Raw genomic sequence first — 60,948 nt, 5'->3', positions numbered from 1 at the left:
ACCCTTTACAATAAAGATCTGTAAAGTTATTTGTATTTTTACTAAATTATCTTTAAAATACAGTGTCCTGAAAAAGGGGCATTTCTTTTTTTTTCTGAGTTTATATATATAATGTGTGTTTTTTTGTACATTATATTTTTAATTATTAATAATTATTTTTTGCTTTTTGCAAACTTGTTCGGCCTTGCACTAATACTTGTATTAAAAAGTAGTAAAAAAACAACAACTGTAAATGTCATACAAGTGGTGTACCAGATGAAGGGGACAAGGATTTTTTCAAGCAACTGACAAATTCAAATATATTTTCTAAAAATGTGCAAAACAGAGTCAAGCATTTCATATTATTGAAGGTTAGGTTATAGAATGATACCTTTTAAAAGTTTTTATTTTATTTTTTTGGTGGCTATTTGAAAGGTTTTTCATGACTAAAAAATGTCAAGGGACATGTTTGTCCACATATTTTGATATTGACCCAAATGTTGTCAGAAACAACCTGTTTTGTGAGACAAAGCTCTTTAATGGAGGGTTTTTTGACAAGGAGGATTCAATTTTGTGAGCTGTCTAGCGCCCCCTAGATGTAAATAGTGCTTCCTGCCTCCTCCTCCAGGCCTGACCTTACCAACAAGCTTACGTCATCCCTCTCATGAGCGCGCGTCACAGAGATGTACAGAAGCGAACGTTTGTAGTTAAAAAGTATATAAGTATTGTTTTGTTTCTAAAAATAATCAATCGTTTGGGTTCAGAAGAACTTTATTTGTCGACTGGAGTCGTGTGGATTATTTTGATGCACCCTAAATATGCTTTTTGGACCGTCAAAAAAATGGAGTACATTCACTTGCATTGTTTAAAGGAGGAGGCCTGAAATGAAATCCTAAAAATCTTAAATTCTGTTTTGATGAAGAAAGAAACTCAGATACATCTTGGATGGCCTGAGGGTGAGTAAATTATCAACAAATTTTCATTTTTGGGTGAACTATTCCTTTAAGTACTTGCTCAAACCACTCAAAGCATCGTATGCATTTAACACATGCTTAAATCACTGAAAGCATTTTATGCATTTTTAACCAGGCTTTAAGGACATGTACAACAGTATGAAACAATTGAATTCTCATATTTCTCACATATAACACATATTACACTTATTCACTAAACTGGAAAACACTCTGGGCAATAAATAATTAAATAAGATATGATTCATTCTAAATTTACATACCCAGTTCTTTGCATGTGCACAAAAACATGGTCAAACTCCAGTCCACACATGCAATCCTTCATTACAAACACTCAATTTTAACCTGTGACTCTTGTGAACACATATTTAATGCAATTTAATAACATTTGGTGTAGAAATTTGATATTTACCCAAAGAACTATCAACCAATGAACAAAGTTCCAACCAGCACACATACATATGTGTAACACACAACGGGTGTCACAATACAATTAAAGGGGCCATGTCCAATTTATGACCAGAGTTAAATTACATTAAACTTCTCCACTTGGCTAAATAAAAAAATAATAAATAAATAAACAAACAAACATATATAGCAACCTTTATATATTTTAGGAGGGGGTCACTAACAAGGTGATTGTTCTATTTATAATTTATATTGACTTAATTTTTATCATAAGAACAGAGCTTACTTGCATGCACTCTGTGCACTTATCTGGGGCTTTATTTCTCTACAATGTTTTTATCACTTTATAATTTGGTTGTGACTATTGTTGCCATTCTCCACCCTTAATAACATGGGAAATTAGACATATTAATAAAGGACAACTGTTACGCACACCATCAGAGCAGAAAGTAGGCCCTTTAACACCAAACCATGAATTTTAGTTTAACTGGGAGACATCAGCAATTACTAAAAGTTACACATAAACATGCCCACAAGAAAAGAATATAATATGTAACACACTAATGTTGCCAACTAGCTTTTTGCGTGTATTTTGAGAGCAAAGTCTTGATAACAGTCAAATTTAGAATACAACAGTTTACGAAGTGTTGAATGCTTTGTGAATCACTGATGTTGTGAAAAATTTTATGTTGATCTAACAAATAAGAAGACATGATAGCCAGCTGGTGCATTTTAGAGCTTATACATGAAACAAAAAAACAAAACAAAAAAAAAGCTTAATATTTTATGTTTGAGTCAAATAAACTGCTCTACATGCCATTTACGTTTTCGGTATCGTACATGTCTGGCACTGGCATGACTGGGACTGCGCCCATTTGATTATGTCACATTTCTCTGTTTTCTCCCAGGAACAGCAGGTCATGACCTTTTAACTATGGAATATGGATAAGCAATTAATTTATATTGGTAAGAATAATGTTCACCATTGATGAATAGGCTTATCCCATGCCACATTTAATGAAGCTTCCATTATGATGACAGTCTACACTCAATGGCCACTTTATAAGATACAGTACTTGTTACTACAATTTGTCAAACAGCAAACCATGTGACTGTGATTCAACATGTACCAACACAAAGCACGCAAGCATGGTCAACATGTCTGTGTATTTGGTGGTAATTTGTATAAACATTATAATGGGGAGGTGTGTAGTTAATAAAAAATAGACCTTGGTATGATTGCTGGTGCTAGGTGTTCTGTTTTGTCAGGAACATTTGATAATTCTCAGAAGCAAAAACTTGTGTTTTCAATAAACTACAGTGTTTAAAATTTACTATACAACAGATGGGGTTTGAAGAATTTTACATAAATGCTAAAAGGATCATGCATTATATAATAATACAGGTATTTTGATATGTAACATCTATCTATCTGTCTTGCACTGTAAGTACAGAAGGTTTAAATAATCTATGTATGGCCCAAAATTCTGCATGACACAGTAGTTTAAAGAACTACTGCAATATTTTGCTATCACCTGTGACCATTTTAAAGGAAGAGATCTATCCCCATCTTGTGGAGGTGTTATAGCAATACTGCAATTTGTTGATTTTTAAATTTTTATAATCTGCCCAAAATATGGACCACAAATGACTGAACTTCATATGGTCCAAAACATGAAACAAAAACACATAAAACACTGTCCTCTAAAATAAATAGCACAAATAAAAAAAAAACGAAAGCATTCATCAGATCCACAATGCACAGCAGTATTTCTCTAAATGTATACCTCTTATTAAAGGAGTCATGACATATTGTGACATTTTTTCTATTTTAAAATATTCATTGAGTTTCATTTAACCAGATGCACAGGTAGCTGTAATAACCTGCCGGGCATTATTGCCTGCCGCACCTCCACCAGTGCCTTCGGCCCAGCTGCGGGGTCATCAGCCGGGAGCCACCTATCTTCAATGTCTTGCCCTATTAATCCCGAAACATCTCCTGGTGGTGGGGCAGTGGTCAGGGACGTCTCCCTGCCACCCCCTGCAGCTGGACACCAGATCCCCTCCAACATCTCTCATCCTTGCCTTCCCATCCAGACATCCTTCCTTCAGGAATTACTTGTAACCAGGGTTCTATATGTTATAATACTTCGACATGACAACTGGCACCGAGATGCGTACTTAGTGTCCTACTGGCACTGACACCATATCTCTCGGTAACTCAGTGCCACCGGTTCAGTATGGCATACAACCTCAGCACAAGCCCTCACCACATATCACCCAGGTTACCTATTCCTCAGTTTCCTACTTCTGAACCCCCCACTTTTTGTCCTTCCTTCTTAACGATAGCCAGAAACCCTCTTTCTTAGCTTCCTCTCCCAATTCCTTCAAAGACTTTTTTGAAGCTGCTCCTATGATGTCAATGTCTCTAAAAAGGTGCTGCATTGATGTTCCCATAAATGCTCGGCACCCAACCTCCACAAAGTAGGTGGAAGTCCTCCATCCATTTTCCCTGCACTATGCGGCCAGATCAGCATATTTTAGCTTCTTCCTCTCATAGGCTGTCTCCAGACCCTTTTCCCTTGGAACAGTAAGCTCAATCATTGCTGTTTTCCTTGTTGAAGTCGACCGTAACACTACATCCAGCCTCAAGGAGGTAATGGCAACCTCGGTAGGAAATTTTAGCTGCTGGCCAAGGTCGACAATCATTGACCAATCACTTCTAGGCGCAAAGATTGATCTGGATTCCCTTCGTGCTGTGCCTTGTGCGGCACCTCCCTTCTTCACAAAATCAACACCCTGCCTCTGGGGAGTATGGTTGCTCCTTTTGCAAAAAACAGTAATATATTTATAAAACATAATCATTTAACCCTCACTGAGACCCTCTGTCAGAAAGGCTTGGTTATGGTGCTGCTCCTCCTTTAAGACTTGACAGTAAACGCCACTGTTATGATTGGTTCTCTGCTCTTGACTGATCTGCTCTCTTCTTGCCATCTCACTACTGGGCTACGGAAGTAATGAGGTAAAGTAGGCCTTGATGTATTGTTGTGGAGGCGGTCAGATGCAAATGTCTACCACAGTGTGACATCACAATGTGGAGGAAGAGAATGATTTGTTTTGTCTGCTTGGTTTCAACAAATGCTCTTTTTGGAAGTTTGGAGTTCTGAAACGTATGTACAGTATGTTTTTATGGTATAATGAATTCTTACATGTGAAAAGATCAAGAAAAATGTAATTCCTCATGTCATGACCCCTTGAAGAGCACAACAAAACTGTGCTCATCCTTACTGAGAGACACATTTGCATGTGTATGTGTGCCCTGAATAGACATGTTTTAACATCTATATTATCTTCGTACATAAACATAAAAAATCCCATTAGTTTCTATGGTAGTTCAAATTCAGTAAAGTGCTCTTAAATGTTTCTTGCTCGACTGAAGGATCCATCTCTAATGCATTCAAGTCAGCAGGGAGAGGGACTGACCTCTGGGCAGAAAACTGCATTCTGTTCTTTTTTCTATTTTCAAAACAATGCACTTTTTTCTCCTAATAGCCATCTCACATTCCTCCACGGAACATTAGCTATTAGATATTTTCTATTAGATAATAGATATTTCATATCTGCATATAGATATTTTATAGATATTTTTATAGGATTTGTTGCTTGTGTACATACATAATCACTCCACCACACCAAAATAATCATGCTATTTTAAAGGGTATTTTAGATTAAATGTCTAAGGAAAATAAGTCATTTTATTTCCCATTTATGTCCTTCAGCATGACCACACGATGAACAATGTTCACTTCAAGTATTCAGTATATTATAAAACTACCATTTATGTCCTGACAGACAGATCTGAAATGGCTCAAATCGTTGTTCTAAAGGAAATCATGGCATTAAAAATAAATAAATAAGTAAACTGCTTACAGCAGACAGAACTTCTCAGCAAGACTTCTCAGTGCCTGCACCGAGAGGCTTTCCACTCCCCTGTGTGTTCCGGTGAAGAGTTCTCCACATCGCCATCGAAGACGCTCTCGGTGAATGGGTTCTTTGCTTCAGACACTTGTCGTTGATCAACGCGGTGCTTCAGTGAAATTCTACCTACTTCCCACAGCACTCCAGCTGGAGTTACTGTATTGTTTTTATATATACAATATTAACTAAAGAGCCGCTTGCGTGATTCACATCTTTTTAAAGATGTCGTTCTGCAAGTGTTTCCTATGCGAATGGCACATCCTGCCATCTGATGAACACGAGAGCTGTGTTTACTGTCTAGGCCACGCCCACGCACAAGCAGCTCTTATGGAGACAGACTGCCCTGCGAGGGCATGAATCTCTGGACGTTGCGCTCTAGGATCAACCTCATTCTGAGGGAAGATCTAGCCTCTCTTGCCCTCCCACCTGCCTCTTCTGTGTTAAGTCCAGAGAGACCACATGAGGAGGCATGGTGGGGCAGTAAGGTTGAGCTGGAAGAATTAGAGGAGGATTTTGTGCCGGTGCAAGCCCTGCGAGCCTCCCCAACTTCCGATCTAACATCTTCACCTGTGCAACATGTGCGCGATGAGCTATGGACATCTATTGGAGCGCACAGCCTCATTACATTTGGCGGCTCTGACAATGGGGATGATGCTGTGTCACTCGCAGCTTCAGGCGAATGGTTCGCGGAGGATGTTGCTGCCTCTTCCCCAGCGAGGGTGAAGAACGTGCACACTCCATAGACAAGGAGCTTCTTTGCGTTCTCAAGACACCCCAGTGTCACCCGACGGTCTCTTTGGCAACACCGTGGAAGGCTTTTTAGAGCGCTTCATCGTGGCGCAAAAGCAGTCTCAAGTGATGAAACATTTTCTGCCAAAGAGAAGTAGCACTTTCCCTTTCCCGCCACACTCCCGATCTACAGTACTCTACAAAAGTCTCAGGCACATAAGATGTTTTACAAAAGCATTTGTCTTAAGATGGTTATTTATTTCTTCAATTTTAGTGTGTCAATAGGAAATATACATATTAGACTCCCAACCATTCCTTTTGCACACTGAATAGAATAGAAGAACAGGGAGCCCTGCAACAGATGGCACTGCCCCCACTGAGCCCCCCACTGAACATCGAGTCAGTCTGGGATTACATGAAGAGACAGAAGCAATTGAGACAGCCTAAATAGATAGAAGAACTGTGGCGAATTCTCCAAGAAGCTTGGAACACACTATCTACCAACAACAAAGAAAAACTGTGTCCAGGTGTACCTAGGAGAATTGGTGCTGTTTTGAAGGCAAAGGTGGTCACACAAATATTGATTTCTAGCTCTGAGAGCTTTTCATTCCGACATTATGAATCACCACGTTCTGATTTGTTCTGACAACACAACAGTAGTGGTGTACATAAATCGCCAGGGTGGACTCCGTTCGCCACAATTAATGAGCATGACACAACGCCTGTGTGTGGTGTTGGGGGTGTGGTCATGTGCCTGTCTATGGGAGAGAGAGAGCGGTAAGGCTCATCACCTGGGTTGTAATTATCTCTAACACCTGTCTCTTGTTATAGTGATGGCGGAGGGAGACTTAAAAGCTGCACCAGCACATCAGTTCGGGAGAGAGAGAGACCCAAGAGCACGAACTCAATGTCTACTGAGTGTATTAAAAAGTTTGTTATCTTATTGGGTCTTGTGAATCTACATGAATTGAGTGTATTAAAAATCCAAGACCCTGAAGGCAGAAAATAAAAGACTTGCCTGCACTGCTTCGTTGTCTCCTGACTCCTCAATTGCCCAAAAGAACCGATCCTACTATAGTGGTGCCGAAACCTGGGATTTTGGAGGACAATGCCATTATGGAGTCTCCACCGCTTGGCGAAGTTATCAAGTCCCTCACTAGCATCCAGCAGACCCAGCATTAAGCCCTCATGGTGTTACGCCTGGAGCAGGAACAGCACTTCCAACTCCTGCTCCAGGCCCAAGCGGAGGACCGACAGGTGTTCCAGAGCCTGATCGACAGAGAGGGGGCTGGCACTGTGACCCCCCCGGAGGCCACTTACCCCGTGACCCTCATGAAGCTGGGGCCAAATGACGATCCAGAGGCCTACCTCGACCTGTTCAAGAAAACCGCAAAGGTGTGGAAGTGGCCGCCCGACAAGAGGGTGGCCCGCTTGTTGCCATTACTCTCAGGGGAGGAACAGCTAGCAGCCCAACAACTTCCCGCTGCCAGCCTCCTCAATTACCCCGACCTCAAGAAAGCCATCCTGCAGTGTGTTGGTGTAGTCTGGAGCAAAGCCACAAGCGGTTCCGATCCCTGAGGTTTGGGAGGCATGGCCACACGTTTGCCTTTGCTCAACAGCTCCGGGCTGCCTGTCAGAAATGGTTGCTGGCTGATGGGACCCGTGGTGCCGTGGACATTGTCGACCTGGTGGTACTGGAGCAGTTCATTGTCCAGCTTCCTCGTGGTATGGCCGAGTGAGTCCAGTGCCACTGCCCGGTGTCACTGGAAGAGGCTTTCCAGCTGGCAGAGGACTACATGGCGTCGTTTTTGGGAGGCAGCAAAGCAGACACTTTTTCTCTCTCTTCTGTCTCTCTCTCTCTCCCCTCTGCATCTCAAACCTCCCCCTCGCTCCACCCATTTCCATCCTGTTCCCCGGAGGCTCCCCGGAGTTGGGGAGGAACCCCACCCAAACCCCTTCCCGGAACTAGGGGGTCCTTCCCTGTATCTGTGTCCCAAACTTCTCCTGTCTCTCTCCGCTCTCCTCCCCAGGTTGATGGGACCGCCCCTACGAGTGAGGTAGGGAGGCCTGGGCCAGTCTGTTGGGGCTGTGGGGAAGCCGGGCACTTCCAGGATCAGTGCTCAGTGATGGAGGTGGCAACACTGGTCCAGATCCCTGAAGCTCCTCAGGCCACCCCCGATCGGGCAGGGGCATATCATAAACCGGTGAGTCTAAAAGGGGATACATACCACACGTTGGCAGATTCAGGCTGTTCTCAAACCTCCATTTACCAATGCTTGGTGCAAGATGGGGCATTGGGCACGGATAAACGGGTGGTTACCGTTGAGATACTATTCGGGGGAGAAAAGTATAGAGTAAAGGCCGTGATTAATTCCCACCTCACCCATCCACTGATTTTGGGAATGAATTGGCCTGGTTTTAAGAATCAATTAATGGAAATATGTGTGGATGCATCCTGAAATATTTTGTCTCGGTGTGTGACGTGCAATGCTATGGCTGGAGAGGCGGTGCCAGGGCCGTCTACATCTTCTCCACATCAAGATGCAGGGGAGAGAGTTCCCATCCTCAGAGGATTTCCCTCTAGAACAGTCATGTGATGATTCTCTCAAACATGCGTTTGACCAAGTGAGAGTAAACAATGGTCAAAAGCTACGGCCTGACGTTGCACTCACATACCCATATTTTTCATTTATCAAAGATAGGTTGTATCGAGTGAAGCAGGACACTCAAACAAAAGAAAATACAACCCAACTGTTTGTACAGATGAGCCGTCGGGAAACCCTCTTCCAGGCAAATCACCATAATCCAATGGCTGGCCATCTAAGTCACGAAAAAACACTCAACCGAATAAAGGCTTGTTTTTTGTGACCGGGCATTCATGGGGACGTTCACAAGTGGTGTGCAGCATGCCGTGAATGTCAGTTGGTGAATCCACCAGCCACCCCAAAAGCGCCATTGCACCATCTCCCGCTAATCGAGGTCCCCTTCAAAAGAATTGGCATGGATCTCGTCAGGCCATTAGAATGGACTGCACACGTGCATCACTTTGTATTAGTTCTGGTGGACTATGCAATGCGATATCCGGAAGCAGTGCCCCTGCGCAACATCTCAGCACGTAGTGTTGCAAGGCACTCTTCAGAATTATCTCCCAAGTGGGGATTCCAAAAGAAATCCTCACCGATCGAGGCACTAACTTTATGTCACGAACACTACGCAAACTATACGAATTGTTAGGTATTAAATCAATTCGCACCAGTGTTTACCACCCACAAATGGATGGGTTGGTGGAATGGTTTAATAAAACCTTAAAAAACATGATTCGTAAGTTTGTGCAAGAAGATGTTAGAAATTGGGATAAGTCCCCCTGTTATTTGCAGTACGAGAGGTCCCGCAAGCCTCCACAGGGTTTTCTCCATTCGAGATGCTGTATGGCCATCGGCCGAGTGGCGTGCTCACTGTAATACGGGAAGCTTGGGAGGAGGGATTTTCAAACAGTAAAAATGAAATTCAGTATGTTCTTGATCTTACAGCAAACCTCCACACTTTGGGTCGGTTAACACCAGAGAATTTGCTCCAAGCTCAGGAAAGTCAAAGCCGGCTGTATGACAGGGGTGCTCAACTATGGGAATTCGCACCGGGAGATAAAGTGCTTGTATTACTGCCCACCTCAAGCTCTAAATTACTTTTGAAGTGGCAAGGGCCCTTTGAGGTCACACGGCGAGTCGGAAATGTCGATTATGAGGTAAGCGAATGGATGGGGCAAAGCACATCATGTTTACCATCTCAACCTCCTAAAATCATGGAGGGAGGCGGTCCCTGTGGCCTTAGCAATGGTAGTCCCTGAGAGGGCGGAGCTCTCAAACCAAATTCATTCACCCCAGTTCCTTGTGGAGACCACCTCTCACCGTCGCAGCTCACAGACGTGGCCAAGTTGCAAATGGAATTTGTGGACGTGTTCTCGCCTCTCCCTGGTCGTACAAACCTCATAGAGCACCACATCAAGACCACCCCAGGTGTGGTGGTTTGTAGCCGCCCATCACCTTCCTGAACACAAAAAAATAGTCGTTAAGGAAGAATTAGAGGCGATGCTTGATATGGGTGTAATAGAAGAATCGCACAGCGATTGGGACAGCCCGGTGGTTCTGGTACCTAAGAGCAATGGGACGGTCTGGTTCTGTAGACTATTGCAAAGTGAACGTGGTGTCCAAATTTGACGCGTACCCAATGCCTCGAATTGACGAACTGCTCGATAGGTTGGGTGCGGCTCAATTATATTCAACACTGGATTTAACTAAGGGATATTGGCAGATCCCCTTAACTCCATTATCCCAGGAAAAAACGGCCTTTTCCATACCGTTCGGATTACACCAATTCGTCACTCTTCCATTTGGTTTGTTTGGGGCTCCTGCCACGTTCCAGCACCTAATGGATAAGATCCTCTGGCCACATGCCGCATATGCCACTGCCTACCTGGATGACATTATCATATATGGTAATAATTGAAAGAGGCATATGCAGCATCTAAGAGCCGTGCTGAGGTCGCTGAGGCGGGCGGGACTCATGGCAATCATGAAAAAGTGCACAATTGGATGGGTGGAAGTACGGTATCTGGGCTTCCACTTGGGTCATGGGCAGGTATGACCCCAAATTGATAAATCCGCAGCGATAGCGTCCTGCCCATGTCCCAAGTCCAAAAAGGAGGTGAAACAGTTTATGGGGTTTGCTGGCTATTACAGAAGGTTTGTGCCTAATTTTTCTGATGTCACCAGCCCCTTGACTGATCTCACTAAAAAGGGGGCACCAGATCGGTCCGGTCCCAGACGTTGCCCGGGCCTGAGTCGGGCAGTGGGGGTATGTGGGGCAGGACGTGGTCATTCCTCTGTCACTGGGAAGAGAGGAAGCGGTAAGGGCCATCGCCTGGTGATTGCTAACAATAAACACCTGTGTCTCATTTCAGTGATGATGGAGAAAGGCTTTTAAAAGCCGCCGGAGCAACAGACAGGGAGAGAGAGTTCCAGTCACACAGGCCTGACATTACGAGAAGCTAAATGCGGCAAAGCTGTTAACTTAAATATTTATGAGTTTATGTTGTCTCTTATGCTGAGTTTACACTACACGATTTTAGGTCCGATTTTCACTTGCCGGCAGTTTTGTGGAGATCACCGACAAAAGCCCAAAATCATAGGCAAATCAGAGCTCAAACGCAATGTATGAATTATCAAAGACGCGATCTGAGAGAAGCGCCGACGCGTCACCGATGTCAGCGAGATATCTAGCATGTTAAATATATGGACCTGTCTGCGATTCCAAATCGCGCAATGGGAAATGTGTTTTGACTGAATACAACTGCAGCGTTGACCTACAGCCAATGAGAGAGCAAGAAACGGGGCACAGGAAGTTTCAGTGGGAGGAGTCCTGACGTACCTGCAACAGAACATCAACTAGCATGTCTGCGGTATCAAGAAAGTCTCATTGGACTGAAGAAATGTGTGGAATTTAGTGGAACATTGGCAGGAGCACCAGTGTCTATTTGATGTTTCCTCTGAACTGTACCACAACCGGATAAGCGCACAAACAAAGTGTTTCGCAAGCTTCTTGCGGTCCGCCATTTTCAAAACCCTGCCCAGACAAGCACGAGAACACCTACTCATGTGTGATCTTGTGTAATTCTCGTATCACTTCTCACGTGTACTCTGTTGTGAAACGTAATTTGGAGTCCAGGCAGAGTCATCGGGGATTCGTCAATAATGAAATGTTTTGTAATGTGTTCACCCCTGTCACCGATTCCTCGTGTAATTTGAAAATCCTACAACTTCTATGACAAGACAGACAGTTGTGTAATATGAACGGTGCCACAATCTGACGTCTTTGAAAGTCGTGTAGTGTGTAGGAGGCATTAGACTGAAGCTAAAGTAGACATTCTGTTGTGAAGCTGAAAAGCCAAAGACTGTTTGTTAGACTGGAAAAACCATTAAAGATAGTCTTACCTGGACTGCCACCCCGCTTCCCTCTCCTTCCTCATTCCTGGAATCTTTACAATGATTTTTCACCTATATTTTACGAAGTGTGAATCAGCCCTATTAACATGGTGATGTAGAAAACGTCTCAGTTATGTACGTAACTTCGGTTCCCTGAAATGAAGGGAATGAGACATTGCGTAGTAATGCATACGGGGAGTGCCTTCTTTCACAACCTAGTTGAAACCTCTCTACAATAACACCAATATTGAAATATTGGCTATGGTGTTTGAGCCCTGCCTGTTTGGTGCAAAATTGTCCGCTATAAAAACAGGTGCACAAACACCATTTCCTCAGAATTTCTGACTGAGAACAAGGAGCGCATTGCTCGTGCCTCAAGAACTCTGAGTCTTGTAGTGCGGCTAGTGTTCGCAATGTCTCGTTCCCTTCGTTTCAGACCAATGATGCAAGTCTTACCCTGCGACTCATAAGCCTGGGCAATTGCATCGACAATCCAGTGAGAGAGCCTTTGCCTGGAGACGGACATTCCTTTTGTTTGTACTCCATAGCATATAAAGAGCTGATGAGACTGTCTGACCTGGCAAGTACGCTCAACATATGCATGTAGTGCCCGCACAGGGCATAATAAATGCAATGATTGTTCCTCATCCGAATTACATGGAGGGAAGGAGGCCTGAAGGGTGAACAACCTGCGCTTTGAAGGGCGTGGTTAAGACCTTGGGTACATAGCCTTTCCTGGGTTTGACAGTGGCTCTTGAAAGACCGGGGCCAAACTCCAGACATGAACTGTCGACTGATAGTGCATGCAGGCCAACTACCTGTTTACTGTGGCCAGAGCCAGCAGTAGTGCGGTCTTAACAGAGAGCATGCAGAGTCCAAAGGCTCAAATGGGGGCCCTGCAAGAGCTTTTAGGACTAAAGTTAAGTCCCAAGTCGGGACTGAAGCTGGCCGAGGTGGATTTAATCGCCTTGCTCCCTTAAGGAACTTTATGATTAAATCATGCTTACCTATAGAGGTGCCGGCTTCATGTGTGTGATATGCAGATATAGTTGCCACATACACTTTCAGCGTTGATGGGGTGAGTCCTGCATCTAATTGCTCTTGAAGAAATATTAGAATTTCATGTATGTGGCAGTTTACTGGGTTCTTGCTATGTAAGAGACACCAATCAGTGAACAACTTCCATTTTAACGCATAGAGGCGTCTCGTGGACGGTGCTCTGGCCTGTAAAATGGTGTTCATGACTGAACGCATCAGTTCTGGTGCGTGTAGGGTGCCCAGTTCAGGGGCCACACATGCAGGTTCCACAGCTGGGGCTGGGGATGCCAGATTGTGCCTTGCGTCTGAGAGAGGAGATCCCTCCTCAGCAGTAATGCCCGTGGCGAGCTGTACAGCATCTCTATCATTTCCAGAAACCATGGATGGTTGGGCCATTTCGGTGCAACTAATAGAACCGTTTCCTTGTCCTCTCGGACTTTGCATATGACAGAGTGAATCAGGCATACTGGGGGAAATGTATATGTTGGGCCTCATGTATTCAGATAGAAGACAAAGGCAGGCCTAACACAGTCATAAAAACCTAACTCAAGCCCCCACATTCCAAGTCGTAAATTATACTGATAAAAATCGCGCCAAAATCAAACAAAGGGAGTCCAAAACAGACTACAAATCCCATGAAGCCTTGCTCACTAAAGGATCGAACTCTCAACTCCTATTGGATGAGGCACACAACAGAACGCACCTCAAACCATGACATCATCAGGAGTTGAAATACCTCTGAAATGCTTCTGGGATTTGCTTCCAGCAACTTTGTTTGCAGTGTGTAGACGCAGCTCATTGCTGCTCTCAGGTGCAACCTCGTGGCACAAGGAAGTAACGTCTGACTTGAAACTGTGGCCATACAATCTCCATCTCGCTGGATGAGTTGAGATTACTCTGTGTTCAACCGAACACTCTAACGGATCCGAAGGAGACCGCCGAGCAATCCGCAACTTCATCCGTTTGCCTGCAGAAGTGAAGAGATTAAAGATTTCTCTTCCATCTTCAATCAAGTCAACATTTCTGAGTTCTCCGCCAGCCCGCTGAGAATCAACAGCCGTGCCCGCCAACAGAGCGAGGAAACGGCCTCCCGTCATCACACGAGCCTCAAGGAACCGGGTCGGAATTAAAGGACGGATGAACACACATTCTGTCCTCATGCGATTCAAGTAAGAGGTTTACGTCTGGGCAGAGATAGAATATTATAGTGTGTTATTCTTGTGTTTCAAGGTTTTTGCTTGTACAGTTTACGGACCACCATGTCCACTCATTATTAATACTCAGGGTATTAATTATCATGAATTTGTTTTGCTGTATTGTGGTCCACCCAAACTGGACTGTTGTGCATTTTGCCATCGCGGGTGAAACCGGCAAACTGAGTTATCCATTAAAGAGTCAAAGAACGCAGGACTTTTACGAGCCGTCCACCACGTCTCTGAGCGATAAACTAACAGCTGCTTTCTCTCCCACGATCGCGAAATCGGCTTTAGGGCCGTCACTTAATTTTCTCTCTCTCTCTCTCGTACTAACCACACACACACACACACACACACACACACACACACACACCTTATGTGTTATAGGATTATTTTTATTTCCATATCTAATCATATCACTGTTTAGTGTGTAGTTGTAAGTCGGAAGTTTATTGATTGCATTGTATTAATTATTAATTGATATTACTGCATAAATAAACTTTGTTTATATTACAAAGAGAAGTGTTTTGGTTTGTGTTGCATATGCCTGTGTCATGCTGACGGGATGTCAGTGCTCGGATTCAAGCCTTCATTCATTGTTTTTTTTCCCCGAAAATCGATATTCTTCCGATGTCGATTTTCCTAAGAAAACAATCTAATATCGAGACTGTTTTACTATCTGGTTATTAGTCCCTGATCCCAGGGTGGTGCCCCGTCAGTGTTAATCCTTATTAATATTCTATTGATTTTTGATAATTGATAATTATCTTTGATGATTGTTGAATTTGAATGATCAATAAGCTAGTGTTAATTTTAATTAATGTTTCATCGGTGTTAACAATTAACAATTATCTTTGATAATTGTTGATTTAAAGGATTAAAAAAGCTAATGTTGATTCTCATCAAAGTTCTATTGATTTTAATAATTAATAATTATCTTTGATAATTATTAATTATTGCTAATAACCAAACTTGCTCCTAAACGTAGCACACTTAATTTACTGGAGCCCCATGTGAGGTTTTAATGAGTTAGATTAAATTAATTAATTTAAATATGAATTAATAACTAACACTGATCTAAACAACCAGTAAAGCCCTACACATATTTGCGTATCGCCAGCCATTTGTGTGCCATTGCTTCCATTCCCAGCGGGGCTTGGGACTTCGAGTACCAGATGGGACAGTGGGAATTCTCCACTGGGGCAAACAGATTGATTTCCGCTTTGCTGAATGTAACACATTCAATGGAAAGGAGGAGGCAAGAACCGGCTTAACAATATAAATAATAGTTTCATAATGAACTTAACCAAAAAGACACAAACATAAACAGGTGTCGGACAGCTGTCCGTAACTCTCTCTCTGTCGCACTGCCATCTCCGGACGGCTTTAACCCTCTCAGGCTTAATCAGCCTTATTAGGGGCCAGATGTGCGGAATCACGACCCGGCCCCGCCCTCTGCCCTGCCACATTCCTCCCTCATTCTCTCAGGCCGGAGAGCCCCCGGCATGATGTACATCCCCCCCCCTTTTCCCTGGGGGGAGGAGTGCCCTTCCGGCCCCGTCTGCCGGCAGGTCATCCCCGCCTTCCTGTATCTGGGAGGGGACAGGGGGAGGGAAACAAACAACAATAACAAAAAACCACGGTAGTTATACACCGTAACGGTGATTATACCAACTAAAACAAAACTAATATTTAAAAGAGAGGGAAAGGCCAACGTGGAGTGGCAGCGGGAGAGAGAGAAAAAAATTATAATTTACTCACGGGTTCTCCGATGTGCCATAGCATGGTCCTCGGCCACTCCTCCACCCTCTAGCGGATGACAGCCGTGCCTCCCTGGGTGGATCGGAGGCAGTCCTCCGGCCCCTGGCGGACGGAACGCCCGGCCGCGTTCCGGTGGACAGAAGGGGTCTCCCCCGCCCCTGGCAGCGGTCCTCCCGCTCCAGGCAGTCGGTTAGGAGCCCCTCCTCCCCTCGCGGTCGGCGGCCGTTCCTCTGCTCTCAGGTGGCCGGGCTCAGGTGGATGGTAGTGGCGAGGACTCTACTATGGCGCATCCCTCCTCCTTCCCAGGTTTTGGCTCCAGTGTAACAAGGTAAATGGAAAGAAGGAGGCGAGAACCGGCTTGATAATATAAATAAAGTTTTAATAATAAATTTAACCAAAAGCACAAACACACACAGGTGTCGGACAGCTGTCTGTAACTCTCTCTCTGTCGCACTGCCGTCTCTGGTCGGCATTATCCCTCTTGGGCTTAATCAGCCTTTTTAGGTGCCGGGTGTGCGGAATCACAACCTGGCCCCGCACTTCGCCCTGCCACACTGAATATTTCCCAAATCCTCAAAACAGTTTGTGGATGAAGTCTCCATTCGCCCGGCATCACCCCTTGGCGTGACAGTAGGTGCGCACCATAATTCAGGCGGCCTGGGACATATGACCCTCCCAGGGAGAGGAGATGATACTCACTCCATAGAAGGAGGCGATGCATCAGTCTCAACAGTGACAGTGAATGAATTCCACCTTGGCGGTTTGTATATGCCACAACTGTCATGTTGTCTGAGCGAACCAGGACATGACAGCTCGCTATTTCTGACTGAAAAGCCTTTTAGGCTAGAAATACAGACGATACCTCTAGGCAGTTGATGTGCCACGCCCTCCTCGCACCTGTCCAGGTGCCGAAAGTCAGGCGTCCATAGCACACTGCCCCCCAACCTGTGTTGGAAGCATCCGTGGTCACCACTTTCCGCCTGACAACTTGGGACTTCGAGTACCAGAGGGGACAGTGGGTATTCTCCACTGTGGCAAACAGATCGATTTCTGCTTTGCCGAATATTTTCCAAATCCTCAATACAGTTTGAGGATGAAGTCTCCTGAATTCCACCTTGGCGGTTTATATATGCCGTAACTGTCATGTTGTCTGAGTGAACCAGGACATGACAGTTTGCTATTTCTGACTGAAAAGCTTTAAGGCTAGAAATACAACCGATAGCTCTAGGCGCCTCATAACAACTTGCCCCAGCATGACACCTTGCTGGTAAAACGCAGGAGCTGTCCATTGTGCTAAAGCAGCTATACAGTGGCGGGATATAGTGATGCGCATGCGCCCTTGGTACCAAGCACGTCGTGGCACACACCGCTTCAGCCAGCACTGAAGAGGTCTCATGTGTAAGAGACCTAATGGATACTGCCACCATAAATCCCAACGCTCTCTGAAACAGCTTCAGTGGAAGTGTTCTCCCCAGTTTGAACTGAGACAGACACTGTAGAATGGCTGAAGCAGTATGTCTCTGTGCTGGCATAACAAAGCCACTGATTGCGCCAGTAACAGCCAATCGTCGAGGTAGTTCAAGATATGCACGTCGCTTAGTCTCAGAGGAGCGAGAACCGCATCAATGCACTTTGTGAATGTATGAGGAGCCAGAGAAAGTCCGAAGGGCAGGACTTTGAATTGATACACTGTTCCCTCAAACGAGAATCTCAAAAACATCCTGTGATGTCGTACAATTTGGATATGAAAGGATGCATCCTTCAGATCTATTGATGCAAACCAATCGTGTGGGCGTACATGCGATAAGATCTGTTTCTGAGTAATCATTTTGAACGGGCGCTTTATGAGTATGCGATTTAAATGTCTCAGTTCCAGGATTGGCTGAAGTCCGCCGTCTTTCTTTGGTACAAGAAAATAACAGCTGTAAAACCCTTTTTGTGCTTGACAGTTTGGAACAATCTCTATTGCGTTTTTCGCGATGAGATTGTGTATTTCGTCTCGTAACACTGGCGCATCTTTGGGTGAAACCCTGGAAGACAGAACGCCGTTGAAATGGGGTGGCCGGCATGCAAACTGGATAGTATAACCATGTTCAATCGTTTTTTTGCACCCATTCTGAAATACCTGTTAGGGCTTGCCGCATGTACGCATAATGGGACAGAGGGCAATCTGGTTTGCTCATTGTATGATATGATGCGACGTTCACTCTAGGGAAGCGATTGCGCATAATGTGTGTGCTTTGAAGAGGAAAAGGGCTCTTTTTTGAGAATGTGTGAGCATCTCATGCATTTGCAACAAATGCTGTATTCTTTTTTGCACTTATTGCATTTATTTGAGTGCAAGACACAGAAACAATATTTTGAACAATATTGTGAACAACAATATTCATTTCCCGGCAAACAGTAGTGGGGAGATGGGGAACAGTGTTTTGTGTCTCCAATCGAGCCTTTTCTGGAGCAGACCCGGAGGGAACCGCTTCAAAGGGTTGTGCCCATCAGGAGTGCTTTTGCTGCACGTGCTGATACGCAGATGCCGCTGAGGCAGCAGGTATGGGGCTTTTAGTTGGGCACTGGCTCAAAACAGAGCGAGGGCGAACCGGCTGTGATATACTCTGTGTAGGCATAAAGTGTCTCATAGCCTGTGACTGCTGCTGAGTCCTGACATAACACCCAGCAAACTTATTCACAGAGCCACCAAAGAGGCCGGATGGAGACACTGGAGCATCCAACAGAGTGGCTTTTTCCTTATCAATCATTTCTGTGAGGGTCAGCCATATATGTCGATCAGAGCTGCCAGGTTGCCCGTGGACTTGACTATGGCCTGGGCAGTGACTTTCATGCAGCGCTAAGTCTGTAGTGGTGTGGAGCTCTTTGAATGTCTCTGGATCAAAGCTGTGCTTGTCCATTTACCTGAGGAGCTTGGCTTGAAATACCTGGAGCACTGCCATTGTGTAGAGTAAGCTTTTCCCGATAGTGCGGATATTTGTTGAAACGGTTTGGAAGGATGTATGGGGCATGATTTCCACGGCCTGTTACTCGCTGGGCAGAGGTGTGCCGTTACCGCCTCCTCCACAGGGGGTAATTGGGCATAACCGTTTTCTTCCACGTGATCCACCAAGAAGGGCACGCGCCAGGACTTAGATAGTTCATTATGAACTTCGGGGAAGAATGGGGCAGATTTGCGGGACGCTGCCATCTGATGCCGTCCGGACTGCAGAAACCATTCATCGAGGCAAGACTGTTTAGGTTCCTCTGGGGGAGACCACTCAAGGTAAAGCTCTTCGACTGCCCTTGTAAGGACGCGGAGCAACTCCCTGTCAGTGGCACATGCACATTCCTTGCCCTCACTGGGGGGAGGGGCGGTAGCATCATCCACTGACCACTCGCCTGATGCAGTGAAAGACATGACATCGTCATTATCATCCCCAGCTCCAGAACCGCTGCACAAGATGAGGCCTCCCACTCTTTCATTAGGTCGGAGCTCATCTCGCACATAGTGTATCGGAAAACATGTGCGCCGGAGAGATTGAGGGGCTCACGGCGCGTGTGCCTCCACAAAGACCACCTCAAAATCATCCTGCTTGACCTTGCGGCCCCACCATGCCTCCTCGTGTGAATCCTCGGGTATCACAGAAGAGGTGGGTGGGACATCTTTAAAAAGACGTGAACATGTAAGTGACTCTTTTAGATATCAAAATATATAAATTAATATATATTTATATCACACAATATACAATACACAATTGCTTTGTAAGGATACACAAACCCTGCTGAAGTGCTGCGGGGAATCAGGACGCTGAGGCCCGTTCACAAGCGAAGCGTCAATTGGTGAGGCGGTGTGATGTTCGCCGGAGCACTGCAGGGGAGCGGAAAGTCTTCCTGTGTTGATTCCGCCCGCTGACTCGTGTATATCCACGGCGAAGGTAGAGGGCTTCTAGACAAGAGAAGATCGCCGTCTTGAAGGAAGCAATTCTGAGGAAATGGTGTTTGTGCACCTGTTTTTATAGCGGACAGTTTCGCACCAAAACAGCGCGGGCTTCAAACTCCATAGCCAATATTAGAATATTGGCCTTATTGTAGAGAGGTTTCAACTTGGTCGTGTAAGAAGACACTCCCCATATGCGTTACTACGCAAAGTCGAGTGTACTGAGTCGTAAGGGAACTGAACAATACAACACTGTTTGTGTAACATTTTCGTTAGTTTTTACTCCAGACAGAAAGGTATGACCAGTGAGGAGAGTGTGACGTAAGTGATTGTGGTTGGAGGAGGGCTGAGCTATATAACTCACAGTCTGCTACTCCTCCCTTTTGCCAGTGGAGTTTCACTACGAGCTTCTGCACCACACAGGGCAGACGGGAACACAAACACAAGTAAGTCACTCTGCATTTCACATATCAATCTCCATATTCTATAAATAAGAGCATCTGCAATGTATCTACTCGAGCTTTCATACATCTGCATCGTTGGGAGACTGTTCTGCCGTGAGAATGTGCACTGGCTCGACTCCATGTCAGTTTCTCCCTACTGTTTCACCCTTTGCTCTAATGCCTACGTGGACTTTGTGTGGACAGTCACAAATGCCGCTTTTGTCTAAAACATTATCACTCGGCGACCGGAAAAGGTTGTTTTCAACGCACATTTATTAAACGTTGTCATACACGTAACAGTATGGTTATAATGGATATATAAGAGTAAAGTTTTCCTAATCCAGTGTGTGTTAGCGCTCGCGCTAGCTGGGTTACGTGTCACTGTCGCGCACGCGCAGTTGAAAGTTTACTGGACAAGTTTTTCATCTCAACAAACCGGAGAAACTGGCGTATTCTCCAAAGCCAAACATAATTAATTCATGAAAAATGTACCCATAAATCTTTTCCGAGATGCAAAGACGTTTAGAGGGAAACGGTTGTGAAATTATCAAGTGTTAAGGATGCAAAATCCGTCTGTTCCAGTCCGTTAGCCGTTAGCATGGCGTGCCATGAGTTGACGTAGCACTCATATTCGCTGAGAGACGAAGTGTTTTCATGGTTCTCTTCTGCACCGCTCTTTTACAGACAAAAATGTGTTTTCTATTAAATGAATACATTTTTAATAATTTTCCCAGTTAGGACTTGTGTCCTTGTGAGAACAAATGTTAATCGCCATATTTAAACCTCCACAAATCTGACATACGCAGGAGCGGCCACGTTAGCAAGACGAGAGAGCTGCTGGGCCTTTTCAACACACTTCATAAAACAAAGGTTTTATCATAGGGAACATCAGACATGGCTGGCCGTCTTGATAATTATGTATCGACAAGAATATACAAGCCATCTTCAGACATGTCTCGATTTTAATCTTTTAAATCCCGTGTATATGAGAAGACGATTAACAAGTAGTTGACTAAACTTGCTTGTTTGCTTCCCATTTCCAACTTCACTCCATAAGTAACATTTGCAAGTATTTTAAATCCGCGTAGAGGAGATGATGATGACATTTGCAACGTCAAAGGAAACGCAAAAAAAAAAAAAAAAAAAAAAAATCATGCCACGTGTACCCTGGTCTTGGAAAACTAACATTTGGATCATTCCAGTGACTGAAAGTGACAGTGTCTCCTCCTCCCCTTATTTTATTTTTTTTTTTAGGCAAAAGCTGGCAGGCTGACACGAACGGGCAGCTTTACAGGACGGATTCTCTGGTAACTGACCATTTAGCTGGTAAGATTATTAATCACATTGTTTCTGCTAGAAGATTAAATTGCTCACAGGCCCAGGGATCGCCTTGCATGCTGCATGTTTGACCCTGGGATTCGCTACTTGTGTAGATCTTGTGTCTCATAGCCACAGGGCACAAGTTGTTTGCCTTGTGTGCATAATTAAAATGAAATCAAATCTTCTGAGTGGTTATATGATGCATTTTGTTTGTTTTTTAACATCATATTATGATCATCTGATGAATTATTTTAATGTTCTGTTTGTGGATTGACATGCTCCATGTTAAATTATTGTGAAACTGTGTGAAGTGCATGGACTTTTGATCTGCCTCAAGGAGCTGTATGTATGTCTCTGAAGGTGTTGCCTTTGGGTCTGAATCTTTATGAGGCCTGTAGAGGAAGAGGCCCCTGGAGGGGTGTGCAGAGCAGCACATTTAAACAGGCTTGTTTTGTGTAGAAGGGTTCAGAGTTTGCATGTGGGGGGTTCGGGTGGTGGGCAGATTGTCGGAGCGAACTGGAAGGAATGTTGTATGGCTGAACATGAGTGATTAGCTAATTACGCCAAGGGTTACTCAATCTGTAGATTACAGTCATCTCAAACTGTTGTGATGGTCTCCCATAACAGTCATTTCAAACTGGATTGATTGAAGGTCTCCCATTTTACTACATTTAGTTTGCACACAATTTTACTTCTCGTTACTCAGTATGTATTACTTTTGAAGAGCTTAAAGGACTGTACTTGTCTGCTCGGCTAGAATTTCAGCAGCAAGCATAAGTGGTCTTTCAGAATTCAAGGCTGCATGGCGGTAACAGTAGCCTCTGTCTTATGTTATTTAATATTTTTTTTTATTTTTTATAATAGGCCATAGTCCTGCTTGGGGTATGCAACTGTACTTTAGCCGCCATTGTGCCAAGTAGATATGATTTCACTGAGGTGTGGTGTACATGTTTTCAATTAAATGCAAGCATGCTTTATGGGACTCTAATTTATAAAGTAAAGGAGATTAAAGAAAATATTATTTTCGCTGCTCTACATGCACTGAGTGTAGCATATAAGGGTTAGTGTGGAAATCCTCTTGGCTTCAGAGCTCATTCATCTAACTCCATGGTAACAGACAAGCAGTTTTGACCATCAACATTGACCACGTTTACATGCATTTAAGAAAACGGTTTATTCCAGGGTTTTAGCAGAAAGCTGCGTTCTGAAACGTCATGTAAACAAGAACATTGATTTCCTAACGCCGTTTAAGAGATCAAGACAAAGCGGTTTAAAGAGCACCTATTATGTTTTTTTAAATGTGTCTAATTTTGTTTTAAAGGTCTCATACAATAGATTTACATGCATCCAAGGTCAAAAAACACTTTAATTTGCTCATCATTTAAATTGCAGCATTACCTTTTTTCCCAGTGTCAAAAACGACTCATTCAATGATCCGTTCTAAAGGATTCATTCTAAACTCCTCCTTTCAGAGAGCCTAATCTGCTCTGATTGCTCAGATGTCCCAGTCTGTTGTGATTGGTCTACCACTTAGTGTAGTGTTTGAGGGCAGGTCAAAGCTGTTCGCGAGCAGTCAATGAAGACCAGAGGTGGGTTTTTTGTCTGGAATTACTAACGACTCGTTTCAGGTGTTCAGAATCGGTTCTTTCTTTTTGGGAGTCAATAAGTCTTTGTCGTGCACTTTGATTTTTGAAACTTTGCAGATTTTTTACATTCACAAACAGCTATATAACACACTACATGAAAGGTAATATTTGAAAAACCATAATAGATGCTCTTTAACACATCTAGGTTTCTCTTGGAGAGTGCAGCTTATTGTTGGATTCTAAATGCTTAAGTATGTTCTGATAGGTGTTGGAAGAGTTTGTGTGCGTGGAACAGATCGGGATAGTAAATGTCATAGGATAGAGACCAATCAGTCAGCAGTGGAAAGAATTCAACATTTCTGGGAGTACAGTGGGAAAATCGCACACAAACTATATCCATTTATACACAAATGTAAAATATCGACTGTCCCTAACAACTGCATTTATGCGCTTGTACATTGGTGGAATCCCAGAGTTTTATTGAAGAGGGAAACTATAGTAAGTAAAAGGAAACAAACACAGCAGCAACTCTGGAATATCTGGAAATAAAGTGAATCAACTGAGTAAAAAAGTGACATCTTCCTCGGATGCCATGCTTGTTATTTACACAAGCGTCGTGGGAAAATTACGTTGCTGTGGAGAAAGCTGCTTACTCACTGAGCCACATGTATACGGGAGTAAGGGAATGCCGCTAATCTGTGCATGTAAACAGGAACTCTGTTTTCTCGCAATAACCAGCTTTCTGGTGTCCACGTAAACATAGTCATTGTTTCGTCTTTAGACAGAGCATACAAATTGCTCCTACTGACTATGTTCCCTTATAATATTTCCTAAATTATTTTCAGCTAATCACATTGTTACACAAAATCATGGTTAAGTTGTTGTCCAAGATGTTGCGGTCTTTTATTATGAAAAGACTTATCTCCACCCATACTGATAAACTGTTTATACCATAATAGACCTTTTTCACACTCAGGGTTTTGGAATGCGGAAGTAAACGTTTGCAGGGTAAACTTCGACAACGGTGAATGGGAGATCACAGCAAAAGGCCAAAAGAAAAAAATCCACTATTACGTTTGAATGACTTTCCAGAAGAGTAAAAAAAATAGAGCAGTGAATTAAGCGAGTCAGATGGGAGATGCCAAATTTACTGTTACTCAGCAGCTGTAATCGAGACCCCCTCGCAGCTGTGGCAATTAGTTTTTAAAACTAATTCCATGGTAATATAAAAATAAGCATATGTTACACATTTACACTCAATATTTAAAATGTGTAATATTTAAAAAATTGTACTTTACGCTGCTAAATAAGGTGGAAACGAGTCATCACAGTCTGTGACAAAAGGACTATTGCTGTGTTTTTTGTTTTTTTTTTAAAAAATTTTTTATTTTTTTATCTTTGTGATAATTTTGCTGATAGGCCTGAATCAACAGTTACCTTGATCTGTAATACTCACCGGAGCTCTTCCTTTTCTTAGTGGCACACTCGGACTCCGTGTAAACGTGGGATTTCGACCATGAGCTCAGTCGCTGTACTTACGCAAGAAAGCTTTAATGAGCATCGCAGTGGCCTTCTGCCAGAGCAAGTCAAAGGTGAGTGTAGGTAAACTTGCAAAGTGAAGCAGCCGTGCCATTCCTGGTTAGTTGTAAATGTGTCTTAAAATCTCTCTTCCTGAAAGCTGCTGTGGCAGGCCCTAGCAGTGCAGAAGATGAGGACAGCCTCCCCACCTACAAGGATGCCTTTCCCCCTCTGCCTGAAAAGCCTTCATCTCCAGAGGGGGTTCAAGATGTTGGAAATGCCTGGACAACAAAGCTCAAACCTCTTAAGTCATCAATAATCACCCAGGTATAGCAATGAAGCTAGATACAGTTGCCATCCTACCTGGATAATGTAAAGCTCTGTTCACACTGCCAGGAAGTTTGTTGCTGCATGGTACAAGTTTCTGTATTGTTGGTTGCTAGTAGACGTTTGTACTTCTGGTTGCTCTAACGTCATTGGTGGACCACATAAGTGGCCATAGCTTTTTAAAGTCTGATGACAAATGAGCTGTATTGTTGATAAAAATAAGGAATATGTTTTCTCACTGCTAAAAATAGACATTCTGCTGAGGAACGTGTTTTTAAATAAACTGCAGCATTGCTTTAAATCTATCATATCAACGTGTCCAACTCACTCAGAATTCAGACAATGTTGGACATGTTTTTCCACAATTTAAAAAAATAATATCCATATGTGGCTTTCAAATTTGTGTAGAACAGTGAAATTGCTCACAAAAAACTGTCTTCACTCCCACTGGTAGTCGCTACTGAAAGTCTCTCCTCATTTGTACAAAGCTAAACTGTTCTCAGCTTTGTTGTCAGCAGTCTCTGTCACTTGTCGCCAGAAGTCGCCAACTCTTACTGAAATCGATCAACTCTTTTGATAAGTGGGTCTGACTGAGTTTTCCGCTTTGACTTTTTTCCCCTCAGGTTTTCCATGTTCCTCTGGAAGAGCGCAAGTACAAGGATATGAACCAGTTTGGAGAAGGAGACCAGGCTAAAGTATGTCTTGACATCATGCACAAGACTGGAGCTCACCTGGAACTCTCCATGGCTAAAGACCAAGGCCTCTCCATAATGGTGTCTGGGAAACATGACGCTGTCATGAAAGCCCGCAAAGAGATTGTGTCAAGACTGCAGACTCAGGTATTATGTCTTGTTGAAGCTAGTTTAATAAGAGTTAAATGTAATATTAGATTGAATTTAAGATTCCTATTTTCTGTTGAACAATTTTCTTTTTTTGCACTTGGATATTTTGACATCCAAGAGGTCATTGCACTATAAAATCATGCTGTAAGTTTTAGTACTCAAAGCTTCCTCTCCAGTACAAAAAAAGCATTTATTGTTTCCACCCTGATAAACAACTCGTTTTGAAATCTGCTATATTGTTACATTACAGTGACGTGTAATTTGCATAGTCTCCACCTCCACAACGTACATAATTTTTGCGGCCGGTGAGTTGACCGTGAGAGAAAGAGGCTGGGATACTGCAACACTGAAAGTGGTACTATTGTAACTGTAGTTTGCTTTTAACCAACGAAAAGAGTAAAGTTAGGTCCCGCCATTGTTGTGTTCCTGGTTGTGGAAAAACTGTTTCTGCATAACCTTCTTGAGGACCCATATAATTAGTAATAAGTGGCTAATTCAAAGGAAGTTCAGATTTGAATATTTGGATTATTTGGATACATGGATGAAATCAATTCTTCTGAGAACCAAGTATTCAGGCATTGCAAAAAAACATGTTTTGAAAGATGTAGCAGTGGCAACAAAATTAAACACGACAGTAATGCTGGTGAGTAACAAGTGTAATTCTAATGTCTCATCTGCCTGTGTTCGTTTTATATGCAAGGAATTGTATTGTCAGCTGATTTTATCACAAAATAAATCATTGTCATGACTCCAAAGGGGAGCGGTTCGTGCTTATTACATGGTTACTTACCAAGGAAATACACAATTCCTCACAAAATATTGACTTGAGATTAAATTATTTAAATACAGCAAAAGAACACGGAGCGTAAAGCGCAATGAAAAACAATGGTGAAGTAAATGGTAGTAAGGCTGCCTACTTTCTCACCTGTCTTGTTATAGCCATGGTGTCCCTCATGTCCGTATTTAAGTGGCAAATTTATCACTGGAGACCCCTTCCCCTGGTTGACCGGCAAATCATTCGAGAGTGATTTCCCCATCCTGTGTTTCCTGACACGGGATTCGTATTGAAATTGGGAGATCAAATGGGAATCCCTGTGCCGACCAACGCTTATAAAACACTCCCTACTGCTTGATGCACATTTATTAAACCTTCATAATCGCAGCTTGTGTTCCACTAGTTTCGTTGTTTAAATGGCGTAATTTTATCACCAAATCCTATATGCCTGATAAGTATTGGGGAGAAACAGTTTGAGAGACTGTTGTAGTTTGTGTGCTTTACATAAATTGGGACATATGTCCATATCAATGATTGCCTGGGATTTTGTAATTTGCTTGCAAGTTTTTGTTCTTGGAAAATACAGTTCCACACTTGTAATGGCGGGATGGCGTTTACTTATCAATGATTTTAGTCATAACAGTGGCCGTGTCTTAAAGGTGAAGTACACAGAAAACTGAGCATTTCGGACAGAGGGCCAAAGACAGGGTAGAAAAAGTTCATTTAATAGTACAGTATAAGTGAACCTCAAGGAAGGGAAAAAAAAAAAATAGGCATGTCATGACCCCTTAAAATGTAACTGGTTTAGATTAAATTATTTGGCAAGGCTAATGTGTATACTTGACTACAGGCTTCAGCTACTGTGGCCATCCCCAAAGAACATCATCGCTTTGTCATCGGCAAGAGTGGGGAGAAGCTGCAGGAGCTCGAGTTGAAGACTGCCACCAAGATCCAGATCCCTAGACCCGAAGACCCTAGTAACCTCATCAAGATCTCTGGAACCAAGGAAGGCTTGGAGAAGGCCAAGCATGAGATCCTGCTCATCTCTGCTGAGCAGGTCAGGGACCACATACCACTTTAAGCTTGTTTTACTTCGTCTGTTCAGTTGTTAGCAGCTGTGGAGAATTGTTAATCAAATGGAGTTGCATATTCATCAGTTATTGGACAAAATTATATAGATATTGGTTTGTGAGATGTATCTGTTTTAAGTAATGAACTACCTAGACAACAATTATTTCAATAATTAAATGCAGGACAAGCGGGCAGTGGAGAGACTGAACATTGAAAAGGTGTACCACCCCTTCATCACTGGAGCTTACAACAAGCTGGTGGGGGAGTTGATGCAGGAGACGGGTGCCCGAATTAATGTCCCTCCACCCAGTGTGAACAAAACTGAGATTGTCATCACCGGGGAGAAAGAGCAGGTGGCCTTGGCAATGGTCAAGATCAAGAAGATTTATGACGAGAAGGTAAGCAGAATGGCTCTCAAGAATAATTAATGGGTGTTTTATTGACTCTCCCAGGACCATAGTATGCTCAATGGACTGAATCTCCAAAATGTCAAAGAATTCCAATAATCCTGTATTAATAGCTTTCAAAGAGACTGATAGAAGAGTGCAATTTTTCTGTAGAAGATTTTAATTGTGGCCTTTTGCTGTTTTGCAGAAGAAGAATGCAACAACTATTGCAGTGGAGGTGAAGAAATCTCAGCATAAGTATGTGATTGGGCCTAAGGGTAACACCCTGCAAGAGATCCTGGACAGGACTGGCGTCTCGGTCGAGATCCCACCCCTCGACAGCAACTCAGAGACAGTAATCCTGCGTGGGGAGCCAGACCGGCTGGGCCAGGCACTCACTGAAGTGTATGCCAAGGTAAACAAACTTGATTTCCTACCCTCCTCCATGTTCAAGTACAAGAATGAGGCCTCAGGCTATCCTTCAAGCATTTACCTAGGGAATGTTTTGAAATATTACTGCAGAAATACTTTAAATTTGGCTTTGTAACCTTTTGACCTTTTTATGACATTCCAACCCTTTATTTTCACTGCATAGGCCAACAGCTACACTGTGTCTTCAGTCTTGGCTCCCTCTTGGCTTCATCGCTTCATTATTGGCAAGAAAGGACAGAATCTGGCAAAGATCACCCAGCAAATGCCCAAGGCGAGTCTACTTTCACTAAACGTTTCACAGTGCTTGCCAAATTTCTCCGTTGTCTTTCTCAATGAGTACCATATGTGGAATGTAGCTGGTTTACATGTTTATGCTGCCTATCAGTCACCCGTCAAAGTGACAGTGATCGCATCAATCAGGAATGGTAGTTCCAGAGTATGGCGAATGCCTCAAGAACCACGAAGAAACCCTCAACAGTTGCAAATGGGTTGATGCATTTTATGTAATTGTTACTAAACTAATATAGCCAGGATGCAACTGTACGTGTATAGAATTGGTCACTATAGATGAGTCTCTAAAGATAAGCAGCGACAACAAATGCAGGCTGTTTGTAGAGCTGTAAAGATAAATATGCTTTTATGGTAAAGACGAGGCCAGTTAAATTACATTGTTATTAACAGGTGCACATTGAGTTCACGGAGGGAGAGGACAAGATCACGCTGGAAGGACCCACAAAAGATGTACAAATAGTACAGGGCCAGATTGAAGCCATCGTCACAGATCTGGTAAGAACAAAGCATGTCTGAGTGCCCTAGGATTTGACGAATCAAAAGCGGGCTTCCGCTTACTTTATCTAGCATACATTGGCTTAAATGTATCAAACATGACAGTTACACTTAATTTTTAACCTCTCCATTTGGTTGGTTATCATGTATGCTTTATATAATAGGTTAGTCGAATGGACTACACCGAGATTAGCGTGGACCCCAGATTCCACCGACACTTGATTGGGAAAGGCGGTGCAAACAGTCAGTTTTATTAATTTATAAAAAATAAAATCAAAGTTGTATTTACAGCAGTTATTATGGAAGCAAACTCTTGTGTCCTTCATATTGTCCTTGTGTGTTTCTCTCCATGCCTAGTTAACCGCATAAAAGATCAGCACAAAGTGTCAGTCCGCATTCCACCTGACAATGAGAAGAGTAACCTGATCCGTATCGAGGGTGACCCCCTTGGTGTCCAAGAGGCCAAGAAGGAGCTGCTCGAGCTAGCGTCACGCATGGCAAGTTGGATGGATTTGTAAATGAATAAAGAGGATTTTGTTATCTGCATTGCTGTCTTAATGTTCTTTTGGTTATGGTTTACCACTCGTTACATTTTCATTCTCAAAATTGAACGGCACAATGTTTACATTTTATTTGATTTTTCTACAGTGAATTTATTTTGCTTTAAATCTTCAATAAAGTCAGGTGCTATGATGTGTGGTTGGTATGGGGAAAAATACCCTTAAGATTTACAGCCTTTGAGAATAAAGTGCTTTGGGTTATGTGCAGAAGTTGCTTGGCAACTCATTGCTGAAGGTCTCTGAGTATGTCGCGTTTTCAACAGGAGAATGAGCGTACAAAGGACATGATCATTGAACAGCGATTTCATAGAGCCATCATCGGACAGAAAGGCGAGAAAATAAAAGAAATTCGGGACAAGTTCCCTGAGGTAGGAAATGTTAAAGCTGCACGATATATTTTCCCAACCATGTCCACATGTACAGTGTATTATAGACTAATTGTTTTTTGCCCCATTTGCAGGTTATCATAAACTTCCCTGATCCAGCGCAGAAAAGTGACATTGTACAGCTGCGTGGGCCTCGCACTGAGGTGGAGAAATGCACAAAGTTCATGCAGAAAATGGTGGCTGAAATGGTACAAACATTTTCTGTATCACTTAAGTATTTGAGCAAGCAGAGTCAGAGTAACAGAGTACCAATCTGTGGAATAACACCATTGCAAAATAACTCTGGATTGGTAGTGTATTTCTTAAACTGCCCTAGACTTTTGTTTTCATGTAGGCTGTGATCATTTCAGACCCTTACACTAAATACACTCATTAGTACAGTAAGTACCTTAGTAGGTGACCATTAACTTGATGCTCTCTTTCCAGGTGGAGAATAGCTTTTCAGTCTCTGTGCCCATTTTCAAACAGTTCCACAAAAACATAATTGGCAAAGGAGGAGCAAATATAAAGAAGGTGCGTAGCTTGTTTTAGGACTCTTATGGGATCATCCACGCTCATCCCCTTTACTAACTTACTGTTTTGTTTATCTCCCCAGATCCGTGAAGAGACCAACACTAAGATTGACCTGCCTGCAGAAAACAGCAACTCTGAAATGATTGTCATCACTGGGAAGAAGGCAAACTGTGAGGCAGCAAAAAACAGGATCCTGGCTATTCAGAAAGAACTGGTGAGGTTTTTGTTTTTTACATTTTATGTCTCCAATGTAGTATTTTAATGTGAGATTTATTAGTGTCTTCCAGTTGCTCTTTTCCTAGTTAAGATGTATATAGATGAAATGGTGTATTTATTATTCTCAAATGTTTGTGCAGGCAAACATTACAGAGATGGAGGTTTCCATCCCTTCAAAATTGCACAACTCCCTAATTGGCTCAAAGGGGCGCTTTGTGCGTTCCATCATGGAAGAGTGTGGTGGCGTGCACATACATTTCCCAACAGAGGGCTCTGGCATTGATGCAGTGACAATCAGAGGCCCAGCAGAGGAGGTAGAGAAAGCCAAGAAACAGCTGCTGTCCCTGGCAGAAGAGAAGGTAGGTTTCATTGATAGTTTTCTGGGTACATTTTTGATTGTTCAAGTCTGAAATGCTTTTAAATTAACATGACCAATGATAACTTGTGATTACAGTCTAATCTACTTTTGGTCTACATTTCATTGTATAACTTTTATAATAGCAAACTAAAAGCCACACAGTTGAGCTTCGTGCCAAACCTGAATACCACAAGTTCCTTATTGGCAAAGGAGGTGGAAATATCCGGAAGGTGCGGGACAGCACAGGTGCCAGGATCATCTTCCCTACTGCTGAGGATAAGGATCAGGAGCTGATCACCGTCATTGGTACAGAGGAAGCTGTAGCTGAAGCACAAAAGGAGTTGGAGGCACTCATTAAGAGCTTGGTAAGTCCATGTTTGACTTGAACATTATCTTAAGTAATGGGGAAATTCTCCTTTTTTTCCCCAACAGTAAAATGAGTCTCTTGTGCTCCTTATGGATTCCATTTGTTTAAATGCCTAAATCATAATTTTACCAATTTCAGGAAAACATTGTTGAGGATTTTATGACCGTCGATCCCAAGCACCATCGTTTTTTTGTGGCACGCCGTGGTCAAGTCCTGAGGGACATGGCAGATGAGTATGGTGGCATTATTGTCAGTTTCCCCCGGACTGGCACACAGAGTGATCAGGTCACCCTAAAGGGAGCCAAAGATTGTGTGGAGGCTGCCAAGAAACGTATTCTGGAGTTGATTGAGGATTTGGTGAGTAGCTTACTGAATCTGCAATACATTAACATGGTGCACATGTCAGACAACTGTAGTTATTGTGATGTTGTAATTGGGTAATGGACTAAATGTTACTCTTAATCTGCAGGACGCCCAAGTGACCATGGAGTGTGTGATCCCTCAGAAGTTCCACCGCTCCATAATGGGGCCTAAGGGCTCACGCATACAACAGATCACTAAAGACCACAGTGTGCAGATAAAGTTTCCAGACAGAGAGGACCAACAAGGTTAATACTACTGTGACCTATTAATAATCACAAGGACTTTCATCATGAAAAATCAGTCGTTCCTTGATATTTTGAAATAGAACATGTACTCTAGTACATAAACTTTAAGAAATTTCAAAACCCCCTCCGTGATCCAAAAAGTGTATTGAAACTGAAGCTGCAAAACTATCTAAAACTGTTCCAAAATCTTCACTGTTGGCACCATAGTGCCAACATTAGGAAGGAGTTGCTAAAGTTAATATTTACAAAGGTCGCTGATCAGATTAGTCCGACCTGAACTTCCTGATTATTCCTAGTGCAGTACAACTTAGGCTTTATCTGAGAAATGCTGTCATTTACCACAAAATATTTTTTGTTTTTAAAACTTAAAATTGCACTTAAAATCTAAAGTCTACTCAGGACCTTGGAGATTTTTTTTTTTTTATATAAATGTCTCTAAAATTAATTGTTCAGTTGAAAAACAGTATTGTAGCTTATTTAGATTTTGTTTAGCCCCCATTTAATCACTTTGACCCAGAGGATGTTTAGAGTTTAGTTGTCCAAGTGTTTTTCTGAAGAGTTTACAAAAAATTTCAGCCTCTAAGGATGAAATTTGTGAGCTTTTTCCGTTTTATTCAGCTCCTTCAGCTGATGCTCCAGTGCAGGAGAATGGAGAGGCCAACGGAGAGGTGAAGGAGCCTGCTGACCCTTCAGCCCCAAAGAAGTGTGACGTCATTGTGCTTTCTGGCCGCAAAGAGAGATGTGAAGCTGCTGTTGAGGCACTAAAAGTACGATTCCATCCATCGTCTCATTCAAAAATGGAATGTATTGTAGATCTCAATATTCAGTGTTGAATATTTGTCCTTAGGCTTTGGTTCCAGTGACCATTGCGGTGGAAGTGCCTTTTGACCTTCATCGCTACATCATTGGTCAAAAAGGAAGCGGAATCCGCAAGATGATGGATGAGTTTGAGGTTGGTTGGGTTTTTATTTATTCATTGGAAATTGCATGACTGCACAGTTGTCATGCTCACTGTGATTTAAATATCACTACATATATTTGCTGTAAGATCACACAAGGCTCATGGCTTGTCTATGAATTGGACTAGAGACATGTTAATCAGTGGTCGACCATTGTTATATCGCAGAAATCGATATTTTGTATTTTTAAATTATTGGTATCAGCCACTAAGTTTTCCCGCTTGGCTGATTAGTAGAGGTGTGAATCTTAACTGGCCTCACGATTTGGTTACAATTCAAAGAGTAATGATTTGATTACAAAACGAATCTTGATGCATCTTGTCCTCCCAGTTTTTTTTTTTTTAGTTTTTTTTTTTTTTGTAAATAGTATTAAATAGTATTAAATGATTAATTTATAATTAATTGGCTTTTGAGCCTATAACTATAATCACAGTTATAGGTTGGCTACATGAGATGCTGTATCTTCTGAGTGCAGACGTCCGCTTCTCCTTTCCACAACACTGGTGATAGTGAAGTGACACGCATAGCAAGGTTGCTGCTTAGGAAGTCAATCAAGCATCTTCTATGTGCACTTCTGAATGGCGAGAGACCAGCAATGAGCAACAGCCAATGAAATAGAGTTGGCAAGAGGAGAGGGGCATTGGGAAGCAGGAGACAAAAAACAATTTGAAGGAAAAAAAACATCATCTACGTCTCCCGAACCGCTGTCATTATTTTCAGCTGTTTTTTTAGCTTTCTGTGCAAATCAGTGCAATAACAAGCGTGAGCCCATCTTGCATCTTGTTTGTTGACTTGTCACGAATAAACTCTCCCGTTGCTGTGTGCTTGGGTTTGTAAATTAATTTCAGGATTGTAGTTTCAGTCGGGGACGATGGTCGTGTGGTTGATGCATCCAGTCTGTGATCAGTTCTGTAGTGTGCGCTTGGCTTTAGTATATGCGCATCTAACTATTTGTTTCTAGCATCTCACTCTGGCATGCACATAAGCACCACTGTGCTGCCTTGGTTTAAATTGAACTGAATCAATTGAAAATTTTTCAGAATCGGTTCAAATACTTTGGACAAAAAATCTCAATGCGTCGGAGAATTATTTTTTTTATTTATTTATTTTTTTTATTTTTTTTTTTTCTCCCACTCCTACCAATTAGTTTCTTTAGACATGAGGGCACTGTTAATCGCCTGCTTGCATGTGAAGGAGCTGGCTGAAACATGTAAATGACTAATCACTTTTTTTTTTGTGCCATCATGTTACCACCATAATAGACCAATGTGCAACAGGCTCATTTAAATGGTCCCACATCAGAGCTGTGACAGAATGCGTTAGAGCTCACAATGTTGAAGTTCTCAACCGTTCCCTGTAAGGGATAACTGTATAATGATAAAAATTAAAATATCACTAACTTCTATCATGTACTTTCTGTAAATATCTCATTTAAACCCATGTAATTTTTGAACCTCACAAATCCTCCGTTTCATCCTCTGTAGCATTCATTCTGTCAGCCTGGAACAAAACTCTGTTCCTCTGACTCGCAAATGTTTCATGACGGTCAGTCCTTGACACTCCAAGCAGGTGAACTGAAAGCTGGCAGGAGATTGCTGTTTGCAGGATCTGCACAAGCACGATTTAGAGCACATGAAGCGCTTTTACTTTGAAGTTACTCTAAGTAAATATTCACTATCATTTACTGTGCACTATATGTACTATTAGTTTGACTGTCTTTTTGTGAGAGAATTCGATTGCTTATGTGCACATACCCTCTGTGGTTGCTGGACTACTGTGTACACTTATTTCCTTCCTAATGTATTACAATTTCTTTGTGCAAACATTACAAAAATGGTAAGACTAAACAGAAACCAGGAGAAACTTCTTTCTACCATCTAAAATGCAGTCTTTTAACTTTGTAAAAATACATTTTATATGTAATTTATTATTATATTAAATTGTAATTATATCTGCCTATTGGCCACCCTGCTCTCTGGATATCGGCATTGGCCAAAAACATATCGGTCGACCTCTAATGTTAATACGATGTTATTTTTTTGGTAAATACAAAAACGCAATGTACTTTATAAATTCTCTCTTACTGCTCTTCTTTGAACTGGAAAAAAAACCTTTTCCCTTCAGGTTAATATTCAAGTGCCTGCTCCTGAGTTACAGTCTGACATTATCTCCATTACTGGCCTAGCCTCACACCTTGACCGCGCTAAAGAGGGTCTTCTTGAGCGCGTCAAAGAGCTACAGGCTGAACAGGAGGATCGGGTGAGTTTGAAGCCAGGATCGCACAAACTTTCAGGCAGTTCTCAATTAGCAATGGTGCACATTGCATTCAAACATTTTGCACCAAGTGTTCACACCATTTTTTTTCATTTATTTTGGTCAACAGGCTCTCAGGAGTTTCAAGCTGACCATCACTGTGGATCCCAAGTATCACCCCAAGATCATTGGACGCAAGGGCGCCATAATAACACAAATCCGCAATGAACATGAGGTCAACATTCAGTTTCCAGAGAAAAATGATGAGAACCAGGTGATGGGCGGGAGCCATATTTAGATAAAACTATATTTACATTTTCTGAAGGAAATAACAATGCTTGCAAGGCAGAAGTAGAATTGTAACAGTTTGTAAGCTCTAACTTAATAGCCACCTGCACACAAAACCAAATATATGTATGGTAGATAAGACCAATCACAATTGAGGATGCAAATATATGAAAGAAATCACAATAGCCTTGCAAGCAGCGTTGTGTAAAAAAAAAAAAAAAAAAAAGGGGACATTTTTTTATGACCAAGAACTTTTTAAATTTGATTTGGTCTACTAGGATCAGATTACCATTACTGGGTACGAGCAGAATGCTGTGGCAGCACGTGATGCCATTCAGGCTATAGTGGATGAGCTGGAGGAAATGATCTCTGAGGACATCACCCTGGACAGCAGAGTCCATGCTCGCATCATAGGGGCACGCGGCAAGGGCATACGCAGGATCATGGATGAGTTTAAAGTGAGTTGGCAGAAGTGATAAGTCTTAACCAGTTCTACATGTTGAGGACATTTGACACAAACTTGTGATTTTAGTATTTTGATTTCCAATCTTTTGAAGTAATTATACATTATAGCTTGCCAATGTTTTCATTTGTCTGAAGGTCTTTTAGTTTTTGTACCATATTTTCCAGAATATAAATTGCAGTTTTTTCATCATCTGAAAGGTCCTGCGACTTAGTCCGAAACGACTTGTACATAATTTATTAGGGCTGCAACAACTAGTTGTCGATTATTATCGATAATGGAAATCATCAACTAATTTCATTATCGGTTTGTTGGATATATGCCGTGAGCACGGAGAAGCTCCATCAGTGACGTCACCTTTCAGCCCAGTGAAAATGTGTTGCATGATGAAACTCGTTTGAAAAACGAGCTCAAGCGGAAAAAACACGATCCAAGTTGTCCAGCGCATGAGAGCACTTTATAAACACTTCAAAGAAGATTATAATAAACCTACCCTGTGGAGCAGTTGCTGCCTCAGGTGCGTTGAAAGAGTGATTGATGCGCTTAAGAGTTGTTTCTCTCCAGCACATGACTTACATTTCACTGCTATTTTCAGTTTTATAATGTATGTTATGAATTCAAAATCAGGTGCGTATTTCCGTGTATTTTGCAAAACTGTTTGTTTTTAACCACATGCGAGTCTCCGTTAAACTTCACTGAGCAAGCAAGTGCACGCATTCACATCAAACTGATCGCAATGGAGAAAGGGAGCGCAATCGCTTTGATTTAAACTCATACAACGTCATACCGCGCTTCAGTTTCATTGTAATCAATTGTGCAGCATTCGTTGTCACGCTTATGTCTCAGAGGTTAAAGTGTGCAGTTTAAAGTGTTTTAGATCGTTTCTCATCATGTAATTGCATATAATACAAAGAGCACCGGGATGAGACTTTAAAGCACGAGTATCTGTATTTTCTACGAAGTTGGCAAATGTTCAGTTGTAAGTCAAAGCCACAGGTGAGATGGTAAATGAAGCTTGCAGTGCGCTTTGTTTCATGGCAGAAGACTTCGGGCTGTGAAGACTTCACGGCCGGGGTTGTCTTAATCCACCACTCTCTACCTTTTTTTTTTTTCTCTTCTTGAAAGTCATTCAGATGTAATAGTGGATTTTTTCTTTTGGCCTTGGAGTTAATGGCTAAGTGAAAATAATATTTGCTGTGATCTCCCATTCACCGCTGTCGAAGTTTACCCTGCAAACTTTTACTTCCGCATTCCAAAACCCAGAGTATGAAAAAGGTCTATAACACTGTTTGAATATCTTCATTGAAAATGAATGATAGTGTAATTTATACAGCGATGGTGCTGATTAATAACAGCTGCACTAGAATGTGCGAGCTTGTTAACGTTTCGTGTGTGATTGAGTCCTAAGTGTCCCAATGTTCAGTGGATCAGTACCTTTACCAGTGCCCGAATTAGTGTCCATGATATATTGATTCACGACATAGGGAGCTGATTGAGACGGGGAGTTTTCTTCGGCAGTGTGGACCGGTGCTTTGTCTCCCATGTTGCAGGAGAACTTGTGAGTGAGTGGGGCAGAGGGAGAGTTGGGGTGGAGTTGCGTGGAGAGTGTGATAGAGGAGAGAGGCAAACACTGTATTTTCTCATCCTATGTCGTTTGAAAATATATCTATATTTCTTAAAGTCGATATACCGCCCAGCCCTAGTTGATTATACTATATTAAACTGTATATAATGCTGAATATAATGTATAATAATGCTAAGAGTCCTGATATTTGATAGTGCTCCTGATAATGCCAAATGTAATATCTGATTCCACCAGTAAATTTATACCATGGCAAACATTATTTTACTGGATAAACATGCACATATTTTTTAAAAGAATAGTTTAGAAACATGTAATCAGGGACAATAGCATTTTAAAACCTACAATATTAATTGAAAATACTTAAAAATGTATGTAATCAGTGACAGTGTACAAGCATACTTTATGAATCTAACACAATTATGAATTTTTCAGCTAGACAGAATTATTATTATTTCTATTCTGGGGTCCCTATTGCACTCTGCAATGTCCCACTCCAGTCCTGATGGATCATTTTACTCTTTAATGAACAGTACTTTTTACACTAAGTTTTACAAGTAATAAGAGGATCTGTTTTGCATATGTACTGAAAGTAATAATAATAAATTCAAACTTTTCATGATTTCACGTTGTTCAAATATTTGTGACAGTATAGAATCATGAATTAATGTAAATCGAACAAAGTCCTTACACCCTTTATCATTTCTGTTTAAAAATAAAAATAAAAAATCATTTTAATAAAGGAAATACAATTTCTTTTTTAATCCGATTAATTGAAGAAATAATTATCAAAATAATTGTTAGTTGCAGTCCTGTAATTAGTACATAACTGATGTCAGCTGGTCAAACACGCGCACCAAAACAAATGAAAACATCAGTCATAGAGACGGTAGAAGCATTTTTCAGTTGCCAATTCACAATATTTTGCTTTTTACAAAATATTTTATGCAACCAGTATAAATATTTTGTCCATCGTAACTTTATTGTTCTAACAAACTCTTGACTGCTGTCAAACGCAACTCCTAATATGCCCAAAAAAATGACGTTTCATCCTCATAGTAAATGCATTCAGTCAATGAACAGGAGAATTAATACATTGCAAAGAGGGTTGCAAATATCAGAAATATTCACAGTTGCCAGTGTAAATAAATGAATAGAATACAACAGGCATATGGTTTTACTCAGACTAAAAGCTTTTTATATGTGCACAACATAGTTATAAACAGATGTGGCTTTTTTTTTCTCAACAAAGAGATTTTGACCTGTAGTCAGGTGTGACTATTTCTGGAAAATACAGTACTTTTAAGATAGGGAGGTAGAGATAAACCCCATGACATGTTTGAATACAGTGATAGTTTTGAATGCATAATGTAGATAATTAAAAGGGATCAAACAAATGGAAAACTCCTTTTTGCCTTTCCAGGTTGATGTTCGGTTCCCTCAGAGTGGAGCCACAGATCCAAATTTAGTGACTGTGACTGGTCGTCCAGAGCAGGTGGATGAAGCCATTGATCACCTTCTAAACCTTGAGGAAGAATATGTAAGATTTTGCTTTACTTGCAAATGCAAGAATAAATTATTTAAATGCCAACTTTTCTTTGAAGGTAAATTTGTCTTTCACATTTTTCTCTCAGATGGCTGATATGGTTGAAAATGAAGCCAAAATGGCCTATATGAAGCCTTCTGGTTCCAATGCTGGCAGCATGGAAGAATCTCGTGGTCCATCCAAAGGATTTGTTGTGAGGGAGGCTCCTTGGACCACTAGCAATGAGAAGGTAAACTAATATTGTCTCTTGAGTGCTATACTATCTTAAAGGGATAATTCACACAAAAATGAAAATTCAGTCATTGTTTACTTACTCCAGTGTTGTTTAAACCCCAGAATGACTTTTTCTTAACACAAAGGGAGAAATTGTGAAAAAATTGTGCTCCATGATGTCATACAATGGCAGTTTATGGTGACTACATCTTCAAGCTTCAAAAGCACACAAAAGTATAATTCAGAGGTCTAAAAAATTATTCCATGAGACTCGTAATTATGAAAACATAAGATTTGGTGAGAAACAAACCTAAATCTAATGTATTATTTAGTGAAACTGTTGAAAGACCATTGATCTCTGCGTTCATGAGACTGTCTGCTACAGCTATACTAACTACACAACACAGCTGCACACAAACCAGAGAACAGAACTTACTATATAAGTCTGAAGAGTTTGTAGTAGAAGAATAGATGTTTTTCTTATTTGTTTGAAACCGACTACTCAATCAAACTGAGAGAGATAGACAGAGGAAGTTGAAGGCAGCTACAGTCTCACTGTGACCTAACCTGATGGCAAACGACATGCTATATCAGTTTTTGTCTTAACCAGGCATGAGACATTCTATGGATCGTTTGGTTTCTATTTGTGGCAGCATGCCAGGTAACCCCGTCCACTTTGATCTGGCACCGGTCCAAAAACGTTCTCATATTGAAGCCAGCATCTCACTAGCCGATTTAAAAATTGCTTGATTTTGGCTGATCATGTTATACCTACAGAATGTTTTCGCAGAGGTCCATTACACACACACACACACACACACACACACACAGGTTCAGAATGAAGAGGAGGTGACAGACATTCCCGCCGCCTCTATCTCTCTGTTTGATTGAGTTCTCCGTTTCAAACACAAAAGGCTGGGCATGGAAATGCATCTATTCTCCAACTACAAACTCTTCAAACATGTTTAGGAAGTTTGTGTGCAGCTGTGTTATTTTCTGTTGTTACTTAGTATCGCTGTTGCAGACAGGTTTTTAGATGAACAAAACAAGGTTTTGACTTGCACGCTCAGAGCGGGGGCTGTGTATTCTGTTGCTCTTGTGCACCAACGGTCGGTCAGCAGATTCACTAACTAATACATTAGACTTCGGTTTGTTTCATGCCAAACCTTATCGTATGCTTTCAGAATAATGAGTCTCATGAAATAATTTATTAGACTTCTGAATTATACTTTTGAGTGATTTCAAAGCTTGAAGACAGTCACCATAAACTGCCATTGTATAACCTCACTGAGCACAACATTTAACAATTTCTCCATTTGTGTTCAGAAAAACAAAGTCATATGGGGTTATAACAACACAGGGGTATGTAAACAATGACTGAATTTTAATTTTTGGGTGAACTAACCCTTTAAGCCATCTTTACATGGCAAAGGTGGCACAGAAACTGCATCTAAAGTGGCATTTAGGTGCATTTACACAGCCTGTTTAATGCTGCTCAATGCAGGCTTAACTCTGCTGTGTAAAGATGCCTAAAGTTCATATCACAAAGGGCAATATTTTAGAAGCCAGAATCTCAGTGTGACATTTCACTAATCTTTTGGTTAATTAATATTTATTTCATTTTACTTAACTAGTGTTCGCTTTCTGCTTGCAGTTTGAAATCGCAGTCGTGAAGTGTTAGTCATGAAATGCAAATTCAGTTTCAATCAAAATTCTAATTGTGAATTTGGATTTGACATACTGTTACTGTTTTTTTTTTTTTGCTTTAGGCCCCTGATATGAGCAGCTCTGAGGAATTCCCCAGCTTTGGTGCACCTGTGGCTGCTGCAAGATCATCTCCATGGGGACCTAAACGTTTCTGAAATGTGTGTCTGTCAACATTTGTTGCAGCCTCTTGGTCCCCTCTACAATTGTCCCTTATTTGACCCATGTGGATGTGGACTGACCACTGATTCTGACCCCCAATATATCAACACATTTCCTTTTACTCGAATAACATTTGCAAATAAACAAGTCTTGATCCCCAAAACAGGTGGTAAACATTTTTATGATAGCAGCCTCTACCTGGTCTGCCACAGTTTTGCTGAATTTATATGAAATAAGTCAACCTGTTTGCATGTAGAGAGATTCACAAATAGAAGGATAACAAAAGTACTCCTGACAATGCTTCAGGTCTGTAACAATCCAGGTTTAAGTGGCATTTGATATGACTTCATTACAAAAATATTATTTCATTACAAAAGTTAGTCTTTGGTTTATCACGCTGCTCTGTTTCATAGTTGCCTTTGCAATGGGGTTGGGGGAAAATATACTGTTTACCTCTAAAAGATGATGCTTCTTATTGAATTCAAATGCATTCTTAGGAAATGGGTAACCAGTTGTACTTTGCCTCATTCACAAGGGTGTGAGACATTTCAGTGGTCTCTGTCTCCCTCCCTATTTTATCTAACTCTTCTGATTTGGGCAGGGGAACTTATTCCATGCAGCCTTTAAAACTTTCAGACTTCAAGAGTGACTCTCACTACAGAAGTATTTTCAAACTGCCATTTGCTGTGGGAGTCCTAGGGATGTAGTCGCTTATGCAGTCCCAGTGTTCCCAAAGTCTCTAAATCTTAAACTAATGGCTTATACTTTTTCATTTTCTTTTTGATATTTAGAAGTCATGTTTATTAAAAAACAGTGAACATATAACATTTGGAAGGAAAAAAGCAGACCATTTTGTGCCAATGGAATGTCAAGTAATGTCATGTGATGCTCATTCTTGCTAATGAGTCAGTTGTCCAGCCCCTTGTTGTCTTCCAATTGCTATGCAGGTTGGTCTGAAACCATAGCAATGGCCCTCTTAATAGCCTTATAAGAATTATGCAAAGATGACACGGTAAACAATTATGGATGACACTGGAAAATAAACTGTCCAAAAAATAAAAATAAAAATTGAAAATGTATCTGGCCCTGTTGTAGCAAGACTGGTTGCTTACACATTTACAATCAATAAACAATACCATTATGAAAATATAGGCTGTTGGTATTGGATAAGATGGGATGTAAAGTAGCTGAATGAAACACAAACTGTACAATGTTTGTTGAAGAATAGGAGGGCAAAGTTGGACCTTTGTATATCCACCCATAAAATTTAAATGAATTAATAATGAGACATGTCACAGTAAAACGTGGAATTGCCGCACGAAGTAGCGTTTTTGTTGAGTTGATGCCTAGCAGATGATTGATTTTTTTTTTTTCTGTGAGTAAAAGTGTCTAATTAAAGGGGTCGCAAAAAGTACTCGGTTAATTTACCTGATGAACTTTCACCTTTTGCTGACCCTTTATGCTTCACTTCACCTTTATTAGAAACTGACTCATAAGTGCCAGCTTTACATGTCATACATTCTGCTTCCCACGGATCTCGACCTGGACGAAACCATGGGAATTTTTTGTGCAAATCTTCTGTAAATTTGCACTTTCGTTTGGGCATTGTTTCCACTCCGCTGTCATTTGCTGCTACTGTCAAGCAACTGTTAGTGCGGTAAAGTTAGTTTTATATTTGACATTCGTTTGACATTCGCGACAATACCCATTAAACTCTCCATGCCTATCACATTTTCAAGCCAAACCAACTTGGAAATGCATGAATAGGTTTTCTTTGCCTAGCACAAAGCTGAATTAAAAAAAATAATAATAATATACATTTTATTAGCCCTATAAATCATTTAAACAATTTAACCATTTGATATTATGACATCACAACAAATATGAAATGTTCTTAAAAATATTCCTTTCATGACACAAGTCTCTGACTATGGAATTAACATTCTATATGCTTTCAAATAAATATAGTAGTGTAAATAAATGTTTGTAATATTCTAATTCCTCAATGACCGTTTGACCTAGAGACATAAAACCAACTGTAAAACACTCCGAATATTATTCTCCATATAGCACAAGTATAGACTTGTTTTTAGGAGTAAATGCTCAGCACTTTTTATACAGATTCAATTATCCCTATAAATCTTCTTTTTTTTTCTTTTTTTTTAATTTATTTTTATTCAGCTTTGTGCTAGGCAAAGAAAACCTATTCATGCATTTCTAAGTTGGTCTGGCTTGAAAATGTGACAATGCATGGAGAGTTTAATGGGTATTGTCGTGAATGTCAAACGAATGTCAGATATAAAACTAACTTTACCGCACTGCAACAGTTTGATGCCGAACACAACAGCCCTTCGCGCGTTCGCGGAGAGATTGACAGGCAGGAATTTGGCCAATAGTTGCTGCAAGCCTCTTATAATCGACCAATTGGTGTGCGAGAAGGCGGGACTTACAAAGAATGATTAAAGCAATGCAAACATGCGCGCACACCCAATGAAGTATCAGACCAGATGCACATCATAATACAACTAAAGCCGAATCCCGGACATTTTCGCAAATTTAGAAATCACGGCCGGACCTTTTTTTAAGGTCCGAAAAAGAAGAAATGTCCGGGGAAAAGAGGACGTATGGTCACCCTGATTATATTAATGACAAGATTCCTCTATTTTGGGCCAATTCCAAATGGCATTTTTGCGCAACTGCGGGAAGGAGGCAGAATGAAAGTGAGAAAATGTATATTTTTACGAAGAGTGCTACTTCAAAACTGTTAGAGAAGGGTACATTCATACAGTAATGCCATGTCCCTTTCAGCTTTCCCACTTCAAGGATTCTGCCCTTCGAAGTCAGTTGGGCTTAGGAAATGCTAATTATAGTCCCACATGAACATGGAAATGTATATCAGGGTAAGTTTCTCGCTGGCATGGTGTACAGTTCACTACTAACAACCACGGTGTGGTAACTTGATGTAAAATGTGTATTTAAATGAATAGGTGTCATTAATGTTCCTTTATTTAGGCTACTATGAAAATAGTTGATACTTTATGATTACTCTAATTAATAAACTAATACATAGTTAATAGGCAATAAACTGTTAAGCATTGTGTAGCTAATACGAGTGTAGCAATGTTCACATTAACACGTTATCATGTATTACCATATAAAGCCTTAATGGTTATTTGTTTTATTTGTGTACGATAATGTGTTTTTCTGTGTATAGTGAAATTGTTTGATATCACGAGAAAAAGGCACCACAGACAGCAATAAAAGGCAAAAAAAAAAAGAAGAAGAAAAAAAACTATATGATTAAGGGACACAGTTGTCAAGCATCTGCGAAGAGTCATCAGTTGTGCTCCCGCTGCTCCGTGCGCGTTTAGAGAGAATCTCTGTAAACTTTTTAAAATAAAATCAAAATTCACTCAACGGTGCTGCCGCATCACATTAGTTCTGAATCAAAAGTCTACACTTTGTTCTGTCGGTCATACAGTAAATCCTAAAGAATGTGAATTGAGTTTATATGGCTCGTTGGTCTAGGGGTATGATTCTCGCTTTGGGTGCGAGAGGTCCCGGGTTCAAATCCCGGACGAGCCCATCTTTTTTTTTTTCCATCTCTTATAAAGAAAAAGAGATAAAAGTATGTGACGCAGTTTTACAGCAAAAAAAGATATATAGACGCATATACATTCAATCCATATCAGTAACAAAATCCATCTGAAATTCCATATTCTCAGAGGCGTTGGTGGTATAGTGGTGAGCATAGCTGCCTTCCAAGCAGTTGACCCGGGTTCGATTCCCGGCCAACGCAACATGTTTTTACTTCAACCTTTTGAAGCCAACCTCATATATATCAAACAATATGAATGCATACATTTTACATCAAAGAGTGATCACACAACCACCCCTGCTTTAACAAGGAAATTAACTTCAAAACCAGAAGTTCTGTTGAGATTGACTTCAACATGGTATGGGGTCTGCAACCAGCCTAGTGGTCAAAATGTTGTTTGTCTAATCTATTAAACCCCTGTCCCTGCTATTAGCTTAGTTCACTTAAAGAAACTGGTTGATCCTTTATTACTTTCCTAATTTTATGTCAACTAATTATAAAATGTATAAAGACTTGCATGAATTAATAATGAACAATTGCATTTTCATTAACTTAAAAAAAAAAAAAGATGAATACATGCTGTACAAATATACTGTTCATTGTTTGTCCATACTACCTAATAAATTAATGTTAAAAAACTGAATTTATAGTGTTACCAATACAACCTTATTGGAAAGTGCAACTGAATCATATTATTAAAAAATTTCCTTGTTAAAAAAAAAGAAAAATGTTTTACTCCTAAAGAAATGAATAATTGTTTTGAAACAAATGTATAAAATCATGAGTATAGGGTTCATTTAAGGACATTCTCAGACCTCAGTGTCAGTTCTCAGACATCAGGCAGAATAGCATCGTTCCTCAGAATAAAATGGTTCAGGTCTCAGGAAGAACACAGACATGTCTGAAGTCTCATAGTATAAGGCATCAGACCAAATGGCCTTAGACCAAAAGGCATCGGTCACTGAATATTTGAAGTAGGATGGCAATGAAAGGAGTTTTATTTAAATGAAACAAAACCAACAAAATACAAACAAAACTCACAAGGGAGAGTAAAACCACAGCAAGGAAGAGAAAAAAAAAAAAAAGGAAAACTGAACAAAACTCACAAGGGAGAAACAAAATAACAAAGAAATATATTTAAAGATGAAGTGAAGATTGTGTACAGGTGCTGCTGATCAACTAATGAGCAGAGCAAATCAGCATAGCTGGCAACGCTGATTGCACTGCTGAGCAGCACCAGAGAGAAACACGAGGGAAAGAGGAAAACAAAAGCATATGGACAACCTGAGAGATGGGTGGAGAAAACTGTCACAACTCTGCAAATCAAGAATAAACAAGACCAAACTATCAGGATCATGACAGCATCAGACCAAAATTTATCAGAGCAAAAGGCATCAGACCCAAAGCCCCCCTTTTATTGATTAAGACAGAGAACAAAGCAATTTTAAACTTCACAAATTTGTCTTGTCAGGATTGTTGTTTAGATTTTGTTGCTTTACTACTGAGGATTGGATGATTATAATAATAACAACAACAACAACAACAACAATAATAATAATTATTATTATTTTACTGTATTTATAATGTTTATATATTTGTTTACACAGGCATCTTCAAATTCTGTTGTTGGATGATAACGATATTGAATCATTAACAAATTGTCTTTTATCATCATCATCATCAATCTTATTTATAAAGCACAATTTAAAAACAACAACAGTTGACCAAGGTGCTGTACAATGTGTTCGCAAGAACTTTTTTAATACAATAAAACCCACAGTAAAACATAATAATATAGACCGAAATACATAAAATAACAAACAACAGAGAACATCAAAGATGCGTTTTTAACTTAGATTTAAAAATATGTAGTTTTGGAGCAGTTCTGATAGAAGTCGGTAAGCTGTTCCAAAGTTTATGGCGAACGCTCGATCACCCCTAGATTTTAGCTTCGACTTAGGAACAGTTAATAAACTCTGGTTGGTTGACCTAAGAGCTCTTCCTGGACAGTGTTCACACAAAAGTTCGGAGAGGTAGGCAGGGGCTCAGCCATTTAAGGATTTAAATACAAGCAAGTGCACTTTAAAATCAATTCTAGAACGGACAGGAAGCCAATGTAAAGACACTAAAACAGGAGTAATATGTTCACGTTTACGGACACCCATTAAAAGACTCGCAGCTGCATTCTGAACCATCTGTAATCTAGATATGGAAGAATTGTTTATTCCCAAATATAGGGAATTACAATAGTCCAGTCTAGAGGTGATAAAAGCATGTATCGCTGTTTCAAAGTGTTTGATGGACAGAAAGGACTTCACTTTAGCCAGTACTCTTAGTTGATAAAAACTGGATTTTACAACTGAGTTCATTTGCTTGTCAAATTAAGGGCACTGTCAAATAAGACCCCCAGATTTTTCACACAAGTTTTAACCGAAGAGGATAAAACACCAAAATTTAAATGTGAAATTTTTGGGGCTTCTGAAGAGCCAAACACGATGATCTCAGTTTTACTCTCATTTAAATTTAAGAAACTTAAAGACATCCAGGCCTTAACATCAGAAAGACAGGCAACGAGAGAGTCTAAGCCATTTTTATGCTTCAGGGGCAGATACATTTGTGTATCATCCGCATAGCAGTGATAATACAAGCCATGTTTTTCACAAATAGAGCTTAAGGGAAGCATATAAAGAGAAAACAATATGGGGGCCTAAATAAAGCCTTGGGGGACCCCACAAGTCAGGGGAGCAACACTTGAGTGGAATTTTCTTATGTTTACAGAGAAAGTTCTATTTTTAAGATATGATTGGAACCAAGGGTAGTTCCTCTAATGCCACAACATGCTCTAACCGAGAAAGAAGGATTGTCCTTTTAAAGTGTCAGATTTTATAAATAAAGCATCAGATGATGAAGTTATCCTTTGGTTTACTAAAATACTATATAAAACAAAGAAAAACATCATAACTAAATTTAACAAAGGCATCAGACCAAAAGGCAACTTTTGTCTAAGGCGGTTTGGTATGATGCCTTATTGTGCAAGACCTTAGACATGACAGTGTTTTTCCTGAGACCTGAAGCCTTTTAATCTGAGGCACAATGCCATTCTGTCTGATGTCTGAGAACTGACATTGAGGTCTGAGGAATTCCTAAAATGAACAACGTACATGAGCACTCACATGAGATGAAGATTCCCGTCATATCATTAACATTATAAAACCTGTTTTATTGTTCATGAAGAGGGTCCTCTCATGGGGGCTGCCATGTTTGGATCACATGACCTGCCAAATACTACTCGCTTCAATCTCAGTAACTGCCCTGTTATTGTACACTTTCACTCGTGGATTAAACATGGCTAACAGTAAATAGTGAATTTCTTCATTGGCACTGATAACTGAAAACTACTGTTTGAATAATGCTGCATTCATGCCCCTAGGTGTCAGTGTAAGTCTAAATCAGCATATTAAAAAATGACTGAGTGCACCTTTACAAAAAGAAATTTGAAGTCAGTATCTTGTGTGGCCACCAGCTGCATTAAGTACTGCAGTGCATCTCCTCCTCATGGTCTGCACCAGATTTGCTAGTTCTTGCTGTGAGATGTTACCCCACTCTTCCACCAAGGCTCTTGCAAGTTCTCGGACATTTCTGGGGGGAATGGCCCTAGCCCTCACCCTCCAATACAACAGGTCCCAGACGTGCTCAATGAGATTGAGATCCGGGCTCTTCGCTGTCCATGGCAGAACACTGACATTCCTGTCTTGCAGGAAATCACACATAAAATGAGCAGTATGGCTGGTGGCATTGTCATGCTGGAGGGTCATGTCAGGATGAGCCTGCAGGAAGGGTACCACATGAGGGAGGAGGATGTCTTCCCTGTAACGCACAGCGTTGAGATTGCCTGCAATGACAACAAGCTCAGTCCGATGATGCTGTGACACACCACCCCAGACCATGACGGACCCTCCACCTCCAAATCGATCCCGCACCAGAGTACAGGCCTCGGTGTAACGCTCATTCCTTCGATGATAAACGCGAGTCCGACCATCACCCCTGGTGAGACAAAACCACGACTCGTCAGTGAAGAGCACTTTTTGCCAGACCTGTCTGGTCCAGCGAAGGTGGGTTTGTGCCCATAGGCGATGTTGTTGCTGGTGATGTCTGGTAAAGACCTGCCTCACAACAGGCCTACAAGCACTCAGTCCAGCTTCTATCAGCCTTCTGCAGGCAGTCTGAGCACTGATGGAGGGATTGTGCATTCCTGGTGTAACTCGGGCAGTCCTGTACCTGTCCCGCAGGTGTGATATTCAGATATACAGATCCTGTGCAGATGTTGTTACACGTGGTCTGCCACTGTGTCTCCCTGTAGTGCTGTCTAAGGTGTCTCACAGTAAGGGAACCTAGGTGGTTCGTGGAAATTTTCCCATTCGTTTAAGCTGCCATTGGTCGAATAGTAGGTGCGATGGATTGTAGGTTGAATCCGGATCCCCCATACATGCTATATAAGTTATGAGTTGGCATGTTCACCCTTACTCTTGGAAGGCAGGGCCAAGAGGTCAAAGGCACTGTATGGACACCACTAGAGGTGCTCTGGGATTCGGACTCAAGATGGTGCCGAGTATGGCTGCTGCGTTGTAAGCTCTTACACAACATTGTTGTTTTTAGTTTGTTTTGTTTACATTCATATGTTTTTTTGTCTTGGATATTGTCTGCCTTATTGTCTATGACAGACAAACACTTTTGGACATTGGTTCTGCAATTACACACCATAAACCGGACTTCAAGTTCCTCAATGTCGACCCACTGTTTACAAACAGGCCAGCGGAGCCCTTTGTCTGGGCACCCCAGCCGCGGAAACGCAAAAGGAAAAGGGGAAACAGAGCCGGCGTTCTCATCAGAGTAAGACGTCGCGCAAATCGACCCCTGCTACCCAGTATTCTACTGGCAAATATTCAGTCTCTGGACAACAAGCTCTGCGAGCTGAGAGCGCGGATCTCTTTCCAAGGAGTGATGAGGGACTGCTGCATTATCTGCCTTACAGAAACTTGGATGTCTGCGGAGATTCCAGACTCAGCCATTGAACCCGCAGGGTTCTCTGTGCACTGAGCGGTCAGAGCGAAAGACCTCTCAGGTAAAAGCAGAGGTGGTGGTGTATGTTTTATGATCAACAAATCCTGGTGTGATCAGAGGAACGTACATTCTATCAAGTCTTCCTGCTCTCCTGATCTGGAATTTCTCATGCTTCTGTGTCGACCATTCTGGCTACCGAGGGAATTCACAGCAGTCAATATCACTGCTGTGTACATCCCCCCACAAGCCGACACAGACCGGGCACTCAAGGAACTGTATGGGATTATAAGCAAGCAGGAAACCGCGCACCCTGAGGCCGCGTTCATTGTGACCGGGGACTTTAACAAAGCCAATCTCAAATCATTCGCACAAAAATACCACCAGCACATTAGTTTTAACACACGAGGGAACCGGGTTTTGGACCATTGCTACTCTCCCTTCCGGGATGGCTACAAATCCCTCCCCCGCCCACCATTTGGCAAATCGGACCACTCTTCCATTCTGCTTCTGCCCGCTTACAGGCAGAAACTGAAACAGGAAGCACCCACCCTCAGAACGATCCAGTGCTGGTTGAACCAATCAGACTCTACGCTAAAAGACTGGGAGATGTTCCATCCGCCTCTGATGATGACATCGAGCTTTTACGCTGATAGCGTAACGTGTTTCATCAGTAAGTGCGTAGAAGACGTTGTTCCGACCAAAACAATACAAATCTACCCGAAACAGAAACCTTGGATTAATAGTGATGTTCGTGCGGCACTTGAAGCGAAAAACTATCAGAACAGCAAAATGTCAGTACAGGAACAAGATTGAAGGACAGTTCAACACCACCAACTCTAGAAGCATGTGGCAGGGAATTAACATCATCACGGACTTTAAAGGGAATAAAAACTCCGCCGTGAACACCGCTGCCTCTCTCCCGGATGAGCTAAATATTTTTATGCTCGTTTCGAGGGAAATAACACTGCCCTAGCGGAAAGAGCTTTCGTGGCTGAAGCTACAGAGGTTAGTTCACTCTCCGTCTCTGTAGCGGATGTAATCCGATTCTTCCGACGGGTGAATATCCGTAAAGCCGCGGGTCCAGATGGCATTCCGGGCTGCGTCATCAGAGTGTGTGCGAACCAACTGGCTGGTGTTTTTACGGACATTTTCAACCTTTCCCTCTCTTTGTCTGTAGTCCCCACATGCTTTAAAACGTCCACCATTGTGCCTGTTCCAAAGCAATCCAAAATCACTTGCTTAAATGACTGGCGTCCTGTTGCTCTGTCCCCCATCATCAGCAAATGCTTTGAGAGACTAATCAGAGATTACATCTGCTCTGTGCTGCCTCCATCACTTCACCCATTGCAGTTTGCTTACTGCAACAACCGCTCCACTGATGATGCCATTGCATCCACAATACACACTGCTCTCTCCCACCTGGAAAAAAGAACACTTATGTGAGAATGCTGTTTGTAGACTACAGCTCAGCATTCAACACCATAGTGCCCTCCGAGCTTTATGTGAAACTCCGGGCTCTGGGCATAAACAGCTCGCTGTGCAGCTGGATCCTGGACTTCCTGTCAAGCAGACGCCAGGTGGTTAGAATGAGCAGCAACATCTCCTCATCACTGACCCTCAACACTGGAGCCCCGCAGGGCTGTGTTCTCAGCCCACTCCTGTTTTCTCTGTACACACATGACTGTGTGGCAACACACAGCTCCAATGCCATCATTAAGTTTGCTGATGATACGATGGTGGTAGGTCTGATCACTGACAATCTGCACCTCCTCTACAGAGAGGAGGTGCACACTCTGACACACTGGTGTCAGGAGCACAACCTCTCCCTCAAAAAGACAAAGGAGCTTGTAGTGGAGTTCAGGAGAAGAGAAAGAGAACACAGCCCCATCACCATCAATGGAGCACCAGTGGAGAGAGTCAGCAGCTTCAAGTTCCTGGGTGTCCACATCACTGAGGAGCTCACATGGTCGGTCCACACTGAGACCGTTGTGAAGAAGGCTCATCAGCACCCCTTCTTCCTGAGATGGCTGAGGAAGTTTGGAATGAACTGCCACATCCTCACACGGTTCTACACCAGCACTGTAGAGAGCATCCTGACTGACTGCATCTCCGCCTGGTAAGGCAATAGCACCGGCCACAACCGTAAAGACCTGCAAAGGGTGGTGCGAACTGCCAGACACATCATCGGAGTTGAGCTTCCCTCCCTCCAGGACATATATACCAGGCAGTGTGTGAAAAAATTTCGGAGGATCATCAGAGACTCCAGCCACCCGAGCCATGGGCTGTTCTCACTGCTGCCATCAGGCAGGCGGTATCGCAGCATCAGGACCCACACCAGCCGACTACATGACAGCTTCTTCCTCCAAGCAATCAGATTTTTGAACTCTTGATCTCTCACGATCAAAATACATCAGCACTGCATTTTATTAATCTTATTATCTCACACCGGACTGTCATAAATTATATTCTCTCTTAACAACACACTGACAACTTACTATCAACCGAATGTCAATACAGTACAATACAACCTACTATATATTTTATATATAGTATATATACAATTTCTTATTGTATAATGTGTATTCTATATTGTGTGTATTGTATACTGTACATTGTATGTTATTATTTGTATATTGTATTGTGCATAATTATGTGTATATTAGATTTTAAATTGTGTTGTGTAAATCTGATGTTTATTGTAAATTGGTATATATCTCATCACTGTCATGACTGCTATGTTGCTCAGAACTACACCCAAGAATTTCACACACTATTGATCTTGTGTATATGGTTGTGTGACAATAAAAGTGATTTGATTTGATTTGATTTCTGGGGTTAGAACGGGCATACGGGGGGTTGTCCCCCAGTTTCCTAGTGTCCACTCCCCATAAGCTCCATTATAAGTATCCACAGAGTATCATTTTGTCCCCTTACCTACTAGTCTTCCCAATGGTCTTCATCATGTCCATGAAGTGTCTACGGTGCCCCTTGCCACCTAAACCACCTAAAGTCTTCCTCATGTCCACAGAATGCCTATTTGTCCCCTTACCTACTAAATAACACTTTTGCATGCCAGAGCCCCTGGGATGCCCACCGATGCCCATCGTCGCCACAGTTCATGACGGGCGTTGCCGTTTTTGGTCGTTTATGGCACTTAATATTTTTTGGCTGGTTTTCACTCGGTTTTGCCCCAGACCACACGGTGGGTGCCTGCTGTGCCCACCCAGTGCCCTTTAAACCCATTTCATTGACTTTCTACCAAAACGGCACCGAAAAGGTCACCCCCCTTGGTATGTGTCACCGTGTCAAATTTGGGGTCTGTATGACCCCCCAGACGCGATCCCAGGGTACATCCCATGTGCAATCTATTTTTAATTGAAATAGGCTTTCTGTGGACAGAGTGGTTTTGTTTGCAAATTATGCACTTTATTGAACTGCAAGTTTGATAAATACCACTATTTGACTGTTCTGGGTGTAAAACAAGTGGTTTAGTTGAGAAAAGTCATCTAGTTAGCTCAGAAAAGGGCACTTCCTGTGTTTTTGCCGTAAGTGCCCACCTGCAACTTAATTGACAAGCTCCACGTAGGCTGTCCATGGACAGATGTTTTTATACAAAATATAAATGTTTATGAATTGTAAATTGCATAAACGTGATCAATGGGAAGCCCTGAGCGCCTTGCATGTGGTGTAATCCCAAAACTCATCCAAATAACTATAAATTATCTGATGAATGTACTGGTACATTTAGGCCTCTCAGGCAGTCTGTCTCATAGACTTCTATGACAGGCAGAGAGATCTATTGAAAATAATAAAAAATACTTTTTTGCCTCCTAGGCTTTAGTCCTCTAAGTATGTTGATAAGGGGCACTCGACGTGTCAGCATGTGAAATTTGGGGTCCGTGGGACCTCTGGGCACTCTGCCAGGGCGCATCCCACGAGCAACTTATTCCATTCATTTCTATAGGTAAGTCGTGGACACCCCTTAGAAAGCTCCAAATAACTCCAATTTGAAATCTATAGCTTCTCAGGGGCCCCTTAGATAGTGTGCAAAGTTTGAAGTTTGAAGGAGTTTGTTAAGTGCTTAATTGGCTGACTTGTGCACCTAAAGTGACAGTTATTTTTCCTGAATATTTTTCCAGATTTTTTTTTAAAGTACTTCCCAAACTCTGAGGGAGTTTTTAATACTTTGTTTATGAGGGCCCAAAGATGAACCAATAGGATAGGTTGTACATGGGATGTCCAAATCTCAGCTTCTGGATAACAAATGAGGCTGAAACTTGTATTTCTATGCTTGTCTCAGTGTCCACTATTAATGGTGCAAATATGTAGAAGATTAGAGAAAGTCAAAAATTTCGACCAAAAAAACTCAAAGCCCTTTGAATATTTTTGAGCTGAATTTTCAAGTTTCTCCAATCTTTTTGAAATTCACACCATGGAATGGGGACACTAAGGCAAGCAGAGGACTGTGAGTTTCAGCTTCCAATGTCATCCAAAAACTGAGATCTGGACATCCCATGTACAACCTATAACATTCAAAAATTTAGGCTGTTGATGGACAGAGGAATTTTGAAGTTTTGATGGATAAACATGCAGCAGGATGAAGTGCAGAGCCACCTAAATAGGTTTTTTATTAGATTAAATGATTATGGAGCTTAAAAAACATCTGTCCACGGACAGCCTATGTGGAGCCTGTCAAATAAGTTGCAGTTGGGATGCTGTTTGGACAGAGTTTTTTAGCTATGGTCTCCCAAGTACAACTTATTTGATGGACTGTCCAGAGACAACCTGTCTGATGCCCATTTTCAAGACATATTTATTATTTAGGTGCATATTTTTTTAATAAAACCATTTGTATAACACTCTGGACACACCAAAGAACATTTTGCAATAAGTTTAATGTCAAAAACACCTACAACTTGCATAAAAACGTCTGTCAACAGACAGCCTATGTGGAGCCTGTCAAATAAGTTGCAGGCGGGATGCTGTTTGGACAGAGTTTTTTAGCTATGGTCTCCCAAGTACAACTTATTTGATGGGCCTCAGATAGGTGGTCTCTGGCCAATCCATTTTCAAGACATGTTTATTATTTAGGTGCATATTTTTAAATAAAACCATTTGTATAACATTCTGGACACACCATAGAACATTTTGCAATAACTTTAATGTCAAAAACACCTACAACTTGCATAAAAACGTCTGTCAACAGACAGCCAATGTGGAGCCTGTCAAATAAGTTGCAGGTGGGATGCTGTTTGGACAGAGTTGTTTAGCTATGGTCTCCCAAGTACAACTTATTTGATGGACTGTCCAGAGACCACCTATCTGATACCCATTTTCAAGACATATTTATTATTTAGGTGCATATTTTTTTAATAAAACCATTTGTATAACACTCTGGACACACCAAAGAACATTTTGCAATAAGTTTAATGTCAAAAACACCTACAACTTGCATAAAAACGTCTGTCAACAGACAGCCTATGTGGAGCCTGTCAAATAAGTTGCAGGTGGGATGCTGTTTGGACAGAGTTTTTTAGCTATGGTCTCCCAAATAAAACTTATTTGATGGGCCTCAGATAGGTGGTCTCTGGACAATCCATTTCCAAGATATGTTTATTATTTAGGTGCATATTTTTAAATAAAACCATTTGTATAACACTCTAGCATTAAAAAAGTATTGTCCAGACACCACCTATTCTGAGCTTATGAAATGAGTTACAGGTGGGATCATCCCAATTCCAACTGATTTAATGTGTCTAATTTAGGTAGTTTATGGACATCAGTTTACTACAGTCAATGATCAAGGTATGTATAAAATAACACATTTACATGAATCTACGAGTCCCACTGAACTATATGCAACCTTCAGAACTTCAAAATTCCTCTGTCCATGAACAGCCAAAATTTTTGAATGTGATAGGTTGTACATGGGATGTCCAGATCTCAGCTTCTGGATAATATAGGAGGCTGAAACGTGTATTTCTATGCTTGTCTCAGTGTCCACTAATTAGGCTGTTCATGGACAGAGGAATTTTGAGGTTACAAAGGTTGCATATTGTTCAGGGGGACTCGCAGAGTGTTATTTTATTAAAAATATGTTATTATAAAAATAGGCTGTAAGGGGACGTCTTAGGGTGTCAGTGGATGCGGGGGGTGGTCGGGGGTGGTCCAGTGACCTTGGAGGGCATTGGTGTCACTTAGGTGGTAAAGGGGCAGAATAGGCTGTTCATGGACAGCCCCGCCCCCTCCTGGACCCGCCCCCGTTGTCAGCCAATCGAAGTCCTTGGAGGGGTGGCCAATCCCAAAAATAGGCAGTCAGCGGGCATCAATGGGGGCCTGTGGACACTGGGGGGCTGGCCCCCACATTGGGGGCATCAAATAGGTGGCAGGGGGGAAGGATAGGCTGTCCGGATAGGAAGACACCACCCCGTGGAAAGCCGATGAACTGTGAGGAAACAGGCTTTAGAAAGGCAAAATTTGCAGATTTTTAGCCCCACCCCCAGGAGCCCCAGAGGCCGGCCGGTGCCTCAGGCCAGGTCGGGGGACCACCCTGAAGGCCCCGGGGCTGTCCGGTGCTTCAGGAAAAATCATCTAAGGGGCGTCTCATAGCGTCCACAAAGTGCGTCCACAGACTGCACTTTAGGCTGTTCAGATACACCCTGTTGGATTTCCTTCCCTTAGAATCGTACGGACATTGCAATTTATTACACTGGCTACATCTGCGGTCCTCATGCAGCATGCCTAAGGCACATTCACTCAGATGAGCAGGGACCCTGGGCATCTTTCTTTTGGTGATTTTCAGAGTCAGTAGAAAAGTCGCTTTAGTGTCCTAAGTTTTTATAACTGTGACATTAATTGCCTACTGTCTGTAAGCTGTTAGTGTCTTAACGACCGTTCCACAGGTGCATGTTCATTAATAGTTTATGGTTCATTGAACAAGCATGGAAAACATTGTTTAAACCCTATACAATAAAGATCTGTAAAGTTATTTGGATTTTTACAAAATTATCTTTAAAATACTGTGTCCTGAAAAAGGGACGTTTCTTTTTTATATATATTGTTCATTGTTTGTCCATGATACCTAATGCATTAACTAATGTTAACCAATAGAAATTAATTTATAAGTGTTACCAATAAAACCTTACTGGAAAGTGATACCGAATCATGTCATTAACACCATTATGTTTTGTGCTTTTAATGAAAAATTCAAAAATACATCAATAGTTAATGGAATTCTGTATAAACACAACAACCACATCTAAACTATTTGCAAAATGAATTTGACAGGTGAAGTTATTTCTGAAACATAAAAACTTCTGGATGGTTGTTTTCTATCAACTTCTATTAAGTGTTCCTCAAAAGAAATGACAACAAAACAGTTCTGCCGGGTAAATCCCTGCGGACCTCCCATTCCCAGCATGCTCGTTTGCCCCGGTGAGTTCCGAGAGGAGACCAGCTCACCCCAGGGCCAGCCTAGTGTCCCTTTCGGAGCTCCGGAGCGGGATGAGTGCTTGATCGCTGCATCGGAGAGCGTACTGGCGATGTCAGACGCTGAGGACTCGACTGGGCTGCCACCCTCAGGTCGGACCGCCCAGTCTGAGGCTGACGGCGAGATGATCGCCATGCTTGCCCTGTCCGCCAGGTGTGTCGGGTTGGAGTGGAACCTTCCACCCTCTCATGAGCCCTCGCTGCTAGATGACTGGTTCCTGGGTTCTGGGCGCTGCTCACAGCCAGGCCCCCCCCCCCCCGGTCCCTTTCTTCCCGGAAGTGCACGACGAACTGACGAGGTCGTGCAGGGCACCTTTTTCTGCCCAAAACCAACCTCCCAGCTCGTCCGCTCTCACTACCCTCACCCGGGTATACGGAGGTCCCTCAAGTGGATAAGGCAGTTGCGGTGCACTAATGCCCGCAAAGCGCAGCCACCTGGCGGGATCGCTCGGCACTCCCTTCCAAGGCCTGTAGGACGATGTTGTCTCTGACGGCCAAAGCCTACAGCGCTGCTGGTCAGGCCACCTCAGCCCTGCATGCCATGGCCCTCCTGCAAGTACACCAGGCCAAGGCACTAAAGGAACTGCACGTGGGTAGTCCTGATCCAGATGTGATGCAGGAGCTGCACTCGGCGACCGACCTCACCCTCCGGGCAACGAAGGCCACAGCGTGATGTCCACCCTCGTGGTCCAGGAACACCACCTGTGGCTGAATCTGGTCGAGATGAGGGAAGCGAACAAGGTTCTCCCAGATCGGCCTATTCTGCAACACCATCGAGGACTTCGGCCAGCAGTTTTCGGCGGTGAGGAAGCAGATGGAGGCTATACAATACATCTTGCCCCGGCATGGCTCAAGATCCTGTATCCCGTCTGCTCGTCGAGGGCGTCTCCCTGTGGCGGCGAAAGCCCAGACGGCTCCGCCTCAGCCCGAGCCCAGTTCTCAGCTCCAGCGTAGAACCCCCCGCAGGAAGCTGACACCCCTGCCTCACGGGCCGGCACGAGGACCTGGAAGGCTCATAAGTGCCCCTGAGACAGACGACCCAGGGAGCAAGATGTCTACCTCGATGACTGGCTGATTCTAGCTCACTATCGAGAGTTGCTATGCACACACAGGGACCTCGTGCTCAGGCACCTCAGCCGGCTAGGGCTTCAGGTCAACTGGGAAAAGAGCAAGCTCTCCCCGGTTCAGAGCATCTCTTTTCTAGGCATGAAGTTAGACTCAGTCTCGATGATAGCGCGCCTCACGAGCGAGTGCGTGCGATCGGTACTGAACTGCCTGAAGTTGTTCAAGCAGAGAACGGCGGTTCCATTGAAACACTTTCAGAGGCTCCTGGGGCATATGGCATCCTCGGTGCTGGTCATGCCACAAGGGTTGATGCATATGAGACCAATTCAGCACTGGCTTCAGACTCGAGTCCCAAGATGGGCATGGCGCTGCGGCACACGTCGTGTGGCCATCACGCCGATCTGCCGCCACTTGTTCAGCCCTTGGACAGACCTTGCATTTCTATGGGCAGCAGTTCCCCTACAGCAAGTGTCCAGGTGCATTGTCATTACGACAGATGTCTCCAAGTGAGGCTGGGGCACTGTGCGCAATGGGCACACAGCCGCTGAGTTGGCATCAACTGCCTCGAGTTGCTTTTGCCGTTGATCTGGGGCAAGCATGTGTTGGTCCGGATGGACAACACAGCGACAGTAGCATATATAAATCACGAGGCGGCTTACGCTCATGTCGCATGTCGCAACTCACCCGCCATCTCCTCCTATGGAGTCAGCGGTGACTGAGGTCGCTGCGGGCCACTCACATCCCAGACATCCTCAACGCCACAGCGGACACGCTGTCACGGCAGGTGATGCTCAGGGGAGAGTGGAGACTTCACCCCCAGGTGGTCCAGCTGATTTGGAGTCGGTTCGGCAAAGCACAAGTTGACCAATTTTCCTCCTGAGAAACCTCCCACTGCCCACTCTGGTATTCTCTGACGGGGGCCCCCCTCGGCCCAGATGCACTGGCACACAGCTGGCCCTATCAGTGAGCCTACTTGCACAGACCCTGTGCAAGGTCATGGAGGATGAGGAGCAGGTCACCCTCGTGGCCCCGTATTGGCCCATCCAGACTTGGTTCTCAGACCTCACGCTCCTTGTGACAGCCCCTCCCTGGTGAATTCCCCTGAGGAAGGACCTTCTTTCTCAGGGACGGGGCACCATCTGGCACCAGCGCCCACACCTCTGGAACCTCCATGTCTGGCCCTTGGATGGGATGCAGAAGACCTAAGTGGCCTACCACCAGCAGTGGTAGACACAATCACTCAGGCCAGAGCTCCCTCCATGAGGCAGCTTTATACCCTGAAGTGGCGTAGGTTTGCGAATTGGTGTTCTTCCCGAGCTGAAGACCCTCAGAGATGCGCAGTCAGGTCAGTGCTTTCCTTCCTGCAGGGGAGGCTGGAGGAATGGCTGTCCCCCTCCACCTTGATGGTGTATGTGGCCACCATAGCGGCACACCAAGATACAGTGGACGGTAAGTCCTTAGGGAAGCACGACCTGATTATCAGGTTCCTGAGAGGCACCCGGAGGCTGAATCCTCCTAGGCCACGCCTGCTTCCCTCATGGGATCTCTCCATGGTCCTCCTTGGCCTTCGCAGAGCCCACTTTGTGCCGCTAGAGTCAGTTGAGTTGAAAGCCCTCTCCTTGAAGACGGCCCTCCTGATTGCGCTCACCTCCATCAAGAGGATCGGGGACCTGCAAGCGTTCTCTGTCAGCGATACCTGCCTGGAGTTCGGTCCGGGTGATTCTCACGTAATCCTGAGACCCCGGCCGGGCTATGTACCCAAGGTTCCCTCAACCCCCTTCAGGGATCAGGTGGTGAACCTGCAAGCGCTGCCCCAGGAGGAGGCTGATCCAGCCCTGTCATTGCTGTGTCCGGTGCGTACTTTGCGCATCTACTTGAATCATACACAGAGCTTTAGATGCTCTGAGCAGCTCTTTGTCTGCTTTGGCGGACAGCAGAAAGGGAACGCTGTCTCCAAACAGAGGCTTGCCCACTGGATCGTGGATGCCATCGCTATGGCATACCAGGCCCAGGCCGTGCCCGCCCCTACGAGCATACTCCACAAGGAGTCTGGCATCCTCGTAGGCACTGGCCCATGGCACCTCTCTAGCAGACATCTGCAGGGCAGCG

At 42.5% G+C, this 60,948-nt stretch overlaps 1 protein-coding gene and 2 non-coding genes across 3 annotated transcripts; all 3 read left to right on the top strand.

The window, feature by feature from the left end:
- The first annotated feature begins 20,313 nt into the window (after window positions 1–20,313).
- Window positions 20,314–42,711, top strand: LOC127448872 (vigilin-like). Its single transcript, XM_051711766.1, has 28 exons — window positions 20,314–20,409; window positions 21,661–21,732; window positions 24,790–24,904; window positions 24,991–25,157; window positions 25,781–25,996; window positions 27,625–27,831; window positions 28,028–28,243; window positions 28,440–28,646; window positions 28,827–28,934; window positions 29,345–29,449; window positions 29,614–29,692; window positions 29,807–29,946; window positions 30,273–30,377; window positions 30,470–30,583; window positions 30,822–30,908; window positions 30,991–31,122; window positions 31,265–31,483; window positions 31,626–31,847; window positions 31,988–32,206; window positions 32,319–32,457; window positions 33,076–33,224; window positions 33,305–33,409; window positions 35,541–35,675; window positions 35,800–35,943; window positions 36,236–36,415; window positions 39,426–39,542; window positions 39,637–39,777; window positions 41,531–42,711. The coding sequence occupies exons 3-28, from the start codon at window positions 24,829–24,831 to the stop codon at window positions 41,621–41,623; spliced, it is 3,822 nt and encodes a 1,273-aa protein (XP_051567726.1). The 5' UTR covers window positions 20,314–20,409; window positions 21,661–21,732; window positions 24,790–24,828; the 3' UTR covers window positions 41,624–42,711.
- Window positions 42,712–45,140: 2,429 nt separating this feature from the next.
- trnap-ugg (transfer RNA proline (anticodon UGG)) lies at window positions 45,141–45,212 on the top strand. Its single transcript has one exon. It is a non-coding gene; the product is annotated as a tRNA-Pro (tRNA).
- Window positions 45,213–45,354: 142 nt separating this feature from the next.
- Window positions 45,355–45,426, top strand: trnag-ucc (transfer RNA glycine (anticodon UCC)). The gene has a single exon. It is a non-coding gene; the product is annotated as a tRNA-Gly (tRNA).
- Window positions 45,427–60,948: the final 15,522 nt, after the last annotated feature.

Source organism: Myxocyprinus asiaticus, chromosome 12, assembly GCF_019703515.2.
Source record: "Myxocyprinus asiaticus isolate MX2 ecotype Aquarium Trade chromosome 12, UBuf_Myxa_2, whole genome shotgun sequence".
NCBI lineage: Eukaryota > Metazoa > Chordata > Actinopteri > Cypriniformes > Catostomidae > Myxocyprinus > Myxocyprinus asiaticus.
Note: the sequence above shows the minus strand (reverse complement) of the source record. Positions and strands in the feature narration are given on the sequence as shown.

Bases quoted from the DNA above. Each gene is read 5' to 3' on its own strand.
- LOC127448872 (XM_051711766.1), top strand. From the start codon at position 24,829: ATGAGCTCAGTCGCTGTACTTACGCAAGAAAGCTTTAATGAGCATCGC. The intron at 28,935-29,344 runs GCGAGTCTACTT...TGTTATTAACAG, and splicing joins TCACCCAGCAAATGCCCAAG to GTGCACATTGAGTTCACGGA. The intron at 39,543-39,636 runs GTAAGATTTTGC...TTTTTCTCTCAG, and splicing joins TAAACCTTGAGGAAGAATAT to ATGGCTGATATGGTTGAAAA.